Consider the following 60948-nt stretch of genomic DNA (forward strand, 5'->3'; position numbering starts at 1 on the left):
AATGGAAAATGTTCCGCGCCCAATGTTTGCTCCTGTTTTCCTGGGTTCACGGTGAGTGATATGTGGAAACGGCCATCCTTGGAAGTTAATTGTTATGCCTTCTTTCATAGTCGGTGCTTCACTTTCTCACAAACCGGAACTTGGAGGATGACTCACGTATTATACATTAGACCCCTTCTCCGTTCTGATCTCACCTCCTATGATGCTTGAAGTAACTTTGAAGGAGGAAAGCAAGTTTATGGACCAGAAGAAGGTCATTATTTCGCACGATACGTAGAGGAAGGGCCTGACTGTGCGTCGGTTTTATGTTTCGCGGTAGTGTTGTTGTTAGTTTGATTCTTTGGCATTTTATCTTGTTCAGTTGTTCGGTATTACGTCGCGGCCAGCAGTCAGGCCAATAAATTACACATTACTGTGATTAGTAATGCGTCACATATCGGTATCCAGAATCGCCAAGCCTGCAAAGTAAACATCCTAATGAGAGCATCTTAAGCATTTTAACATCTTAGAAATAAGGAAGAATAATTGTACGGAACCAGACAAGAGAATTACTCATCAATAAAGGTCTCCTCCACCTGTATGATAGCGATGAAAATAATGTATGCATGCATATCATACGTGTAAATATATTCTTTTGAATACTTTTGCTTATGATTTTCATGTAGAAACTTTTTTGGGGGTCAAAATTATTTCATTTGTACAAGTGAGAAATAAAGCAAAATGGAAACTGAAACGCGATTAGCCCTTCACCTCAAATTCTGGGGGCGAGGGCTTAGAATAAACACGAAGTAATCACGTTTATACAGAGACTCAATAATGATAACAAGCAATTATACCAATAATTTCAAGACCCAGTTTAAGAGTGTGTGTGTGATGAATATGATTACGAGTGGCACTCGTATACAATTTGTTTATTTTTCATTTCATGAGATATATCATTGCAAATCTACAGTACTTCGCATGACTGCTTTTTGTTCCGTGTGCATCGATCATTTTTTCATTTTTTAGAGACAGAAGGGCGTTAACACTTCAACAATCCTTCTGCGTTTTAACCTCATTCAGTTATGATTGTTGATGATCATCGTTACTAGTCAGTCTGGTCGCTGTTACGATTCGCTGTTGCAATATAATCTAATATCCATGTACCGTGCCATGCCAATCGCATGATTCAGGGCACCACGTGCGAGAGGGCGTGTCCGCCAGGTCGTTACGGACCAAACTGTGAGCTCCCCTGCACCTGCGGATCGAGGGACTGCGACTCCGTCACGGGGCGATGTACGCCGGAATGCGAGCCAGGCTTCATGGGTCCAAGGTGCGTAGCGTCTTCTAAGCTCGTTCACGACTATTAATCACTTATTAGCATAATATTTGTTGGTTGTTGAATACTGCCGTCATATTTATCATTGTTGTTATTGGTATCATAATAACTTGTATATTTCTTCATTATTAGTAGCATTATGATTATCATTATTATATTCTATCATTATTATCATCATTACTACTACTATTGCTACTCCTATTACCATTGATATTATCAGTACTATCATTGTTATGATTATCATCATTATCGTCATCATTGTGATCACAATTATCAGTCAGCTCGATTTAGAAAAAAAAAATAGGTGTGGGAGAACGAGCATGTATTTCTTCTATGGGGCGCCAAGTGTCGCATGGTCTCTTTCGTTATGAAATCAGTCATTTCGCCGACGAAAGTGACCATGCGACACTTGTCGCCCCATAGTCTTCCACGTGTCCTTAGAAAACATGCTGAATTGCAAATGATTTGGATGCTACCTCTCTCCGTACTGGTACAAGCTTGATAAAACGAGACAGACCTTGTGAAGGCACGCCTACGCTGGTGCTGGTAAAGAACAAACAAGCAAACAAACAAACAAACAAAATAAAACATAAATTACAGGTGAGATAATATCACACTGCAGGATCATCCAACAGCGCCCCAATCCAATTTGGAATACTCGTGAGGTGAATCTTTTGATAAAAAAACGAAGGGAACTTTCATAAATGCTTTCCTTTCATCGTACATGCCCCAGTGCCAAGACGTTATTTCAGTCCCTATTATCACAAACTTCATGTACAGTGTAATATGTATGACCTTTAGTCATCTGCTATGTCAGCAGCTTTACTTCCACATCGAGTACTATACGTTCAGGGTCTGATATGCAGATAATGTTACAGTGAAAGAGACAATTAAGATGCTATCTTAATGTACTGATAAGCAGTTTTGTGTTATCATAACATTTTTCGTCGGTATCTTTGTCCATCACGACTGCAGCTGCAACATGCCCTGTCCTCCGGGGAGGTACGGCCCTGATTGCGTGGAATACTGTCAGTGCCCCCTCATGGTAGCCGGCGAGGTGCAGTGTGACCCACTGACAGGAAACTGTACAGAGCCTACTACTCGTCCCCCTACCACCGTCCTGGCATATAACTCCACATAGTTAGAAGATGCTTTATGATGCTTTTGCATTTGATATCATCACTTCAACTACTGTTGACATTGTTCTTGTGATCATTATTAGTACAGTATCAGTACTACTGTTTTCACTACTGCTACTTCTACTTCTTATACTTCTTAATACTTTCACAACAACTACTACTACTGATAATGATAATAATGATGATGATAATAATAATAATAATACTAATAATAATGTTTCTGCTGCTACTGCTACTACTAGTTACTGCGTCTTCTTCTTCCTAAACCATATACTGTACTATATTAGATGATGATTAATAATAATGACGATGGTAATAATAATGATACTAATACTATCACCGTCGTCACCATGAATATCGCTTCGATTGTCACCATTGTCATAAATATCTTATAACACATGTGGCGTGCCCAAGCCCAATAGCCCAGACTGATCGCCATAAAATTAATATTATAATATTGATAGCCGGGCCAGTTATTGTATTCACATTGTTTTTACATTTTTCTATATGCAAATCATTCGTGTCAACCGTGAAATCTAAATCAAAATCTTCTTAAAGGCATGAAAAAGAAAAAGTGAAAGCTGTTGGTCGAAAGAAAAAAAGCTTATCATGTTCAAAGATTTTCGACTTTATGTACATGAATATTTGATCTACTTTTTGCGGAGAGCGCGGCTGTGCTCGCTTACCAGAGGCAATCACTTGCCGCTGCCAGCTCGAGAAGTTGATAGTCGAGCGCCCCCATGTCTGGTTTAAAGCCAATGATGACGTCACTTCGTAATTTACCTGTGTAATAGTGCACGAGAGGGAATGTCTGGCAAGACTACTTACTCATATTTTACAATGAATGACGTCACTGGCTTGGTGTGCCTACTTTACCCACTCTAATTTGTGGTTGTTTTTTATTATTATTTTGACTGCCATAATACACGTTGTAAGCGATAGGGGTGATATGTAACAATCTAAACGTCCAATATTGTGGCATTCTTAATTCTTTAATGGGATTTTTTTTCTCCACACCTGCAAGTATTTATGTAAATAATGCAAATGTGACATAAAACACTTTCACCTATGGTGCAAATTTCATGTTATGGAGCATGCATTGACACTTATGTTTTACAAAGGCCTATGTAATCATATCTGTCTTCGTCCTGAAAATTTTATTTCTTACATCATTCGTCATTATTCAAAAATCAAAATCAAACTCAAGTCGACTCATTCCTTGACAAGCGAGTTGCACATTTCTCTAAATGTAACCTCACATGTTTTCCTTCTCCTTTGTTTTTTTTTTTCTTACGTCAGTATATCTATATCAATGAATGAGAATTACTTCTAAAATGCTTTTGGTTTTATTTGTTGTTTTGATATTATTTATCGTTATAATTTTGAATGCCAATGCGTTTTAACGAATGTATGACATACAAGTATTATCTAGACCAAGAGTTGATCTGTTATTTATGGCGCCCTTTCAGACACCTTCCACGAGTTTTTCCAGTACGACACGGAAGAGCCCGCTTTGGATCACCCTAAACGGAAACACGCCATGGAGGTCAAAGCGATGCGACTAGGTATTTCCGGTGCCGCCGGCGTTCTTCTCATGTTACTCTCATTGGGTCCTAGCCTACTACGTGCACCGGAAGTTCCGGAAACGAGCATGCATTTGTCTTCAAAGGTCAGTACATAGTGAAGGGGATGGGGTGGTTCGTAACTTGAAAAGTCATGTCATATTTAAAAGTGCTGAAGTACTGCATGTCAAACATTGCAAAGGATTGTCTTGATTTTCTTGATTATCGGATGTGTATTATATGAACTTTATTACCATTTTGTAATAAGTATGAAATGTAATCATTACATGATATACTCACTTATTCTTCTGCCAAAGAGTCACTCAATGAGGTATTTCCAAATATTCTACCCAGGCACATTCGTTTTGTGGAAAATGCCAAAGTCAAACACAGCACAATAACACACAGACACACGTTTTACTCCAAAATGAGATATAATCTGTTTTTAAAGTATTCAGTTGAAAATATATTTGTAAGTACTAAAAGTGGGTTAACCATCTTTACATCATTCATGGACAACGTGGTAATGAGTTAATTTTCAACTCATGCTCATTTTTTTTTTTTTTTTTTTTTTTTGTTCGAGTAGAAAATACGTTTGACACGTTTTGGATCATCTCCGCCAGGAATGATGCTATGCCAATGCGTCAGGAATTAGGTACATGAGTTTTTGGTGAAAGTAGATACTCCATTGTCCCCTCATCAAAACATAGTTTAACGAATCACCGTAATATACAATATAACATTCCTTAATACCTTATTTCTTATCGTTCATTACTATTGATTTTATGATTTCTTGTCAGGAAACGGATAAGAACGGCTATGTTGACGCAGCAGAGGGATCGTATTGCAGGTAATGAAGTTACCGAGATTTTGTCTTCACAATTCTAATGACCTTCACGTTAAACACAAACGGACACACATATTTTTAAAAAAAAATATCAAAAAAAAATCAGCCATTATACTTTGAACAGTAGATGGCACCATCAATATTGTTCGAGAGGTAGACTTGATGATCCTGAGAGTATATTTTTACACTTTTAGATCTTGCTTGGTAATTATCAACTTATAACGAGAAGAATATTTCCGAGGTGATTTGAAATCTGAATAAAGGAATTTTAATTACCGAGGTCCGACATTATGGAATATATACACTGGCAACATTGTATACATCAGCAAACGACCTTTAGCGATTTTAAAAGTAATTTAAATGTGTATTTTAAACCATAATGATTTTGTGCTCCCCTCGCTTTAAGTATATGATGAATCTGAGTATGAAGTCGTTTTTGCTTTTCTTTTTCTATAAATACATCGCTTTTTTATTATAATTTTTATTTTTGCTCTCCTTCATCTAATTCTTTGTGTGTTATTTTATACTTTCATGTAGGGCCTACATTATGTATTATGTTTTGTTATATGTGATTTTTACCTCATGCGTGGACACGAGGAAGAACAGCCATGTTGACTGAATCATGTGGTGTGTTAAAATGAATGAGCTGAAATTAACATTTGTAATGTTGTTTTTGTAGGTGTTTCCCATCAGCAGCAACGAGACAGACGAACGCCGAGGGCGCACTTCCCAAACCCATATCTACCTCACGCCATGCCGTATCGACTCCCAAGTCTCTGTAACTACACTGGTCTTAGGCACACGAGTCAAAGAGCGGCTAGTGTGTTTTTTGACCCGCTACCGGGGACGGTAGAAATCAGCAAACCAAACATGGCTGCCGTGAAGCCATGCACGTCGCCGACAGTCACACCGGAGGAGACGATATACGAGGTGCGCCCTTCTCTGGTTGCAAAGGGACGCAAGGACCAGAATATGTCGAGCGGGTACATCGAAAGCAACACCCTCAGCTCCATCTCCAGAGTTGTGCAAGGATGCGAGGAGGACGTTGATAGTGTCACGACCAGTGTCGCTTACAGTCGTAATCTCGACGACGAAGCCGAGGAGGAAGAAGACTACGATTACCCTTACGCCGACAGTGCGAAAATTGAGATGGGATACGATCAGTTTCAGACGCAACGATCTCGTCCAGGTGACCACGAACACGAGAATTCAATATACGCTGTGGTGCTTGAAAATGAAAAGGCAATGGCGAGCCCCACGGACAATACACACAGCGTTTCTTCCCGTTTCCAAGACAACGCTCGCGATAGCGACATCCTGGCAGATGTTGGTAATCATGGCCGGACGCATACGGATCCACTCCCTTTGCCCAGTCATTTCGCTGCTCCTCCACAGGATGGCACGTACACGGCCTTGATAGCGAATCCCCGATGTAGAAACGACGACAGATCAGCCATTCCTGAACGGACTCCAGGGAGTGGCTGCAGCTCCACGGCCCCTTCCCCGAAAGTGGTGACAAGGACTCCCTCTGCGAGGGTTCCTCCCTCAGTGCGCCCCCGCGTGACACCGCTCTCCCTTTCCAAGGTATCGTCGCCACTGCGTCCTCGAGGAATGAGCGATGTCCATCACAGCACACGGGGTGTCACGTCATCGAACGGCCTGTCTCCTCGTTCCAAGGCTGCGCTCAGCCACGTAGACTCAAACGGGTACACAACAGCCATCCGCACGTTCTCTTCCTTGCGACAGGCACGACGTCCGGCCACCAAACGAAAGTCGCGTCCCTCCATCGAACTCCGACAAACCCCAACTCCAATGACGCCTCCAAGAATAAGTGAATCGTACATTCCACCACTATCGCCCGATCCGACAGGCGATGTTAGCATGAAGACCCAACTGGTCAAGGAGGACTCCGTGCAGAATCCGCGATACGTCAACGAATGTGTAATGTCTCCAAAACAGAAGCCTAGAGAGAGGACTCGATCGCGCACGCCAGCCCTTCTGCGAAGGGCTAGGCAGGCGCTCCCAATGCCTGGCATTCAACACAGCGATGAAAACGATAGACTGTACGATGACATACTGCCACTGACAAACGCCAAAGATACTTGACTGTGATGCCAGTGACAACAGCGACATCATTGGTTAAAATGATGGTCGTTTCTTTGATCAAGTATTTATATCCAGTATCCAGTATTTGTCAATAATTATTGTACGCGTTTAAGTGACGTAAAAGTACGTTATCTGTGATTGTTGTCGAAATGATTAGTACTTAGTCCCCCCTCCTCTTTTTTATAGGCCTACAATATGACTTCTTCGTATCCCCCAGCTGTTCATCAGTTTTAAAGTACCAACTACAGACTGTGACCCTCTGAAGCACATGCTGTTATTCTGAAGCACATCCCCTTCAAATATTTACACAAACTCAAATATACACGCATGCAAACATTATTATGGTATAGGGTTTCTACATGATAATCATGGGAAATTTTAAGCGCCTCTGTTTTTATAGAAATCACGTTTTTGTTTTTGTTATCAAAAGTCTGTGTTTTATCTATATTTGTAATTGATTTTTAATGTTTTGATCTTACGTTCAAATTTGTTGAACACCGTATATTTCCTTCATTTTGTTCAGAATATAGACTAGCAAGTGACATGTCGTAACAAACTTTTTTTAACTTACGTAATGCCATTGATTTGTATTTCACAACTTAATTTCGCTCTCATAAATAAACCAACGTGAGAGGAAGAAAAGACCTTATTCGATTGGTTTGTTTGTTTGTGTAGTGTTGTTATTTGTTTGTTTTGGGGGAGTGACATTGAATGTTTTGGTTAGTTAATGTGGTAATCCTTGTAGTAATTTTACTTTTCAAATCCTGAAATGCAGTGCTTTTTTTTTCTCTCTCTCTCTCATAAAGCCTACCTGAGCTTTCAGACAAACTGTTATTGTTATTTGTCTAAAATATAGGCCTATATATTTTTCAAGCTGTCATTGATAATCATTACCCCACCCCAATTATAATTGACAATTTTGTATCATAGTTTTGCCCTGACTCTTGTAAGCCAATTGCACCCGATATCATTGTACAACGTGAAGCCAAGCTGAGTAAAGCAAATCCTACTGGAAAGAACACAGTGTATCACAGTGTGTTCACAGTGTGTTCACATAGTCGACTAAGGGAAAACGCTCGAATTTAACACTGTGGAGAGATTTCACACTGTGTTCCCAATGTGTTCACACTTTGTTTCACATTGCATTACTCACATTGTAACAAACAAAGAATTTGGTCCTTTTAAACTTAATGAATCATGGTATCAGTAATGACTTTTCTTATTTAAACAGTGTGTCTGTCTATCTGTCTGTGAAGGGTGTGCATGGGTGTACAGGTATAATTATAAAGTTAAAATTTCTTTATCCACTCGAAACATCCAAACACAAAATGGAAACTCCTCGAGCAGATATATCTTTATTTCATATACGTATAATTCCATTTGCATAGAACTCTGATTATTTAGCATGATTATGATACAGTATGGCGTACTCATGGTTATAGTACTGATGTAGGTTTGATGTATCTGGATTTCCCTATTATTTACATGAAATATATTTCTCAACAATGAACGACTACCGCAACAGTAGTGTCTTTGGCCAAAATGTTCGTCCAAAGAAGAATACTCAAAATATAAATGCAAGATATAAAAACATAGGACATTATTTACATTCGCATTTAGGATGTAAACATGGATGATGTACGATCTGTTCAAAACGGGGAAAACTTTGAAAAAACGTATGAAAATAGATAATGCATGTTCACGTCGTTGTTTAAAATATACCTTATGATATCATGCACTATATCAAGCAACACGTACAGCCTACAGTGTACATTCATGTTTGCGGCTGTTTGTAGTACATGTATGGTTGAGACATGCGAGTCTTGTGCAAAACTGAAATGAAGAAAAAATATATAAGGGCATTCATACAATGTGAATTATTTAGTTCTACGCAGCCACCATTTAAATGAAGTTTCTTTTTTTTAAATTTCCATTAAGAAAAATACACTTGTTTTACAGGAACAATAATATTGGTGATAAGATTCAACATGTTACGGCAGTTTTGTTTCCACGACAAATAACATGAAGAAAGCATTGCCCTAGCATCATCTCCCCTCAACCCTCTACTGATATCAACCTGAAGAACCTGAAGAAATTAATACAAAAATTGAAATAACACACATACACACACACACACATACACACACACACACACACACACACACACGCATTGTTATGAGATACTACAGCTGGTATTATCCGAATACATTTGCGTGTATATATTTTCATCTGCATAATGAGAAGACATCTCTTACCATAGAAACACCAGTATAAAGCGCCATATAAATGCACTTATTGTTGTTATTATTACCACGTTACTATCCTTGATTTTATTACGCCTGTTTCCAATCAAAAGTGATGAGGTTGAATACTTCAATAAACTGAATTCTTGCAGCTACTGTCTTATTTACTCTCCAGTCATGAATGATTTCGTGTGTAATTTCTCCATCAACAACAGCAGCATGCAGCACTACAGATAAGAGGGAGTAAAATCATTGTGACGTTGTGACTGACGTACAGATGTCCGAATGACATCACCATCACGTAATTGTGATGTGATTTCCATGCTGCTCCTGATTTTTTTTTTTTCATGACATGTATCACACTTCTATTATTTGGACACAGAAGACAGCATCATAGGATTGTCATATGATTTTGACCAAAAAAAAGAAGCACAATGCAAAGGTAGACTATGTGAAACTACCCGTGTGTCTGTTTGGACATCCACAATGGACAATTACAGACAGTAAATTTATGGAAATTGTATGGCCTTTTGATGTGTTATCTTTTATCTTTCTTAAAGTTAATAACTGAAATGCTTACTTTTGATTCAAAAGTACTCAGACGACACAAGAAAGTCTTGTCTTGGAGATGATCCGTCTACTAGGGAAGCCTTTCGGCCGTACGGCTGATCATAGTGATAGCCAGAACGATTAATGCCTACCTGTCGTGCTCTGGGTCTGTGATTATAGGAAATGGCCTCTAGTGCGTAGGCCTGCCGGGGACTCACTGCAAGGTTCAAGCCAGTCAGCTGCAGAGGGTGCGCGTACGAAGGGAGTCCACTTCTGGAGTAGGTACCGAAGGGATCTTGTCTTGAATCACCGTTTGGCTTTTTTCCTGTCACGGCCCGCGGGAGCTGCAATGGCAGTTTGTTGCTGTAATAGACTGTGTAGGGGTTTCGGCTTATATCACTACTTGCCTTGTTCCCTCTTATATCTTGCGGGAATGACGATGGCCCTTTGCCGTAATGGGCTGTATAGGGGTTGCGGCTTAGATCACCATTCGGCTTGCTCCCTTTAAGAGCCAACGGACTTGATGACGGTTTCTTGCTGTAATAGACTGTGTTGGGGTTTGAACTTATATAACCGTTTGCTTCTTTTCCTCTCAGAGGAAGCGGGATTGGTGATGGTCCCTTGTTGTAATGGACTGTGGAGTCTCGCCGTATATCACCATTTTGTCTGTTCCCTTGCAGTGGTTTTGGTATAGGCGACAGGCCATTGGAGGAGTAGACATCGTGTAGGTTTCGGCCTTGGTGACCATTCAGTTTGTTCCCTTTCGAAGATTTGTTGGCGAATTTTTCAGGACGGGAAGACTGTGTTGCAGGATATGAATAATAATGTTACTTTGATTTTTTGTTACTTTGCGAATTACTTGGCATCGGTATAGGGAAAATTATTTTTAGTCTGTTTGTTCGTTTGTGTATCTATTCTATTTTTAAAGCAGTACAGTCGAAAAATTGTAAAAGGTGTTATACTTTTAAATGTCATGGGATTCATCAAACTGTATGAACCTTTATATGCATGGTAATCACTGGTAATAGGTCTTGACATGAATCAATCTACCACATCCAGCTTGTAGTCTATGGGTGATAGTAGAAATATAGTTAGACGAATGTGCAACCATAGCTGACGTAATGTGAGCTGAATTTGTTTCTAAGTATTGCAAGTTGTAACCATGGGGATAATACAACAACATAGTTATGACTATATATAGCCAAGTAACCAGTGAGGAGAAGAATAAAGTGCCTCCCCTAAAGAGCCTACCGACCATGCCGACTCAACTGCGTCTACCATATTTGTCAGAGATCGCGACTTTTTATCTAATCCACTGGACCACAGAAGTTCCTTTAATCTACAGACACGGACAGCGAAACTATAATATAGTCAGACTTACATATCGTTTGGTATAGAGTCCATAAGCTGCCAGAAAACGCGTAGAGGTATAAGGGTTGAACTCTCCAGGTTTCCCCTGTCCTCCGGGGATACCATCTGCTCTGTCACGTGGGTCACGCCATGTGGTTACCATCCTCTCTGCGGGGAACCATGGAAGCTTCATGTTCTTGCGTCTGGTCTTTCTAATCACCAGTACGGTCAAAACGAGGGCGAATCCCAAAACCAACAAGGCCAGCACAGGTAAAAGTATGGCTAAAAGCAGTAACGTTGTGATATTTGTGGGATCCGCTGAAGAACACGTTGGACCGGAGTATCCACTTTGGCAGCTATGAAGACAATAGTTTCAGAAAACCATCCACGCTTTAAATGTCATTTTACCCAGCAATACCTTTGTGATTTAAATACATGCAGAAATATTAGAAAGATAAAAATTGAGGAAAATTGGAAAATTCATTAAGAACTTAAGCACTGTCAAAGGTTTGGTTAAATCTGTATAAAATGCTGTTCGTCTGACAAGGAGACTACAACAGCTTGTGATCTCACAGTATAAATTGAACGACATAATGTTGTAGAGGTTCTATATATTCTGAAGATATGTTCAGAATATATAGAATCCCTTCAAGTCATTTCTCTATCATACAGCGTCCTTTCATATCCTATGATGATATTGATAATCATGAAAAGAATGAATATAAAATTGTATTTTATTTAAGAACCTACGTTTTCACGTATTGATTGCTACGTATACCTTAGCTCCTATTATTATACTCATTTATAAAGCTAGGATATTTCTGCGATTATATCTCTATTACCTTGTTCTTTCTTAGATCACTTTTTTCCCCACCCCCTCGACATACTTCTGACGAGATCGCTGTCTCTGTCGAACGTTTTTTTCCCTTTTCTGTTCTGTCCTGTTCTTTTACTGTTATGTTAGTTTTGTCTCATAGCCAATTCTCCTTTGTACTGTTACTCTTATTTCAGTCCCGTTTCATGTTTATTTGTGTGTATACCTGCTTGTTTTTGTTGATCTCTCTTTCTAGTGGGCTTTCAGACTTTTCTTTGCTCTCAACTGATGTTTTTCCTCTGAGGGGCCCCACATCCTACAAGTTTGTCTTTTCAGAGGGTCCCTCCATTTTTCGAATTTTGCATACTGTTTACTTACTTCTCATCACTTGAGTTTTATGATAATGTATAATTATCGTTAGGTGCTACAATCATTGTACATGTACATATTTTTCATCCTACATAGTTTTATGCACCTTATTTTCTCTTACCCAAAAAAGTGATGTCTATATGTTCTTGTCGAAAAATGACATAAAACATTGATTGAAACATTGTATTAGAAATGTTTTCCTTGCATTGTGCTGACCACATATAATCACGTCTCAGTAGTCATGTCTTCTTATGTCTTCTGTTGAATAATGAAACAATAATAGTGAATTTTAATAACTGATTTGATGTTGAAATACACCGGTACTATTGCTTCATTCTGTCACCAATTGTCTCATGAAATTATCAATAATGAAAAAGAAACCCATCTGTGATTGTGCTAGACATTCTTCGCTCCTTCTTTTTTTTTTGCCTGTTGTTTTCTTCTCTTGACGTATGGTCTTGACTCTTTGTGAACAAAGATTTACCTGTACACTAACAGGCTCTGTCCTTTCTCACCTGCATGTTAAGACACCACTGTTGTCAGCGACACATGTACCATTGATGCAGTTGTCTGTGGAACACGCCGGTTGACCGCCGGTTAGATCTGCATGAAGACAAAGATTGACATTATGTGTGTATAATAGCTAGGGTGACGGGGTAGAGGCTTGAAATTATTTATATTATCATATATGTCAAAAGATTCGTGACCGGTGCCCGTGCCCGAGGTAAAGATGACAGCAAGTGTAGTTGAACACACTGTTCACATCGGCGTTACAGCAAAACATATAAAGTGATTACAGTGAGGTAATGACAAAACCCAATCTTAGTTGCGTGAATGGGAAAATCAAACGAGAACTAGGATCATAATATCTTTATTTCATTTTATTTTATGTTTGCTTTTGTGTTCTAGTGTCGGACTCGTGGGCTGCATGACACGTGAGTGTCGAACTCGTGGCATACACGCATGTATAGTAAGCAAAATTATCAAAACGTCTAGCTCAATTTGGCCGAAGCAAGTGTAAACATAAAGTGGGCCGAGGAAAGTCTGGCAATATCGATATGACTAAGACCGTCCGTTCCCCTATTGGATTCCACCAATAGTACGAGACGAAGCAAACCTTTCGAAGTGTCAAAAGATGGCAAGCTAGTGTCTAACCTGTGACGCTAACAGAAGTGACACCGTCGATTGAGGTAATGGCGGTGTTGAGGCGGTTGCTCAAATCTGCTGAAACGACTGATGCATCGTGTTGTACAGTAAGGCGCAGAGTTGTCCGAATTGTGGAGTTGTCATCTGATGTCTCAGCTGACTGCACGGTGGAGTTGGCCGACACAACTTCCGTGAGGTTTGTCACAGCACTCTCGATCTAGAGAAGCAGGCAGAGAAGCAAAGTCATGGATTACGAGTGACTAGTCAAATAAAACGTTACTCTACATCTTTGTCCACATGGACCATAGAAGCAGGATTGGACAGGGGATGGGGTAGGAGCTTCCACGGGGTTCGAATAGGAGGAGATTCGGCATATAAGTTTGCAGGTATATATCCCTTAATCATATACTACACAAAACGCACACCCACAAACATATACAGAGACACTCACAAAAGATATCAACGAATTTGAATTTTGACCCTATAAAACTGAAGAGCCATGAGGACGGCAAATTATGGTTATATTTTGTGAAACGAAGCCATACATACATCGGGTTTTTATGATGTCATACAGATTTTGGTGCTCTGATGAATTTTAGGATTTTCCAAAAGATGGCCAGTTGCTTAACAATTACGATATGAATGGAAGCCAAAGAGTTTGAAATAAGCATATCTTGACACATTACACCAGCTGGTCAAGATTATCATATCAACACATGAACATTGCTGTTTGTCATGAACATAAATCAGTAACTCTGACAGTCTTTAGGTCATAAAACAATCATATTAACGTGCGTAATAAGAAACAGTGATAGGTAAATAATGTGTACAGAAGTATTATGTCTCCAAATTTTGGTAAACTCCATTATGTGCCACCCTGAGCAGATAGAATCCATCACCCAATTCTGAATGTAATAAAAAAAGCATGATCTAAGAAAACTGAAGAAAGAAATTTACCTAAATTGATTTTACTTGATAACAATGTTGAACTTGTCCTATCCCCTCCCGAAGCCGTAACTGATCCTTGCGTCAACGTGAATCTCCGTAACATGTCAAAAAATGTGTACCTTGTCTCATGTCACAGAAAAGTGTCGATAATGTTTACAAACTGAAGATTTTCCTTTAAACTTTAGTCACAGTGTCTCACCAATCTCTTTAGATTTGTAGAAGACTTAATCAATGTTTGAGGGAATTCCCCTTTTACAGGAATCATCGCTATAAAATCTACTGCCAATGACGGCTCGGCTCCCTCGACTGCTAAAAAAACAGTAGGGGTAGCATCACATTGATATGCCATCTAACTACCAGAAGTGAGTTATTTCGTTGCACAATTCAATTTATTGATGTAAAAGGGCGGATAACAATGATGAAGGTATTGTAGTCTAACCTGTCTTTGGAGTTCAACGACGTTTGGATGGTTGTTGGGGAGCGTAGCGCGTCTTCGTCTTTTCCTTTGCACATTGTTCCGAGATTCGACTATCACGCTGAATTCACTTGTTAAGGAATTTTGTATAACACCTGCATATCAATATTTAAAATAGCGCTCAAGTTTGGCACATACGAATCATTATCAAGAACGTATTCAATATGAGCAGAATCAAGGAGTGTTTATCGCTTGTTTATTTTCCTGCCTGTTTGTTGGTCTGTGGCTGATTTGTTGGTATTCAGTGCCTCCGCTGTTGTTGCTGCAGTTGTTTGTGCTCGTTACATTCATTGTGTGGGTACATTGTAGGCCATATATTGCCATGTGAATATATATCACACTAGTTTTATGCTATAATCATGATATTATACAATATTGTATGATATATATATATATATATATATATATATATATTATAGCCGTACTTTCACAAAAGGAAGCAAATGACAGATGGAACATTGTACATGTAGTTTTGTAGCAAATGGGGAAAACGTGTTTTTCTCTCAGCTCCCCCTTTTTTTAAGTTTTATACTACATACATAATACAATGTTGTTTCAAACTTAACTTTGAGGAAATTTGGAAGTGACATTTTAACAAACCTTGAGTCACTGTTGATTTTATTGTTGGCGTCGGATCTGTTGTAATCCCCTTTGTTGTTTCTGCTGTTGTTGCACTTGTTGCCTCTGTTGTTGCCTCTGTTACCTCTGTCGTTGCCTTTGTTGTTTCCGCTGTTGTTCCATCAGTTGTTGTCTTTGTTGTTGCCTCTGTCGTTATCTCCGTCGTTTCCGCGGTTGTTGCCTCTGCTACCTCTGTCGTTGCCTTTGTTGTTTCGGCTGTTGTTACATCAGTTGTTGTCTCTGTTGTTGCCTTTGTCGTTGCCTCTGTCGTTAGCTCCGTTGTTTCCGCTGTTGTTGTATATACTCCTGTCGTTGCCTTTGTTGTTTCTACTGTTGTTGCTTCTGTTACTTCTGTCGTTGCCTGTGTTGTTTTTGCTGTTGTTTTATCTGTTGTTGATTCTGTGGTTAGCTTCGTCGTTTCCGCTGTTATTACCTCCTCTGTTACCATAGTCGTTGCCTTTGTTGTTTGTTCTGATGTTGCCTCAGTTGTTGCCTCTGTTGATGCCTGTGTTGATGTCTGTGTTGTTGGCTGCGTTGATGCCTCTGTCGTTGCTTTACTTGTTGTCTCTGCTTCTGTGGATTTGTTGCAGAGGTACATTTCAGATTATTTCAGAGATGTCAGCAAAATAATAATAATAATAATAATAGTAATCATACGAGCCATTATCCATTTTTGAGAAGTTACATGAAAAGAAGAGCTAAGGTGTTATGTCAGCGAATTTGATTTCTTTTTAACTTGCACTTCATTAATCTCGTGTTTGATACATTGACTGACATTTGATAAAGTTACGCCAAGTAGGAGACGGCGCTATTTCGAATGTGCACAGTTTGTCAAGACTTTGGAACTTGGAACTTCGGCACTCAGTAAATCCCTCCATGTGGAGAAAATCGAAGGATATCTACAAGAGAGCAATCGTTGATATTTCGTGAATGGTGTTCGGCGGTATCAACGAATTGCTTCTGGAGGGAAATATTCAGTGTTTTGGACTGTGTGAATTTGGCAAATTTCCAACATACATGACTGTCTGTCTGTCTGTGTGCGTATGCGTGTACGTGTGGTTAGCATGTCCGTGTTTTGTTTATTAATGATCATTGTGAAATGGTTAAATTTTCTACCTGTACAACTTTACGGCTTATTTTTGATTTGTTTTGTGGGGTTTTGTGGGGTTTTTTATGATGTGTACAGTCACTCCACAGTCTTCTGACATAGTAATAAAGCATCCTACCCAATGCCACTTCGGTCGACGTGGGTTCTGCCACGGTTGTTTGCCTGGTGGATGTGGCGTCTGTCGTAGACACCGATACCGTTGTTGCTACCTGTGGCTCATCTGTTCTTGCTGTATTATTAGTTATTGTAGGTTGGACATTAAAAAAAAAAAACTTAGCTGTGAATACCTGAGATACATAGTCTATAAAAATGGAATAAGAATGACACTATGAGACTGAAAAAAAGACATTTAACCACTGAGTTTGGAGTCAATGCCACTAATTTACCAATAAAGTCTGCGTTTATCTGGTTGACACAGCAGCATAACAGCTATCGATACCAAATGAGAATTGCGTGTTGTATTTATTGCATGTGTGTGTATGTGTGTAAATGAGAGAGCCTCTATAACGACGCAACGTCCCGACTTTTTACCACATGTATATATACATTCACTAGAAAATCATTTCAGACGTAAATATAGGAACCTATATACCAAGGGTCTCTATCACTGTTGTTTGAACGTTGAATATGGCGTCTGTCATGGGCAGGGCCGTTGTTGTCTCAGTTGTACCTAGCTGCTTCAAACATTCGATATTATGCCATGCCATAATATGCTTTGTCGTACATTCATGAGAACATCATTATCCTATCGTTGCAATGAATGATGTAGACTCCAATGGACGGATATAGACAATTTAGTCTATACAACAATTCTCCTATCTGGTCTGTTGTAGACAACATCGCACAACTTACAAATAAGCATTGAAAACAAAAATTATGCCAGGCATTGCTTTGTCGTAGACACATGAGCAGCGATATCCACCATATCATAGCAATGACGAACTTAGACTCCAATGTGACGTTTGTTGTAGATACTGACGGGTTCACAACATTCGAACTTTTGTAACGTGTGAATGCACTCAACAATCCTTTACCCATAGTCATAGGCAAAGTGGGTTCCACTGTTTGCATGTTCGACGTGGCGGCTATTGTCGTTGGTGGCTCAGCTGTTCCTGCTGTATCAGTTGCAATTGAACATTACACATTATGACATGAGTTGCTTGTTTGTTGTAGCTATAAACCGTAAGCCGCATCAATTATCCTGTCGTTGTAGTAGAGGATTTAGATTAGAGGAGGGGGGGGGGAGGTATATAAAATTACGTGTGTACAACCATGAAAAACAGGGGGCATTTCATGAAGTATTTTGTCCGACGAAGTTGTCGGACAAATTTTCTATCAGCCAATCAGATGCAAGGATTTCAGCAGCTTGTAAACAGTTTTGTCAGAAAAATATTCGACCAAAATACTTCGTGAAATGCCCCCAGGTCTCCTAGTAGTATATGCGGGTTTGAATTGACTTGTAACTTCTGCGTTTTTGTAATATTTGACCATACAAATTACATGTTGACACTTTTATGACATACTGTTTGCGCCTTGTTGTCTTTCTCTTTATCTTATTGATCATTTTTTTTTCGGGCAGCTTCTTATTGTTCTTACTTGAAATCATATAGGCGTTAATGTTTATCTTTTTTGACCCTTTACGACACTGCATTTTTTTTTAATTTGTTTTCTGTGTGTGTGTGTGTGTGTGTGTGTGTGTGTATGCGTGTTAATGTGTTTCAATTTGTTTACTGGTCCATTGAGACATCAAGAAACATACCTTGTCCCTCTGTTGTTTGGACAGTCGAAGTCGGGTCCGTTGTAGACTGCGAAGTTGTGTCTATTGTCGTTGACTCATCTGTGTAAAAATATTGAATATTTGTGATTTGGAGCTTTCTACCAGTGTACATCTATAGATGATCTATAAATCTATAAATTTTTCTTGCTTTATGTAATATTTCCACTTTGACAGGTGATCATTCCAATACACACGCACGTACCACACTTTTCCCTCCAAATTTCTCGTCAGTCCTATTCAGGGAGATGATAAGCGGAGCGTTCACTCACAAATAATCATATCAATACAACACTATATCTACACATGCAGTCTGGTAAAACGTACAAACACAATCATGACAATACGACAAATGAATTGTGGCTACAGGTTTAATGATGCTGGTCACATCATACTAAATCTGATTTTATTTCATTCATTTCATTTATTAGATTTTGCTTCTAGAACATGTTTCCCTCTTATAAACAATGGCGGAGAAAATATATAAAAAATAAAACATTAAAGATAAATCAGCATATGCTTCTTACAAGATCTGGGAGTAAATTACATGACGATTACAATCGTCAAATCAATGATGAACTGTCTTTGGATTAGGATTTTATATACATGAACATTTTAGACTAAAATTGAGATTATGAATGCATTACTTGATCGCATGCAATCTGCAAAATGCGGGTTGAGAGACCCGAATTTACGTTTTAAACATGAAGAAGTACTATTACTCCATGTATTTGGCACGACGAATGATTAATGAACGAAATCAGTCAATATATCTTAATAGACGCCTTTTTCGTTTTCAAAGAAGAATTACTGGCATGAAACACATTTCTGTTTTCTTAATGTGTCAACATTAAACATCCAGATACCAGGAGTCTTACTGGGTATTTGCTCAGTAGTACCGAATTCTTGCACCTTCGTGATGTATTCTTGCTCTGTTGCGGATTCTTGCTCCATCGTTGCGTATTCTTGTTCTATAGTTCTGTTGTGTTGTTCTGTCGTGTTATATTCTTGTTCTGTTGTGATGTATCTCTGTTGTGTTGTAATGTATGTCTGCTCTAACGTGGTGTATTCGTGTTTTGTTGTGGTGTATTCTTGGTCTGTTGTACTGTATGCCTGCTCTGTTGAGATGTATTCTTGCTCTGTTGTGGTGTAGTCTGGTTCTGTTGTGGTGTATTCTTGCTCTGTTGTGTATTCTTGATCTGTTGTTTTGTATTCTTGCTCTGTTGAGATGAAAGGTTGCTTTGTTGTGATGTATTCGCTCTCTTTTGTGGTGTATTCCTTCTCTGTTGAGATGTATTGTCTCACTGTCCTGGTGTCTGTTTGATGTGTCGTGATGTAGTCTTGCTCTGATGTTATGTCTTCTTGCTTCGTTGTGATGTATTCTTGCTCTCTTGATATGTATTCTTGTTGTGTTGTGGTGTATTGTTGCTCTGCTGTGGTGTATTCTTGCTGTGTTGTTGTGTGTTCTGGCTCTGTTGTGGTGTATTCTTGCTCTGTTGAGATATGTTCTTGTCGTGTTGTGAGGTCTTGTTGCTCTGCTGTGGTGTATTGTGGCTGTATTGTGGCGTATTCTTGCACTGTTGTGGTGTATTCTGATTCTGACGTGATGTATTCTTGCTCTGTTGTAGTGTATTCTTGTTGTGTTGTGGTGTATTTTTGCCCTGTTGTGGTGTATTTTCGCTCTGTTATGATGTGTTGTGACTCAGTTGTGGTATATTGTGGCCTTGTTGTGGTGTATTCTTTCTCTGTTGTGGTGTATTCTTGCTCTGTTGTGGTGTATTGTGGCTCTGTTGTGGTGTATTCTTGCTCTATCGTGTATTCTTGCTTTATTGTGGTGTATTCTGGCTCTGTTGTAGTGTATTCTTGCTCTGTTGAGGTGTATTGTGGCTCTGTTGTGGTGTATTCCTGCTCTGTTGTGGTATATTCTGGCTCTGTTGTGGTGTGTCCTTGCTCTGCTGAGGTGTGTTCTTCTTGTGTTGTGGTGTATTCCTGCTCTGTTGTGGTGTATTCTGGCTCTGTTGTGGTGTATTCTGGCTCTGTTGTAATGTATTCTTGTTCTGTTGTGGTGTATTCTGATGGCATTGTTGTGCTGTCTTCTTGCTCTGTTGAGGTGTGTTTTTGCTCTGTTGAGGTGTGTTCTTGTTGTGTTGTGGTGTATTCCTGCTCTGTTGAGGTGTATTCTGGCTCTGTTGAGGTGTATTCTTGTTCTGTTGTGGTGTATTCTGGCATAGTTCGGGTGTGTTCTTGCTCTGTTGAGGTGTGTTGTTGTTGTTGTGTTGTGGTGTATTCCTGCTCTGTTGTGTAATCTGGCTCAGTTGTGGTGTATGCTTGCTCTGTTGTGGTGTATTCTTGCTCTGTTGTGGTGTATTCTGGATCTGTTGTGATGTATTCTTGCTCTGTTGTAATGTATTCTTGTTGTGTTGTAGTGTATTCCTGCTCTGTTGTGGTGTGTTTTGGATCTATTGAGGTGTATTCTTGCTCTGTTGTGTATTCTGGCTCTGCTGTGGTGTATTCCTTCTCTGATGTGGTGTATTCCTTTTCTGTTGCGGTGTATTCCTTGTCTGTTGTGGTGTATTCTGGCTCTGTTGTGGTGTGTCCTTGCTCTGTTGAGGTGTGTTCTTGTTGTGTTGTGGTGTATTCCTGCTCTGTTGTGGTGTGTTCTTGCTCTGTTGTTGTGTGTTCTTGTTGTGTTGTGGTGTATTCCTGCTCTGTTGTGGTGTGTTCTTGCTCTGTTGAGGTGTATTCTGGCTCTGTTGAGGTGTATTCCTGCTCTGTTGTGGTGTATTCTGGCTCTGTTGTGGTGTATTCTTGCTCTGTTGTAATGTATTCTTGTTCCGTTGTGGTGTATTCTGGCATCGTTGTGGTGTGTTCTTGCTCTGTTGAGGTGTGTTCTTGCTCTGTTGAGATGTGTTCTTGTTGTGTTGTGGTGTATTCCTGCTCTGTTGTGGTGTGTTCTTGCTCCCTTGAGGTGTGTTCTTGTTGTGTTGTGGTGTATTCCTGCTCTGTTGTGGTGTATTCCTGCTCTGTTGTGGTGTATTCTTGCTCTGTTGTAATGTATTCTTGTTCTGTTGTGGTGTATTCTGGCATTGTTGTGGTGTGTTCTTGCTCTGTTGAGGTGTGTTGTTGTTGTGTTGTGGTGTATTCCCTGCTCTGTTGTGGTGTAATCTGGCTCAGTTGTGGTGTATGCTTGCTCTGTTGTGGTGTATTCTTGCTCTGTTCTGGTGTATTCTGGCTCTGTTGTGATGTATTCTTGCTCTGTTGTAGTGTATTCTTGTTGTGTTGTCGTGTATTCCTGCTCTGTTGTGGTGTGTTTTGGATCTATTGAGGTGTATTCTTGCTCTGTTGTGTATTCCGGCTCTGTTGTGGTGTATTCCTTCTCTGATGTGGTGTATGCCTTTTCTGTTGCGGTGTATTCCTTGTCTGTTGTGGTGTATTCCGGCCCTGTTGTGTGTCCTTGCTCTGTTGAGGTGTGTTCCTGTTGTGTTGTGGTATATTCCTGCTCTGTTGTGGTGTATTCTTGCTCTGTTGTAATGTATTCTTGTTCTGTTGTGGTGTATTCTGGCATTGTTGTGGTGTGTTCTTGCTCTGTTGAGGTGTGTTCTTGCTCTGTTGAGGTGTGTTCTTGTTGTGTTGTGGTGTATTCCTGCTCTGTTGTGGTGTGTTCTTGCTCTGTTGAGGTGTGTTCTTCTTGTGTTGTGGTGTATTCCTGCTCTGTTGTGGTGTATTCTTGCTCTATTGTAATGTATTCTTGTTCTGTTGTGGTGTATTCTGGCATTGTTGTGGTGTGTTCTTGCTCTGTTGAGGTGTGTTGTTGTTGTGTTGTGGTGTATTCCTGCTCTGTTGTCGTGTAATATGGCTCAGTTGTGGTGTATGCTTGCTCTGTTGTGGTGTATTCTTGCGCTGTTGTGGTGTATTCTGGCTCTGTTGTGATGTATTCTTGCTCTGTTGTTGTGTGTTCTTGCTCTGTTGTAGTGTATTCTTGCTGTGTTGTAGTGTATTCCTGCTCTGTTGTGGTGTGTTTTGGATCTATTGAGGTGTATTCTGGCTCTGTTGTGTATTCTGGCTCTGTTGTGGTGTATTCCTTCTCTGATGTGGTGTATTCCTTTTCTGTTTCGGTGTATTCCTTGTCTGTTGTGGTGTATTCTGGCTCTGTTGTGGTGTGTCCTTGCTCTGTTGAGGTGTGTTCTTGCTCTGTTGAGGTGCGTTCTTGTTGTGCTGTGGTGTATTCCTGCTCTGTTGTGGTGTGTTCTTGCTCCCTTGAGGTGTGTTCTTGTTGTGTTGTGATGTATTCCTGCTCTGTTGTGGTGTAATATGGCTCAGTTGTGCTGTGTGCTTGCTCTGTTGTGGTGTGTTCGAGCTCTGTTGAGGTGTGCTCTTGTCTTGTTGTGGTGTATTCCTGCTCTGTTGGGGTGTAATCTGGCTCTGCTGTGGTGTATTCTTGCTCTGTTGTGGTGTATTCTTGCTCTGTTGTGGTGTATTCTTGCTCTGTTGTGATGTATTCTTGCTCTGTTGTGGTGTATTCTTGCTCTGTTGAGATGTATTCTTGCTCTGTTGTAGTGTATTCTTGTTGTGTTGTGGCGTATTCCTGCTCTGTTGTGGCGTGTTTTGGATCTGTTGAGGTGTATTCTGGCTCTGCTGTGGTGTACTCTTTCTCTGTCGTAGTGTATTCGGTCGAAAGTTCATGAATTCTTGGTTCCTCCGATGTTGCACGATCTCCAGTTGAAGTGGCTTCTGCTGTTGAAAATTCAGCAGTTTTCGAAGTCGCTTCTTGAGTAACTGTCGCATGTGCACGTGTAAAAGTTGTACGTGTGGTAGGTACACCTCCTGTAGTTTTAGTGTTAACACACAGTCAGTACAGATCACTTTGACTCAAATTTGGCAGGCAAATGTTACATTTATATATTTCCCCACATTTTCATGGCATTTGTTGTATTGGCATCTCAAAGATTGCTTGGGTTTCAAATAAACATTGATCTGTTGGGAAAAAGAAATAAAACACAGATGAAATAAGTTGAAATATCCTATTCCATGGGATAGTATAGAGATTCACCAATATGGAAAAACGACATTAAAATAGGATTATACTCGTTAACGCCAAGAATGATTTGTTTGTTTAATCAAAATTTGAAAACACAGTGCAAAAACACGATTTTTGGATGAGTAAGCAGTGACTTACAATTTAATTCATTATGCAATCTTCCTTGATGTCACCACAATTCTTTCAGTAATGTTGAGATCAGAAGGAGACGCAGGCTGACCCTTGACCCTTAATGCTCACGTTTCTATATAGAATATGCAATAGATGGGTGACAGCGCTTACTTTTGATGAACCACTTAAGAAAGAAGCGCCAGTGATATTCATGTGGGTTACGTGCAAGTCAGAAGTTAATTTGAAGGGGTAACAATGGTACAATTGATAAGGTGTTTAAACAAGATTTATTTATATGATTTGATGTGATTGATTCCAACTCACCTGAGGTTAGATAATACAAAGTAGATGATATCTCAGCGGCTGTCGTCGGAGATACTGATGTGAGAGAAGTAGTACTTTCTGGTGTTGTGTCGAGCGCAGTTGTTTCTGCTGGGAGATTTAAATTTAAATTCCATCAAATTTTTGGCAGTAACAAACACGTACCTTCTTTTGCAATCCATGACAAATACACACAATTTGAAAATAAGGTAGAATAGGAAATTCAGTATGAAATTAGTATATTTCTTTATTCCATATGTTTTCTTTCGAATGTCCTTAAAATATTGATTTTGTTAATTATTATAACAACTGGCAATTTCTGAATTTGGTTACATCACTTGATAATGGAATGCAGAGGTAAAACTTCAAAGCACCAGGAAAATTCCCTCCCTCTCTTTACTGAAGCTCTTACATTTTTAAAACTAATGATTCAACGATCCGGTGCACGTCGGGTGAGATATTTGAATTTATATGTGGACGATACGTTGTTCATTCATCAAGTTGCAAGAAAGCAATAAAACAAGATTATTTCATTTTTGCGTGATTTCTATTTCTTTTTAAAGTATTAATTTCATTCGACCGGATCCTGCTCTCCAGCGGGGCTGGTAGTTCAATCCCCCAAACGGGCCTGCATCAATCGTTGCACACGGAGTTTGAATGTTGTAATGATAAAAAAAACACAATTGCACAAAGGCATATTCTACACTTTGATCTTTTATTATAAAGTAAGAACACAAGCGATGTGAGAAAGACTGTCTTTGCATTCCCCTTCTGGGCAATGTTATATTCAAACATGAAACATGCAAAAAACATTGAAATAATTGTTCAGGTAACATTTAAACATCTAGCTTGCTTATTATCTCTTTAATTGAATCAAATAAAATGTTCTTCTCGGACAAAAGGATATGATACAAACCTGTTACATCTGATGTCACTGTTGATTTGTCTGTGGTCATATTTGTAGTATCTGCATTGGATATGTTAAAGTGTTTTGAAATTCTGATTGAAGCATTTCCTTATACCTGGTAAATAAATCATTACGAAAATGATGATTCTACCCTATTTCGAAGGTGCAACTCTTAAATCCTTGAGATTTTTTAGATTTTCAATATTTCTGATATTCATCTTTGCAGCCATCTTGAATGTCTCCAAAACCTAAATGATGCAAGACTTCAGATGCAAATTCAGCATCCTCGAAATAGGGTAACACCATCAATTTATTTTCAATTCATTTACATTTTATAAGGAAATACCTCTTTCAAAATTTACGATTTTTGCAGCCATTTTGGATGTCTCAAAAACATCAGGAATAGAAGAGTTGCTTCATTGAGATTTGAATGCAGCACCCCAAAATAGGGTAAGACCATCATTTCGTTTTTGAAAATTTGTTGCAAAGGAAAAATATGGGAATTTCCATTTTTAGCCATCTTCAATATCTTAGAATCCTAAAAAAAAAAATGCTGTCCACCTTCATCGTGTTCATTTTTGTGTCCAATTTAACACCATGAATATGGGAATATAAAGGAATTTCATTCCTTGTTACTTCATGTGACACTCAAACTTGGAAAAAGGGCAATTTGTCAATGTTGTCATGTTCATGTGCTTATAGTTATGAGTGACATTTGACAGGATGATTAGGTACCAATGGAAAGAGGAGGATTTTCCCATTTCCTTACTACCAATATTGTACTCTCGATCCCTTGCTGATAATTATATAAAACTATATATCCAACATAATCGTATTATATGTATATGATTATGATAAATACGGAAAAAACATACTTACATACATTCATTAATAGGCATACGAAGATAAAGACATAAATGTAATTATGTGTTATTTTCACATATATAATTACATTACATATATATATTTCACATATATGCAATTATTACATAATATATATATATATATATATGTATATATATATAATTATATTTAAAATACTACATACATTTATTGATAAGCATACAAAGATAAAGGCATAAATGTAATTATGGGTTATTTTTGTTGACATACACAGTGGTGGAGGAACTCGTGGTGGGGGTGACGAACATTTGCATGCCGATACTCCCGTCTTAAAACAGACAGAGGCTGCCAAGTGAAAAGAAAGAAAATCTACCTATATATTTATCTCTCTATTGCTCTGCCTATCATTTCTTTTGTAGTTTCTCTTACTTTTACCTTTATAAATGTACTTTTATGTAGTCTAAGGCATTTTGGTATGTAATTCATCACAAAAGTCACATTGTACTTTACTTTGTTTATACACAACTCTACTTTCGTCGGAAATTGAATACAATGAAATAAGAAATCAACGCGGCTTTTGTGCTTTTAGAATAAACAATTCAACATCTTTTACTTACACTTTGGGTGGCATATTTGGAAATCAAAAGACAAATGACCTCTTCGAATGTTCTGTCTTTTCGATTACTTCTTTCTTTCTATTGCAGCAAATAGTCTTACCTACAACTGTTTGTTTGTTTCAGTTTTTCAGGTAATGATCCTGATCAAACTAAGCATGCAACTGTCATCCCAATGGAGCTTTTGCGTTTTTTAAGAATCAAAATTGAAAAAAAAAAACATTAAAAAAGTCTTTTTTTTTTCTAGTGCACCCTGCTCTCTTTGGGACTGTTAGCTCCCCGCTCCCTTCGCCATTGCAGTTACGGACTGCAAACATCGTTCCACACAGTATCTGAATCTTGCGTTGATCAAAGCATCAGTGGGATAATGACACATTTTGCACTCTAATAACTGATAATTATGATAAAAGCACCTCCAAGATTACAAAGACTTTATTTTCATTCAACTTCTAAGCAGCTTCACATCATATCTAAACATGCGGCATGTACCAAACAAAAATTAGGAAACATTGAAGCATTTAATTGACTCCTATTTCTATAATTGCATTATATGGAAGGTTCTTCTCACACAAACAAAGATACGATACATACCTGTTACATTTGAGGACAGTGTCGGTTCGTCTCTGGGCGTATTTGGAGAATCTGTATCGGATATCAAAGTGATTGATTCAGATTAGTACTTTTATTGGCCCATGTGTTTCTTATCCTTGTATACCTACCTGTGTATTGTGTCTAATACAAGGGAAAGCTACAAGGTTCATTCAATGGCTGAGATGTCTGCTCAGTGAGTGGCCAGTCTTTGACAGTACAGTAAAGGCCTACAATATACAATGATTTCAATATGAATATAAACTCCGCAAATGTTCTGAATGTTCATTTATGAGTTTTCAAACTTTTTAACATCTCTATATTCTTCTGACTCAATAGATCATGACTGTTAACTTGCGATCGTCACTAAAACTGATTTTTTTTCCCCTCTCCACTCGTGTCTTATTCTTGTCAGTATCACCATTATTGCATAATTCATAGACCGACAAATTTGCCAGGAAGTCCGTGCCTACGTATACCTTACACTGACCATTATCAGGTACATAAAGAATGGTCTGTAATTTTAATATGGGTTACGTCCAAGTAAGAACTAACTGATACGGTTTAATTTCCGAGTGACCTAATAAATACGGATCTCGAATAAGGGATTCATCCATGTGCATGACTTTTTTTAACTCACCTGTGGTTGCAAAATTGTATGTTGGAGACATCTCAGCAGCCGTAGTCATGGTAGTCGTGGATAACGACGTAAGCGAAGCGCTTCCTGCAGGGGTTATTTCACCCATAGTCGTCGTTGCTGGCAGAAATTTGTAGTTTTAATTTCATCAATGCTTTTGGTAGTGATATCTTTAATTTCTTTCTACATCGTAGTAGAATGTTTGATGAAAGAATGGGGCCGTTAACAAGAGACTGATAGATTCAATCACAACGAGCAGGTCATGACAGTATTCTGTCAAGGGGTAAAACTGATTCCGAGCAATGTCTCACGTACCAAAAAAAGAAAAAGAAAAAAGAACTTTCAAATTGAGATACAGACGTTCAGTCTCATCTCTTATGAAGAGAAGTGAACATTCGTATAGCAGTCCCCTTCAAACCCATGTAGTTCAGAACATCACTTTGTTTCACTTAGTTTATATCGCTTGTGGTCATCAAAAAAACAACAACGATTGAACAACTAGAAGAGAGAGAATATGAAACGTGGTCATGTTTTCATTGAATGGGTTTTGTAAAGCCACGTTTTGGAAAACTTTGATATCCTGTTCGCTAGTACAAGTCACTCTTAACCCATTGCATGCTTTGAGTGCTAATTGACACAGAAAACGCCATAGTATTGTACACATAGTCCAAAGTCCCTGGCACAAAATGGGTTAATTGCGTGGGTGGTATTATTTCCGATTTGCGATGCTCGAGCGATTCGCTCTGTACGACAGTTCGGCGGTCATCAGAGACTTTTCGTGTCGGATTTGAAATAGTTTCTGCATGTGCTGTTATTACGCTCAAGAAGAATTCGATCACATGCATGCGTTCCGGTAATATTGCTGGTCCATTGTTGCACAACCAGAGAGATTAAAAACATATTCTTTCCATCTCCCCGATAGTGTGAATACCCGCTACTGCGCATAACTATGTCGCGTGCAATAACTTTGTACTCGACGTTCGTTAATAGTTCCGTGTTTACTATTAATATTGTGCCTTGGTTGATAATGCACGTTCATGCTTCAATACGCTACATTTTTCGTTAATCATCTAAGTTTCTCTCATATTTTTTCTCGTTCTCTCACAGGCTGTAGCTGTTTGCTTCATGTTCATATTAGCATTATTATATCTGATGGAATGAAACAGTAACTCGTGAAAAAGCCGGGAATACAGCTTGAGCTGTCGCAGTAAGTATGTTCGTACTTAATTGGGCCTTTAGCCCCTCCTACGGCATAATTGGTACATTCAGCGTAAGGTCAAATTGTCAATTTCAAGTAAATATTCCAGCAACTCTCTCTCTCTCTCTCTCTCTCTCTCTCTCTCTCTATATATATATATATATATATATATATATATATATATATATATACAATTCATGGTATAGGCATAGACAGATATAGATACATCGTATCAGACAATGGATAAGCTCAACGCGACTCTAAGTCTACACATAAACACAAAATCCCCATTAAATACTTAGCGAGTGCACGTAAACACAGAGTGAAAATACACTCGCTCAAAAGGTATACAAACGTTGTTGCACGTGGACTTTGGGGTGTAGTAGGCCTACGAACGAAGGGGTTTGAAAATTGTTTTAATCTACATATCCATACAGGTAGTCGAATTTCGCATTCTACATTCAATTTGCTATTCAAGTTCAAATTCATATTCAAAGTAACATTCACCTCCGTCAATGACAATTCAGTACAATAAAAACTTATATACATTGACAATTTATGCACATTAAAGGAGACGTAACACAAAATAGCACAGCTTGTATCAGGCAAGCCTAAAACAATTCAACATATATAGAAACGAAAAAATTATGATAATAGTAATAAATAGACTTTGAAGAGCAGATAAAGAGTTATAAGTATTACAGTATACATGTATTATATTTCTAGAACAGTTTAGGAAGTTTTGATTGGTAAATTCAAATAAAAATCTACACCACGTCAATTTGACCAGTTATACCATTCAAAATCAAGTTGGTAATAATTATTTCTCAAATGTAAAGAGATTGTCTTATCAAAAGGAATAATGCACACAGACAGAAAAGCATGTAAACATTCAAACACATACACACACAAACACACGCACACACACACACACACACACACACCATAGGATATCATACAAACCTGTTGGTGTCGTGGTCTGTTGCGTTGTGGTCGTTTGTATACAACCTGTATGCCAAAGTGATAAGTGTGATATTTTAAAGTATGATAAGTGTTTAGGTAAGCATGTCACATTTCTATTCTTATTTCACTCCTATCAATTTGTGAGTTGTACTGAAATTATGATAATCAACCATTAGCATGATTAGTTTCTAAGTACCAGAAGGAAATGCCGTAGCAAAACATTTGCACCAACAGGAACACATTTAAACATGATACTTCGATCCGTCTTTATATTACAAAAACACAACTGAGTGCTTTGTTGTTGTTGGGGTTTTTTTGCCTGCAAAAAATTCAATATGGGATTAATGAGTAACATACAAAAGTTCTAAAATTGGCCAACCGGGGGTCAAGTGCTTTGTTAATGTATGTCTGTGTAACTTGACAGATTTATTGTAGATCTTGTCCAAAACAAAATGAGTAAAATGAACAAAATAAACCATGAGAATGTAACAAATTGACGCAATCATACCACCTCTGCATTCATTAAAGGGATCGTATAGTTTTGGTTGAGAGGACCAAACTTCAGGTTTCTAATATTTTTGGTGAGATAATGAGAAATCCCTCAAGAAATATGAAAGAGCATGTTGTACCAAGAGGAAGTCAACGTTTATTTGATGAAAATTGGTTTTAAAATGGCTGACATATCCTAAATTTAGCAATCCTAATAAAAGGTGAGACCCACCTTTTATTACGATCGCTTTGTTTTACTTAGCTGATGTCTAAGCCATTCCCAAACCAATTCTCATCAAATAAACTTTAAATTCCTCTTAAAATGGTATGCTCAGTACTATGTAATGAGTATAGTTTCTTGGTATCTCACAAAAAGTTAAAGCCCAATCCTCATCTCCACCAATACTATAATATAACCGGCCACTCTCAGGTGGTGTGCTTTAGGTTCTGTCTCTTACATAATGTGATCTGAAGTTATTTTGACATTTAGGGGATGAATTTGATCCCCGCCTCCCATTTTTGTATCTTTTGTAATATTACTATTAATGCGGCACTTGTCAGGTTTAGTTGACATAAGGGTGTATCTTTAAAAAAAGACTATTTTCCCAGTAACAAAAAGTTTAAAAAGCAAGAAATATATATATATATATGTATATATATCTTTCTTTAAAGTATGAAGAAAATCCTGGCTTTAAAAAAAAAAATCAATAATCAAACATCTGTCGCTGAGGCTTCCAGGCCAACGCAAATAAAACCACTTTTCGGACAATTAACTTATTCATATTGCGTGTATGGTACAATATTAGCAACCGTCTAGAGCTGTAGAGATATGTATATAAAATGAGGCCCCATCCAAGTCAAGCTCAGCTTATAATGATTACCATCTCCTATTGTATCTCTTTTTATAATACGTGATGATATTTTACAACATCGTAGATTTTCACTTATGTTTTGATAGGTTACTTATATAGAGTATTTCATTTTTTATTTCAGTTTTTCGAAAAGAACATAAACATTTCGCTTTCTTTGGTAACAGAGAATAAGGTTTCATAATCAAAACAGAGTAAATTGAGAAAAATGTAATTGTGGAACCTTGGAGTTACAAATACGTTGTCATGAAATATGACAATTGAATTGTGTCTTCCACTTTTTTCCTCGTATACTTTTTATCCATTCCATATTGTACATGGAGAAACGAGGTTAAGTATTAAACAGCCAAAAACCGGGCCCAAACACACCGATATGGATAAAGGTATATAGATATGGATAAAGGTATACAGCTGTAGACATGGATATAGATATAACTATAGATTGCTGGTATACCGGGTAGATCCGGAACAGTTGGTGGGGGACGCGTACAGCTGCATGTCGTTTCCATGGTATCTCTCTGGAAGCAGACAGACTCTGGACAAGGGAAGAAAAACGGTTACGAGTGTGTTTTGATGTGATTTTGTTTTCTTCCTCTCTAGATCAAAATTGATATAGAATAATGCTTCTGAAACATTGTGTCATTTTCCATGACAAAATTCTACAATTTACGAACTCAAATCAAGCACTTTCTATTTCAGTTTAGGTGCTCTTGCTTTTTAGGTTGAACTTTTAACCTCGAATGTGTGTTTATTATTTCGCTGCAACATCTATTTTATAAGGGCATTATTACTCTTATGCTTTTGGAAAAAATTTTCAAGAACTTATGGGTAATTTCAGTGTGGTTTCAGACAAAACGCCATACCCATCATGAAAGAGTGCACGAGAGTAAATCAAAGTAATCATATTCATCATTTTGTTTTTAATTCCATTTAAATTTACAACACAGAGTTAACTGCTGAGTTTTTGTACAGTGTTCACCTAGGATCGATATCAGTCCAAATTTCGTCAAACTATACTTAGCATTATACGCAAATGCTGAAGGAAATGTTGTTCTTACCGAAGATTACAATTTTTTGACAAATCGCGTAAATGTCATAAAATCAAAGATGGACTTGTATGTATAAACCTTAAAAAAAGTGATAGGATCAATTCAAACGCAACCATAAACATAATGAAATTTTGATACTTAAAATATCATGAGAATCGTAATCAGATGTAAACATTAAAGGGTTAAGTGGAGATATGAGATTGGTGATACCTTTCTCTTGAAACTGCTTTCAAGTAAAAACAAAAGGTCTACTGTCATTCAGCCTTTGGTCTATATGTTACTTCTATAAGTGAAGTTATTATGTCAAAACTCTCACCGGCACTTGTCAAGGAGATGTAAAACAACAGGCAAATTAGTTTCACTGGATGATGTGCCTGTATAGAAGTTGAAGAAAAGTATGTTAGGATAGAAAATCTACAAACATACAGAGAGACATGGAGCACAAGCAGGTGAAAAGGGAGGGAAGGAGAGTGTTCGGAAGAAATAAGTTGGAGAATTCACAAATTAAAGGGGAAATCCGGTCGAAATATAAGCTATTCTGATTTGAAAGAGTAAAATGTTACGACTTCAACGGTATAATTTTGATCGAAATTGGATGAAAAATAAGGAAGATATTTTTTTCGCTATTTTTTTTTTTTTTTTGGGGGGGGGACAGTTCTTGAACAGTCAATATGAATATGCAAATGGCCAAGTGAGCATGTCATTCTCTCACAATTTTCCATATGGTTTGTACATAAAATTATTAAATTTCCACTTTTTCATTTGAACGCAATTATGTCCGAGGCTTAAATCCCGGTTTATCTAACTGATAACTATTCTGAAGTTACTCATGCAACCAGGAATAACATCGTGTTTCTGACTTCAATTACAGAAAAAAAAAATGAATTTTCGTAATTTATTTGCTCATGATCAATGGAAAACTGTTAAGGTATGACATGGTTAGCTCACTAATTTGCATATTCATATCCACTGTACAAGAACTGTTTTGCAGAAATTAACACTAAAACTTCCAAATGTCATAAACTTCCTCATTTTTCATGCGGTTTCTGTCAAAATTTTGTGGTTGAACTCGTAAGATTTTACTCCTTTTTACAGTTTTATCAGGTTAACTTATATTTTGACTGTATTTCCCCTTTAATGATGGTGTGATGTCAAACACACGTTACGTCCTTCTGGGTGGTTTGAAGAACATTCACAAAAGGACATGCAATTTTATCAGGTATGAAGGTTGAAATGCCTTGCATATGATACTTAAGATGTGAAATTATATTATGATAAAAAGTATTATGAAATACGTTAAAATATCATAAAAATTAATGTTATACAATAAAATATCATTACATTATGAAATGATATAATATTGAATAGAATATAATATGTATTATCGTGGGCATCGATGGGCAGGGGGCAAGGGGGGCAGATGAATATGAAAATAGAAAACTGTCCAACTATTAAAAAAAAAAAAATCACCAGATAGTTGAATTTCACATCTGAAAATGCAAAATTTCCCTTGATATGGAGGGGAATATACCCCCTCCCACACCCTCCCCTTCTCGCGGTCCCTTCCCACAGACTACAAATTACCATTTGGAGATCGAAAAAAAAATCCGAGTATTTCAGAAAAGTGTGAAAAAGATCTGTCACTTCAAATCCAAATGTGCAAAAGTTCACTCATTTATATGGGGGAGGATGTCCCCCCCCCCCAAAGTATTACCCCCCCCCCTCCCCCATCCCCCTTCTCGATTCACCGCCATAGGTTTATTACACTTTTCTCATTGATCATTTCCCAGATATTCCACCAAAGTGTCTATAAGAAATATTTTCATTTCAATTCTATAGATGCAAAAGCTCCCTAGAATTGGAGGGATTTGGTTATACCCATGCCACCCTCCGACTTGTACTCTGCTCCCCTCCATGCAAACAGATTCTTTGGAGATTGACACGTTTCCAAAATAATCCATTAAAAGGGTGCAACAAATTGATGAACTGCTATTTTAAAAATGGGAACGTCCCACATTCTCCCTCGCTCGGTTTCCTTCGTAGAATCATTACCCTTCTTTGATTGACTACTTTCAAGATATTCCACCAAAACTGTGGGCTAGAGAGTTGAATTTCAATTCTCAAAGTGAAAATGTGTAAGGGATTCCCCCATTCAGTTCAAAATGATTGCTAAAGCTCTGTCGTGTGGGAGGGGGAATCCCCTCCCTCACCGTCTACCTTCATTGACTTTACACAGTGATGAACAAACAGTGGAACAACACAATAAGATCTGAGATACTGTCATTTAGCCATTCATATTTCCCTGAATGTCTATCCTTCTTAAGTTTTATTTTATAGAAAAAATGAAATATTTCATCAGAAGTGTGCATACCGATTAATTTAAAGTCTAAAAATGCAAAATCTCCCTCCTATGATGGGAGGATATCACTCCTCCTCCTCTCCCAACGCCTTCCCCCGCTCTACCGTGCAAATATCTGCTAAATCCCCCCCCCCCCCCCCCATCATGAAAATGTACGTTCTTTGATGCATATGATCAGAGTAGTCACATGTATACTCAGGCAGAGTAAATTTGCCTGTCATTATAACCTCAATGTGAAAAAATGTTGACAATTTTTGGCATTCTAAAGAGTATTGATTCTTCAATTCCGCTACGCAAATACTCGCTTCAGCTTACCCTCACCACATACGATGATTCCAGTCCGTGTTCAAGTTTGACATTTAGAGGTAGAGTAGAACCAACGTAATTTGAGTTGTTTGTATACCAAGAATTGTTTTTGTTTTTCATCCTTCTCTTCTTAACGTGGTGTGTATTTTTCTGATATGAGTAAATAATTCGTGGTTGTAATGCTCGTTTACTGGTTCATTCATTGTCGTGTTTGAATTAATCAAGATCATGATCACAACAGATAAGGTTTACGAGCAACACATTTCTACACAAGGCATGCAGCTGTACATGACATACAAAGTACCTCTAAATTTCCTTTTGTGAAATGTATGACAGGGGGTTAGACTTCTTTTCTTTTCAATTTTGTTCTAATGAGCAGAGCAACTAAAAACATACAAGCAGAACGATAGATTCTTAAGCAAACTTGTACACAGGGTCTACAAGAAAATTACTTAGCGAGCCTTTGGTAGTTTACTTTGTTTTCATGGAAAAAGCAACTTTGCCATGTATATGCCGCTGAGGTATTGTTAGATTTTTCATCTCAAAGGTCAATTATGGGATCATGCACAAAAAAAAAAAATCATTAAAACAGCATTTTTGATCGATAATTCAGCAACTGCAAACCTTCCACTAAAGCCATCATTGGTTGTTATACCGACATTGATTTGATGCAAGTAGTGCAAGTGTTCTTTTTATTCTTTGTCACGAGACCATGAATGAAATTTATGAAATTTATTTACGTGTGCGGAAATGTTAATGATCTAATCTGCATTTTATCTTCTGGGATGATACCATGCAGTGTGGAGCGAACACATGTGATTTAAACATTTTTCAAAGCTTGATTTTTATATTACTTATTCTTTAATTTCAGGAAGATAAGAACCCAAAACAAATAAAAACTATTGCAATCTGTTAAAGAATAAAGGGTTCCATCTGCATCAGAATGTTTCAACACTGAAGTTATTTACCTCCGGTGACCAACTAACAACAGTGCACGTTAGAACAGACGTTCAAAATCATTGCAACTGTGATTTTCATATCACTTTCAAGGACAAACTAACAGAAGAATTTAATACGCGATGATATATTCAACGTCTCATCTTGCAGGCATGTAACCGTGTAGATTTGACAGGCATAAGAAACCAGAAAAAAAAAAAAAGAAGACAGTGTCAGGCTGTGCTCAGTGCATCATATACGCATCATAACAGCAGACATGGATAATCTTCATGAACATCAATAACGAAATAATTTCCAATACAGGGGCGTCACCAGCTTTTTTTCAAGGGGGGTGCGTTTTGACCCTAATGTAACGAGATTTTTTTTTGGACAGACATTTGGAATATATATAGGAAGCTCTCAATCCCTAGACTTTTACTGTTGTTGAGGGAAACCAAGCGGGGAAAGGGCACCGGCGTAGCTAGGATTTCATCTTTTACAGTAAAAAAACTACCATCTGGAGCTATATTTTTTCGCTTTGGAAATGAAGGGGGAAGGGCGCACCGGGCGCAACTGCCGGCAATTAATGGCAGCAACATCAGGAGAAAGGCATAACAATTAAATGCGAGCGAGCTTGAATATTTTGACATTTTACAGTAAAAAAAACCCCAGCCGTTTGTTGCTATATTTTTTCGCTTTGGAAATAAAGGGAGGGGGCGCACCGGACGGAACTGCTGGCAATTACTGGCAGCAACATCAGGTGAATAGCATAACGATTAAATGCGAGCGAGCTTGAAAATTTTACATTTTACAGTCAAAAAGCTGCCGTTCTTAGCCATATTTTCTCGCTTTGGAAATCAAGGGAGGGGGGCGCACCGGAAGGAACTGCTGGCAATTACTGGCAGCAACATCAGGTGAATTGCATAACGATTAAATGCGAGCGAGCGAAGAGAGCGAGCTTGAAAATTTTGACATTTTACAGTAGAAAAACTGCCGTTTGTAGCTATATTTTTTCGCTTTGGAATTTAAGGGGGAGGGGGCGCACCGGGCGGAACTGCTGGCAATTACTGGCAGCAACATCAGGTGAATTGCATAACGATTAAATGCGAGCGAGCCTGAAAATTTTACATTTTACAGTCCAAAAACTGCAGTTCTTATTTTAGCCATATTTTTTCGCTTTGGAAATTAAGGGGGGGGGGGGTGGAACGCATGCCACCGGGCACAACTGCTGGCAATTACTGGCAGCAACATCAGGTGAATTGCATGACGATTCAATGCGAGCGAGCGAAGAGAAGAGAGCGAGCTTGAAAATTTTGACATTTTATAGTAGAAAAACTGCCGTTTGTAGCTATATTTTTTCGCTTTCGAAATTAAGGGGGGGGGCGCACCGGGCGGAACTGCTGGCAATTACTGGCAGCAACATCAGGTGAATTGCATAACGATTAAATGCGAGCGAGCTTGAAAATTTTACATTTTACAGCCCAAAAACTGCCGTTCTTAGCCATATTTTTTCGCTTTGGAAATTAAAGGGGGGGTGGAGCGTATATGCTACCGGGCGCAACTGCTGGTAATTACTGGCAGCAACATCAGGTGAATTGCATAACGATTAAATGCAAGCGAGCGAAGAGAGCGAGCTTGAAAATTTTGACATTTTACAGTAGAAAAACTGCCGTTTGTAGCTATATTTTTTCGTTTTGGAAATTAAGGGGGGAGGCGCACCGGGCGCAACTGCAGATAATTACTAGCAGTAACATTAGGGGAATTGCATAAAGATTAAATGCGAGCGAGCGAAGAGAGCGAGCTTGAAAATTTTACATTTTACAGTCCAAAAACTGCCGTTCTTAGCCATACTTTTTCGCTTTGGAAATCAAGGGAGGGGGCGCACCGGGCGGAACTGCTGGCAATTACTGGTAGCAGCATCAGGTGAATTGCATAACGATTAAATGCGAGCAAGCTTGAAAATTTTACATTTCACAGTCCAAAAACTGCCGTTCTTAGCCATATTTTTTCTCTTTGGAAATTGAGGGGGGTGGAGCGCATGCCACCTGGCGCAACTGCTGGCAATTACTGGCAGCAACATCAGGTGAATTGCATAACGATTCAATGCGAGCGAGCGAAGAGAGCGAGCTTGAAAATTTTGACATTTTACAGTAGAAAAACTGCCGTTTGTAACACTATCTTTTTGCTTTGGAAATTAAGGGGGGGGGGGCGCACCGGGCGCAACTGCAGACAATTACTGGCAGTAACATCAGGGGAATTGCATAAAAATTAAATGCGAGCGAGCTTGAAATTTTGACATTATACAGTCCCAAAACTGCCGTTTGATGTTATATCGTTTTTTGCTTTCGAAATTGAGGGGGCGCACCGGGCGCAACTGCTGGCAATTACTGGCAGCAATATTAGGAGAATTTGAATGCGAGCGAGCGGAGCGAGCGAGCTTGAAAATTGTGATATTTTACAGTACCAAAACTGCCGTTTGTAGCTATATTTTTTGCAGTAAGGGGGGGGGGGGGGGCGCACCGGGTGGAACTGCCGGCAATTACTGGCAGCAACTTCAGGAGAATGGCATTACGACTAAATGCCAGCGAGCGAGCTTGAAAATTTTGACATTTTACAGTCCAAAAACTGCCGTTTGTAGCTATACTTTTTCGCTTTGAAAATTAAAGGGGATGGCTAGCAACTGATCAGTGGGAATCAGTGGAAATGCTGGGAGATGATTGTTCCAATCCTTATGGGATTCATTCAAGAGTTCATTGTATATCTATTGTTGTGTGAAAATGATTTGCTTCAGAATGGTCTCATATTCAAGTAATGTGCAGTTTAATGCTTCCAGGTTAGCGTCCCTGGTCAGTGACGGAGCATTAATCTGCACATTACTTGAATATGAGACCGTTCTGAAGCAAATCATTTTCACACAACAATAGATATACAATGAACTCTTGAATGAATCCCATAAGGATTGGAACAATCATCTCCCAGCATTTCCACTGTTTCCCACTGATCAGTTACTCAGGCCCGTAGCCAGGATTTTTCAAGGGGGGGGGGGTGCGGTCACTAAAAAAACGGACCTTCGGTACCAATATCAATGATGACACACACACACACACACACACACAATTATATATATATATATACATATATATATATATATACAGTATTCATCGCATAATCGGACAGGTTGGGAGTAGCAAACACGGCCCCTTTAAGCGAGGTGCCCGATTTCGCGATGAGTACTCACCATACACTAACGGCATACGACATGTACATGTAGTGCACACACACACACATGCATACTGACGTACTGTACATGTTCATGAATACACAACACGCTACCCCTCGGCGCGACCCTCCAGCTCTCCCTGCATTCTCGCAATGATGTAGAGTACTATAAGTAATCGCAACCGGGTTCGATTCTTCTGTCAAACACGCGTGTACACGTAATCAATGTCAGCTCATAGTCTAGATTCATAAAACGTTACGTATTCGCACATACATTGAACCCTTCTCATCTTTCACGCTCTCCCTCCCACTCTCTCCCCCATTTCACTGAATACGTAACTGTTCATAGCCCATTTCAATCACGTAACTTTTGCCCAGTCACAACTGAGGAAGATTGTGACGTACACACAGATCACAGTGTACAGCTGTATTGAAAGTTGAAACCAAAGACAGTACATAGATAACAAGATACGAAGGCGCGCGATAACAATGGACTTTGCCCTCAGAGTGTATGACTGAGATTAAACAACGCACACAGCCTGGGCTGTATGAGCGAGGCATGTTTTTTTATTGGATGTGAGTCGAGTAGGAATTGCAAGCGAGCACATGGCTTTGCTTATGTAGGGGAGAAGAATGTTCGCGAAGGCATGTGCTTTGCAATGGCATGGATACCTGTACACGGCGCTTTCGTGGCTATGCATGTACATGTACTGGATGGACGGAGGTCAAAACACACCAATCCGAAGCTTGCTTTGTAAGTTTGTTGTAAACGACAACTGATACGGAATCTTTGAAATATTGTTGTGGTATTTTGGTAGATTTTTTGTGTAAAATATTAACAAAATCAAAGATCGCTTGAAGAAAAATTGTCCCGTTTATCAGAGGTCCCCGCCCGATTATCCAGTGAAAATAACGTGCGTTGGAAATGTTTCTGGGAAGCGTATATCATTTAAGCGAGGATCCCGATTATCAGATGCCCGATTATGCGATGAATACTGTATATATATATTGTAGTTGTTCCGCGTATTGGCAGTACTAGAAATAGCAATAATAAAGTCACAACAGAGGAATGCAGGGAATGCATTGATAGCCAATCTTGATTTAATGAATAATCCGAATTTTCGAGGAACCTTCCTCTTCTTCAGGGATGACAGTGCGAATATTCATTAAATCAAGATTGGCTATCAATACATTCCCTGCATTCCTCTGTTGTGACTTTATATATATATATATATATTATATATATATATATCATATACATATATATATATATATATATATATATATATATACATATACATATATATATAATATATAGTATATATATATTCTTTGGACGACCGAACTACAAAAGTTGTATAAGAATTTGCGCGCGAAGCGCGCCGCAAATTGTGAATTTTGACTGTTTTAATGACGTTTTAAAGTCTCGAGGAAATTTGTATTTTTGTCTGTTGCATGCAATCGCGTTACGGTATTTCATCTAGGAAATAGTAAAAACTCATTTTGCCAGGAAGTTGCAAAGTTTAATTGTGTTCGAGACTCTGCGCGCGTAGCGCGCCGCAAAATTGAGAATAGTGATTTTCCTGGTGTTGTTTTAACTTTTATGTTTTCTATTGTATACCCGCGTTAGCAGGCCTGAAGCCTGGTATGCGAGTTTGTCAAAAACGAAAATAAATAGAAAATTTTAAAACAAAATGAATTGTAAATGTGAACCATTTATATTTTGCCTCCTTGTGGTAGGATATTTCCAGCATTTCCGAACTTTCAAATAATCATTTCAGATTTAATAATATTAAAGGTAGTAGATCCGATTCGCAAACATCTCCAATATCAGTCAAATGTCATATTAACCATCATGCTAAGAAGGTTTTCTTTGTGAAATTTGGAGGTCAGTGAAATTCAAAAATTAAACATCCGTTAGCCATTGGAAGAAGTTGAGTGCAATTCAGACCTCAGGCTTAGTGCTCAGATGTTTTCCTATTTGATTTGATCTGTCTTACTGTGCACACTAAGATATACATACTGGAATGGTTATTTCTTATTTATTGAATTATAGTAGCATATTTGGTTACTAGCTGTCTCTAGGCATTTTCAAATTTGGGCTGCAAAGAGATCCACTACCTTTAAGTTAGAAGAGAGATAAGTAAATAATGATAAAATAAACAAACAAAAAAGAATGAGTTTCTTTTGTAATACTATCTGACAAACTTTTTACTTTACCATTTTACTTCATAGCTCAGACACTTTCCATTCTCTCTCATACCCTCTTTATACCCATACATTTAAATGAAATACAACTAAAATGAGTTTGCGTGCCTGCATAATACTCTTTGGAAATTATAAGTGAGAATGTTCTTAGGTTATGGCTCACTTTAAAATGAGAACCAATAGAACTGTCACAACATGAGAAAATGTATAAGTAATAATCAACAGTACATTTCCGAATTTGGCCTGCAATGAAATCCGCTACCTGTAAGTTAGAAAAGAGATTAGTAAATAATGATAAAATAAACAACAAAAAAGAATGAGTTTCTACCGCCGTATCCAGAACAGAGCCTGAAACGGTGCAGGCTCAAGAAATCGTTTGTACTAATACGTCTTGAAGTACTGTGTGATACTGTTGACTCAGACTTCTACAAAGCTGTAAGTGAGAATTTTAACCCAATCCGGCTCATTACCTGTGTTTTTTAATGAAAATATGAATAAAGAATGTAAATTAAATAACGACGCGTCACAATGCAGTCTAACGCTCTCACAATGTTATCATACATAGGGTTTTTCCCTGACTGTTTTTACTCCGGAGCTCTTGCAATATTCAGGCTTTTGTAATACTATCTGACAAACTTTTTACTTTACCATTTTACTTCATAGCTCATTATTACATTCTCTCTCATACCCTCTTACCCATTACATTTAAATGAAATACAACTAAACTGAGTTTGCGTGCCTGCATAATACTCTTTGGAAATTATAAGTGAGAATGTTCTTAGGTTTTGGCTCACTTCAAAATGAGAACCAATCGAACTGTCACAACATGAGAAAATGTATAACTAATAATTTGTTGGAACCGTAAGCAATGCCAGCTGAAGGCGAGTAGGCAAATGTGTTTAAAAGCATTAGATTATGCACGGAGATCGTACAGTTACTTGATAGATGATCTTTTCTCGAATGTTGGTACTAGCAAAAGGGCTAGAAAAAGCAGCTATTATAATTCGTTAGGCATGCATAATGGCCCAATGAGTGTTACAAGAGAACTGGAGTAAGACAGGTCTTTCATTTTGTTTTGTCTCTCCTGATCGTTCGTGAGAAATGCTAATTCATGACCACCTTTTCACAATTTGATTGGAGCATGCATTCATAATGGAAAATAGTTGACAAAATAATCTATCCCCAGGCATTATCATGCCAACATGTACTTATATATACATGTACTATATCTTTGTGAGACGTAGATATAAAATGTCTCAGGTTTTCGATTATAGTAATTTCGAGGAAATTTCTTTAATTTTTATCATATATGTAAACTTGAGGCTATTAGATTTTCATCCACTTACCTCTGTTCCTGTGAAAAAATGCAAGTGTCAACCACAATGTCATCCACGAATCGCACGTACTCGGGCGGCCAGTGGAAAAAAAAAATACCGGTCACACGCGCCAAGGGCCATGGCATGCAGAGCCAATATAATAATAGCTCGCACAAATTGATACATAACATTTGTGTTTGTGTGCATGGGGACGATCCGATGGTTCATACAACAAAAGGGTTTCGTACAATTATTTTTAACATTGTTAAACGTGCTCTTCCACATTTACGTAGCATATAATGTGTCTTTATATTTATTTGGATTGTTATCTTGAAAATTGCTAAAAACCGTTATTACGAAAAAGTGGACCTTTCAGAATTGGGGGGGGGGGGTGCGTACGCACCCGACGCACCCCCCCCCCCCCCCCCCTGGCTACGGGCCTGGTTACTAGCCTTCCCCTTTAAGAGGGGGCGGGACGCCCGGTGCGCCCCTCCCCCTGGATCCGCCACTGGTAGTCAAGGGTGTCGGTTTAAGTTCATGACTGGGGGAGGTATGACCAGCGAGGTGGCGTCGAAGTGACCAAGTATGGGAATTAAGGATGTCCAAAATCTATGTATATAGTCAACACTGTATAGAATACACTTGTACTAGTAGATAATTATGTATAAAATCAGTGCTGCCAGAACCAGGGGTGCGAATTGCTTTTGCCCACGATTTTTTCTTTTTTTTAATTTTTGTCCCCGATGCAAAATTTCAACCAAAAAAAAAGATAAAAAATAATAATCATTTAGTGTCCGGCGTTGAGGTCGCTCGCAGACTGAAGGTTTTTTTTTTTTTTTTTTTTTTTTTTTTTTTTTTTAGGGTCTGAAGGGGGGGTGCGTTCGCACCCAACGCACCCCCCCTGGTGACGCCCATGTCAATAGATTAGGATTCAGAAAGCAACAAATCATCACACATGTTGAATAACGTAGTACACGAAGCGAAATCTCCAACAAATTTCTTTATATAAATCACAAAACTGGAATGGAGTCTTCCGTTGTGTGACATACCGGCAGACATTGATAATCTTTATGAATATCAATAAAGCAATAATTTCCAATATATTAGGATTCAGAAACCAACATAATTCACCCATGTTGAATAATGTAGTATATGAAGCGAAATCTCCAAGATTCTTATCAATCACAAAACTGGAATGGAGACTTGACGTCCCGCGACATTTTGCACGACTTAAGTCCCCATTGCATTTTTGTGATTTGTAAAAAAAAAAAATGGAGATTACACTTCGACTAGGTGAATAACAATTTACATCAGTTTATGAGTTTATAAGTTTTATTTCTTACATTATGTCAATATATTATTATTTACAATATGGGTGATAATATACTTTATTTTCAAAGGAAGTAAGATAACTTAACTAGAGAAGAAATCATGAACAATGTGAAACCTTCTTTCAGGGAAAGGGGATGTTCTTCAGGTATATTTCAGTACAGCAACGATAAAGTGACTTTTAATAAAACACAATGCCAACCTCAATGGATGAATGAAAAAGGGGGAAAATAGGCGTACATATTTTGTTTGAGGAGGGGATGATATCAGAAGCTGTATGACTATCATTCATTGTCCACGCCCACACTGTAGGTATAAAAACGCATTTTAGGAGAGCAAAAACCTGCTAGACCTAATATAAAGTGAGACACTTATGTTATGGCCAGTTGTCTTTTTTCCTCGTATAATTACAGCCATGTTGTTGCTTCTGGTGCACACAAGATACAATACACGTGAAACACTTATGCTTTGCTTTTGAGATATAAGGCAAGTACAACAATGATGACGTGCACAATCATTGGGCGGGAGGCACACATACATAATATACAGGAGCATCCATGAGTATCACTTCCAGCAGAAGGCACCGGAGCAGATTCGTTTAATCGTGACTTAGTTAACAATCAACCTTTGACATTAACACCGATACAATTGACACAAAATGTTACATGAAAATAATCTCTGAAAAGTGTTTGAAACATGAATATAAAACGACAAACTGTTCACAGACTTACCATGATGTTCATCTGTTTTACAGGCAGTGACCCGACCTCATCAGACGTGGTACACAACCGATTTTAATAGGGGTACGCTTGTACCCTTCATACCCGGAACCTCAACATCGGAGTTGGTACATAAACTTTATGCACTGACTCCCCGGAAAAAAAAAAAAATGGGGAAAAAAAGAGGAGGCTCTATACGGGGAGTGCAGTCAACCATGTGCAAGTCGATAGAAATACATTCAAAAGGTACGATCGAATGTTTTGTTCGAGATATTTGGGCACACATATTATGCGCCATTGCTTTGAAGTCTCATTCTGGTTGAAAGAAGCGACATGCACGCCATGATACACACATAGGTACATACATAGGGCTTACAGGTAGGCACAAATATGTGTACAATAATGGTATACATTGTATGGAAGTAAAATGGTATACTATGAGAGATTGAATGATATCTATTTACACCTATGCTACATGATACCCATTGCAAAATACGGGAATACCCATCTCTGGTTTCAGTGACAAATAGCTTCTTGAAATCCACAATGAGATCTATAAGTGAACAAATATTTCAGCAAAATGAAAATAAAAAAGAAATCGAGAAAAGTTTAGTGAACTTTCGTGAAGTGCTATAAGTCTACATCGAAACGAGACAGTTGTGGCGCTGTGGGAGCCAGAAATTGAAGAGGATATGATGTTTGAACATAAAATAGTATCAATAAACATATAGTCTTATTACAACTAACATGCATGACGTCATTGCAAATGGAACTTTACAAAATATACCACTGATGGCAATATCGTGCTGAATACAAAATCGGGGACAAAAGATTTTACTTGCACGAGGCGGGTTCCTCTTCAGCGCTATTCAAACAGCAGGACACAATGGGTGGACAAAAAAGTGGGGGTTTCCCTAATTGTGGGTGCCCATGCGTGAGAGTGTCATGGGTACACTGTAGTACACTTTAGAATAGAAACGTGTCGGAACGTCGTGGTACATTCGTAATCGTACAGGGGAAAAAATCCATTTTTGTTTTTATTTGTTTGTTTTATTTCCATCTGTGCTAAATAAAATGGCTGGATTGTCCATATTCGGCAGCAATAGCTGGTCTTCCATGGGGTCCAGGTGGATGTTAGGCGGGACCACTTCAATGGGCTACGCCCTGCTCTTTGCGATGAATAAATGAAGCGGGATCTTTTACGTGCATGAGTGGTGACTCACACATGGGACCTCCATTTTTGCTCTTCCCTCCCTGGTCCTAACCGAGGGACAGAGTGTTTTGCCTCTTTACTACAGGGGACTGTATCTAATTACACACAATAGTGGGACCCGGGCATCGAACTGCGGGGTCCTTTGGATCATGAAGCAGACGCGCTATACCGACTGAGCTTAATCATCATCGCAATATAGCAGATAATTATGCATAATTATGCACAAGCAAGGACTGGATAGAGCACATCCCGATCAACTAAAAGCAATAAACAGGGCTACACCCAAGAATAAAAGCCAGACATAATAGACTTGCAGGAGACAAAGCATTCATGAACATCATCAACAACAACAACAACAACGGCAAATCATCAGTTGAACATCAAGCGAAGACGTAAATTCTAGTCCTCATATTTTCGTGTTTAATAGTGAACCTACAACTTCTGTGTTAACAGTTCTCAGAGTACATGTACGTGATATTTTGTATATACATTGTAGTTCATTTCTGTCTTGTTATGATTGTCCTCACTTTTTGCAATGAAGGTTTGGAGGGATAGTACAGTATTGATTGAGGTTAAAATTAAGCTCTAACATTTTGCGAGATACTTAGAAACCACTTTATGAAATGTTACAAAACATGTTTCAAAGCATATACTTCTAAGAGGAATTCAGTGTTTATTTGATGAAAGTTGGTTTTGAAATGGCCGAGATTAAAAAAAAAAGCGCTCCTGATAAAAGGCGGGTCCCACATTTAATCAAGATCACTTTATTTGCATTTCAAAACCAATTTTCATCAAATGAACCTTGAATTCCTCTTAAAATTTATGGTCTTTCATATTTCGTAAGAGGTTCGTCACCATCTTTAAAAAAAAGATCATCATCAAAAAACGCTGGAAACTTCAAACTCCATCTTAACTGAAAATGTACCATCCCTTTAATGGAAATTAACCAAAAGCAAATTGTTGAATTGAAATAAAGCTGATGCTTTCGTTCGAAGTTGCTTCCATTTTCTTTCATTCTTTATAAAATAGAAAAAGCAAGAACGAAATAGGTATAATAGAGTTTTTTAAAAGATTCTACATTATTGATCCTGCATTATTGTTATCATGTTTAGTATTAATGTCACTTTGGTTATTGTTGGAATTCTTCTTTGTGCTAAAAATGTGAAGTATCATAATGACAGTATGCTGATGATGTGTAAATCTTCCTTGAGTTTGACCAGAGTGACCCTTTTAGTGTTGAACACACTCTTAAGGCACTGCCAACATGTGTTGGAAATGTATGCAGGAATTGATGGCTGAGGACAAGCTGAAATTCGGTCAAGAAAAATAACAGAGTTTCTTGTTCTTGCCTTCCACCGCCATCTTCAGCTTGAACATCAGAGCCCCATTTCATTAAAAAAAAAAAGGTTGATATTATGCTTGCTACTCTGGTCTGAATGGCAATTATCATGGTAACGACCAGAATCCATGACAGCTTCTTGATTGGCTGTTGCTCTGGGAAATTGTCACTCCAGCAAAAGGTGCTATCCTAACATCTTTTATGAAACGGGGCCCAAGTCATCGAACTTACTGTACGGTAGATTAGCCTACTCTCCCATAGGCCTATTATATACTGGCTATTGTGATGCACAATCTAGGAATTTTTCTTCCGAAGCAAAGACGGGCACTCATGTTTCACAGATCTGCAAGTCAGCTAACTATACATCAGATATCTATGAGGATCAGGATTTTCGTCGATACTTCTGCTTCAGTCCTTGACTTAATATTATTGCGACTTGACTTAATGTTATTGCGACTTGACTTAATGTTATTATGCTCTTCTTGGTGGAATTAGTCAGGCTGATTTGGATCGATTGCAGAGAATACAGAATGCTGCCTCTTGACTTGTGTACCATATTCGTTCACGTCTTATTATACGCCACTCCTCTCGTACGTTACAAGTTCATGTCTTCTGACTTTCGTGTCGCGCACCGAACACCATTGTGGCCAGTGTGCCAGAATTCTGTTTGGCATATTCTACTGGAAACTTTACGATGAAGAGTACGTCGACCTTCCTACAACCGAGGAAGTGTAGGCGAAGCATGTTGCTCAAGGCTTTTCAGACAGATGGAACTTCCACCACACACTGGGAGTCATTAACATTAAACATTGCTTTTCAGGCCCCATACCATATCACTCATTAAGGATCCGCCTAAGACAACTACAACGAAATTTTCGCAATAGAATTGCAGTTTTGGAGGTAGTGGAAACCATGCCTCGAGTTCATGACTTAGATGTTGGTAGCAACGCGAGAACAAATAATATGCGCTCAGTGAGATCCCCCTTTGAAAATTCAAGGCCAGATGCTTCTAAAGAACGGAATTGAAGCAGTCGTAAAGAATTATAATGAACAACACCATTTTTCGATGCATAATCTATTCGTCACACGCACTTCCTCGATGTGCATATTATACCAAAAATAACTACTAACTGAGCACACATACTCCGGGGATTTGGGAAGTGTTTGCGTGCCAAACATGGCTCCAAGACAATACTAACGGGTTCAGCGGTTTCGAGAACGAGTCTATGTACAAGAAGAGGGGGAGAATGAGAGCCACACATTCAATACATCATTAAACAGAATTGGTGATTGTCATTGTGCTTTTACAAAGCCAACTATCATTGCATGCAACGTCAGAGGAAATTATCCCTTTTGTGATTGAATTTGGAGTTTTCTGTTCACCAGAAAAAACAACAACAACAAAACACTGCTAAACTAGAGAGGGGCCGTCAAAGGCGGCAGACCCACGCCTTGTACAAAGTCGGGGTAAACATACTGTGCATTCGGTCATCTACCAGAATTCGGTCACTTAATTGCCAGTGTCCTTTATCACCAGCCAGTGCGTTCTACCAAAGATCGTACACTGAAGTGTACGATCTTTGGTTCTACAGTCACATCACACGCAAATCACATCATTTCACATACGGTAACACTCATTCACCACAGGAAAGTCCTTTAGTCTCCTCCAAAAATCCATCGAAAATCCCAAATTCCACCGTCAAAAGTGCAGATTCGGAACTTTTCCACGAATTAAGTCCAGTTTTAAGAGTATTGTGTACGCGACGGGTCGCCGAAAAAGCGCTAAAAATCGAGAAATACGCCGTTTTCTTGCGGGATATTTTGCTTATAGCAAGCCGAGAGTGTGTTGATATCAAAGGTCGTATGAGTGTACGATCTTTGATGGTATCCACAAAAGCGCAAAAGAAAAACAAAATTTACGTACCCCCTAGGCAATTACCCCTATGATTAGTGTCTACGGGAATTATTCAATGCAAGGGTTAAATGCAAATGTCTACTGCACCAGTATTCGGTCACCAACGAGCGCCGCAACGTCCCCGATGCTATTTTGCACCAACAGGGTAGAGCGCGATGCATTTTCAGCGGCCTTGCACACGCATTGACATTGAGCGCGCATATCGTGCAGTGTGACTGCGACCGAGCAAATGCTCCTCCAACGAAAAAAACAATCAATTTTTATTTAAAAAATCATCAAAATACGGGCCAGTTTGTGACGACGGAGAACGAACTTTCATAAATCCAGAAGGACATAGTCCTTCAAATAGGCCTAAACGTAAATTTCGGAATTCTTACGAACATTTGAGCAGCGAAGTCCGATCGTTTGGGAGTTTATGTTTTCGTATGGTAGCGGAAAATCGCAAAGTGAGAAACGGGAAATTTTCGGAGTGGTCACTATACCATGGGGTCAAAACTTAAAGGTCGCACAGAATTTGCAAGGGTCAACCGATTATCACCAAAATCTAATAGATTCTTTCCTGTCATTATCCAGACATCCCCTGAACATTTCGTGCAAATCCGTTTACCCGTTCTCTTGTTATCTTGTACACAAACAAACAAACACACAAACAAACAAACAAACAAACAAACAAACAAAAAAACAAACAAACAAACAAACAAACATACGGAACCCTTTACATAACCCCCTGCCGATTTTCATCGGCGTGGGTAAAAAAACAACAACCAGGAACAGCCACCTTGAAACTGCATGCGGCGCGTGAAAAAAAAGAACAAAACAAAACAAAAGGAAAAATGCGTACATAGACTCGCCTATAGTGAATCCTCCGAAGGGTTGATACCGAGTAGCACTCTTTTGTTCTCTAAAGTTTATTCCCCCCCCCCCCCCCCCCACTGACTTTGCCTCAACACGAAATTTTATACCACCAAGATGCCCATTTTTTGTGACTTAGAATACTACACATTATGGTTATCCTGTCATATTTTAGAGTTGCTTAATTTGTCTTTTGAACGGCAGGTACATGTGAATTCTTAAGCTTGCTTACGCATTTTGTACTTTCACGGAATAATGTCGTATACTTTGATTAAAGGCGTAATTTACCATTTGCAGATGAAACAAAAACCCAACAGTAGTGCTTTAAAACAGTTCTAAAATGTGAGTTAGTGATAGAAACAACCACTGTAAAAAATTTAAGCCATATAATCTATCCAGTGTTTTGAAATACATAAAATGTGAACAACAGTTATAATACAAATGTTAACGGTTTAGTCTACATAACTGTAGACTAAACCGTCTACAGCTATGGTTTAATGGCAAATGGGAAAACACTAATATCTCCTTATGTTCTAGGATTTATTGTGAAAATCATATATGGAAGGGTGTTTTGTGATACAACAGACCTACACATATGCATCACATGTGATATCTTTATATATATATATATATATATCATTGTTTTAATTACTGCTCCCAAAAGTAACAAGACCTTTAATCACTTACATGTTTCTCTTAGATTAATATTTTACCGTAGGTTACTGTGTTCAGTTGATTTTTGTGTTACGTTCATAAATAAAAAAAGAAATAAAGGAATAGAATGGATCAATCAATAAATCAATTAATCAATCACTCGATAGATCAACCGATTAATAAAATGTTGTCATAGTCAGCATATTTCATAGCCATGCCGTCAAGTTGCCTGCATGCAGCTGCCATATACGATCACTTGTGGATCCCAAAACCATCAGTAGACCCCCAGCAGGATCGAATACAGCTGGCTTTCCAAAGGTTTGTTACTGTGGCTTTTTTTTTTCTTTCTCGTTTGCAAACAACGTTCACTGTCGAAAAATATTGAAAAGGATCGTTAATCTGAAAATATTGAAAAGGATCGCTACTCTGTAAGTACTGATGGGGTCTCTTAAGAGACAATCCGGAAAAAAAAAGTTTCTTAATCCGAAAATGAAAATGAGTTACTTCGAAGACAAAATAAAACTTTTGCGAGTGAAAAACTAAAAGAAACAAAGCAAACGTTCATATGCCCCTAAGCTCCTTCTCTTCCTTCTCCTCCTATTCATCATCATCAGTGGACCGTGTACGACAACACTTCTCAGTGGGAGGGTAGGGGGAGTTAAGTGGGCCAGTCTTAGGCGGAAAATTAAGTCTTGAGCCGAAGTTAACACGACACAATCGTGAGATGGCGCTAAGCCATGATATATTTAGTTCTCGTACTTGTCCAAGGGTTGTCCAGTCCTGTAAAATAAATACTTTTTATTCTCCTAGAGATATTCTTGTGTAAACACACACACAAACAACCAACACAAAACAAAACATTGAAATACGAGAGAGATTCAATGTCTTTTATGTTTCATGTCTAAGAGGAACAAGTTTTTTTTTTTTTTTAATTCTTTTGCATGGGGATTTTAGACCAAAACCAAATGGAAGCCCTTAAAGGACCTATGCAATGCATTTGCATGAAGTTGACTTGTGTTATCATTTTTTTTTTGATACCCTGGTGATCACTTAGGTGGCCACATTAAAAGCTAAATATGTGCCATGTAATAATTATCATTTTCTTGCTGTTCTACTTTGTATATAACTTGGATACGTCGGCGACCAAAATAAATGAATAAATTAATTAATTAAGAACTTAATAAAAAATGAATAAATGAATAAAGATAAATAAATAAATAAATAGATGAATAAATAAATGAATGAATAAATAAATAAATAGATAGTTAACTTCTAAACCTAGACTCTGTCGATGACATTTTTCTTACAATGTGCGGTTTGCTCCATTTCTCCCTTCATGAGTATTCCTTTAATTTGACATCGATGTATAGTTTTATGCATTGTGTTCTGTTGTCAGTCATGCTGAAAAAAAATAATTTTCAATTATATCATTTTCTTTGGGAATGTTCAAAAATGCAGAAATTAAAGAAAACTGATAGCGAGCTGAAGCTAAATTAAAATAAAAAGATATTTCATAGCATTGCGATGAATTTTCCTTGCCTCTTGCGAACTTTTAAAACAATAAATGTCGGGCTTATACATAATATTCTATTCAAAATAAATATGTCTAGATGAATTGAGAGAGATATCATCGTTTGATTACTTGTCCAGTAAAAAGTAGTTATAGTGGAATGTGAAAACAAGAAAAAGAAACCTAGTTTACAATTAAAGAGTTTGTTCGCAAAAACCGATAAGTCCATTTTTAAAGATTTTGAATACGGTCTCTGTCATAAAGTACAAAATAATACCTTTTAAATGATATATTGGCCACTACATATAAAGGTACATTTTTGAAGTTATGGTCAAAAGAAGCAAAAATTTTCTTATTATTCTCCTTGTTTTTCTTGACTTTTAATCGCAAATATCTCCATTTGGCAAATATGGATTTATCGGTCTTTGCGAACAAACTCTTCAATTATTATACAAACTCGCGGGTAACTTGATTAACCTGGACGCAAGTGTAATCTGCAACGATCAATAATTATTGTGCAAATCCATTCAATTCCGCTCATGAAATTTATGATCAAGCAAGACTTAAGTTTGATTTTCGTCAACAGTAAGGTTGGCAGCACATCATCAGAAAGGCATGAGTCCCACCTCTCTGCATCCATTGAAATGTGATTACTTGACAGAGGCAAATCAAAGCCGTAGGACGCCCTCTAAAAGGAGGAGATAGGATTCTACTCCTTGCGCTATCCTTGAAAATTATCAAGTTGAATAAAGTTAAGAAGAAGAAGAAATGAAAACGAAAGAATCATAATGCAACTAGATCCTCAGTCCAGCATATTGTGATGTCTAGCCATAACCAGTGATCTCTATGGAAATAGTTATAGAGATCAGTGAGCCATACTGGGGCATTTCATTCTCTGGTTGCTCATCAATAGATGGCGCGATTCTATTTTGAAGGATCTGTTTGACCCTATTTCACATATCATTTCACCGCGACCTTTCATCAAGAGTGAATGCTCATCGACTACCCGTCACACATTTTGGTCCTCAGATCCTTGGAATAGCGCCATCTGTTGACAAGTAACCATGGAGTGAAGTTTGATGCAGCCTGCGAGATTAGCTCTTTCGACTGAGTCCCTGGAGGGGAGTTATCGGCAGCCAACAGGGACAGTCGATTACGTAATCTCATGTCAGAGTCGGTAATGCAGGCAGTACCATAGTCTTCGTATCGCCGAATCGTACCATAGATTACGTTTTGTTCTTCCTAGTCTTTTATTCAAAGACCTTTGTGCTCTCTGCAACGAGGCAAGGACGACTCCCTGTTCGCATGCCTTCCAAAAACTGCGGCTAGACTGCCTTTGACAAAGGCTAAGATCTTCATGTCGTGTCGGCCCCGCCTCTTTTATGTGAAAATTGTATTATGCTTATGTGCGTATGAATTTGCGTGATCACCAAAAGGAATACCGACTTCTTTATTAGGTATTGATTCAGTTGTGTTAATCCACTGCGCTCTTTCATACCTATACCAGTACTTTACACGCATATTTGACCATGATCATTATGAATAATAATGGTTTGATCTATACAAGGAGCTTTTGAAGCTCCTTGATCTATACAACTTTCAGCAATCAGTAATCTCCAAGTCCATTACCTGTTTAGTTGATGCACATGAGATCGTATCTCTGTAAGTGCTCCTCTGTCTCTCTCTTTCTCATTCTACGTTATAATGTACTACGATTCATTATGATGCATGTATAATATCAATTAAGAGTATATACGAATTGTTTTACTGACGCAAAGAAATAAGACGCTATCCCATGAGGCTTTTTTTCTCTCCAGAATCATTTGCCCAAAACAATAATCGTCAAAGGTATAATAATGGTTCAGTTTTCGGTGTCACTATACACCAATGCTGGCGTCAGTGTAAATATTAGGTTTGTGCTTTATTACTGTAATCTCCAGATCAATCTTGTTTTTATGATGAGTAAGACTGCCCTGTGACTCGTCATGTGTAATCATTTTATGAAAAAAAAACACTCGAAAAATTGTCATTTCTCTATTGGTACCCTCTACATTGCTCTAATACAATGCAAACAAGCTTTGGTTGACACAGGGAGGTTAGAGCTCCCCTGGTTGACATTGAATAAAGGGATGGTACAGTATTGGTGGAGCTGAGGATTTGGCTTTTAACTTTTTGCGAGATACCAAGAATCCACTTATGAAATGGCACGGTACAGTGCATGCCATTCTAAGGGGAATTAAAAGTTGATTTGATAAAAATCAGTTTTGGAATGGATGAGACATCCAAAACAGAGTAAAACAAAGCAATCGTAATAAAATGTGGGTCCCCCATGTTATTAGTATTTCTCTGTTTTGGGTATATCAGCCATTTCATAAACAATTTTCATCAAATAAACGTTGATTTCCTCTTGGAATTACATGTTCTTTAATATTTCATTAGATTTTTCTCATTATCTCACCAAAAAATGTTAAAAACCTGAAGTTAGGTCTCAACCAAAAATATACGAGGCCTATACCCGCAAGAACATCATTGCATATGTCCAAACACCAAATTTGATGTACGTGCTGGACAGCAGACTAGCGGTAATATCCTCCGCGAATGAGATTCCGAATCGTCTGCTATGGCGCGCTGTTGTTATTCGAGCAGCCTGAAGATGTCTGGTAATATTCCACTGCTCAGTCATTGAACTGCAGTTCGAGAGCTGGCCGACCCTCGCTCGCACCGTTCGTTCCCCCACGTCGCTCCCACACTCGATCTTGCAGACTTGTGAAAAGGGCTGGTAGTCCAGATATTTTCTACCAAACAGAGGCCGAGCTAAGCTAGACGAGACGCCTAGGCTGAAGTTCGTCGACAAAAAAGTCTTGGCAATCCTGTTCTCTTTTTATTTTCAAGTCACGCAGTTCAAAGTAAGTGACCATCTCTGTCTGCCAATATTATTCTCGACCCCGTGCATGCCATATGGCCTTATGGGTTGCTCCTCGATCCTCACCTTCGGCCTTCGCGTTCGTGCTGTTTTTCTTTTTTTCTTCTTATTCATCGTCAATCATCGTCATATTCTTCTACACCTCTTCTTCTTGTTTCGGTAAAGTACTGTACATGTCACGATGAGGTGTACGAGCGAATCTTTGCATTTTTTATCCAGTACGTCTGTTGTACTATTTACTCTCTACTGATATGATCAAATTGATCATGTCTCATCATCAACCGAATCGTAGTTAGAGAAATAACTTTGTGCCTCTGATGATGTGTCAGAGTCAATTATTTTTTATTTTAGTGGAGGTGATGCTTACTTTAGACAGAATAGTATATATGGGATGCCACAGCGGCGCCAATGTAATTCTAGAAAAAGAAAATTATGGTGCATAATCATATTCAATGGTATGGTGGGACCTCGACCAGGCCAGGAGGGAGGTGGGAAGGGTGGGACCCGTGGCCAGTGCTATGCATTTTGTTCCCCAGGTCCAGACGATGCGGGGCCACCGACACGATGGAGGTTGTTGGCTAGCTAGGGCAAGGGCAGGTCAGCAGGCGGGGAACGACATGGCCTGGGGTGGGCTTGTTGGGCAGGCACATCTCACAGGAAATCCAATGCAATAACCGGACTCTTCAGCTCCACGTACATTCCATAGCTCTGTTTGGCTGTCTGTCTGTCATGTCTGTCTGTCTGTCTGTCTGTCTGTCTGTCTGTCTGTCTGTCTCTCTATGTATCTCCCTCTGTTTCTCTCTTTCTCCCTCTCTTTCTCTCTGTATAATTCTATCCAGCAAGCCAACCCTTTATAAACCTAACTTATAAACTATCGTTGTCTATCATCTGTCACTGCTTTTTCATGTGTGTGTCTGCATGTCTTTCTGAAATCTGCCTGCAAGTTGTTGGTTATCGTATCAACTAGCTTATATCAGCGACTTTAAGACACGTAACTCCTTGCTTTTATTTATATGATTTCATCTTCATATTCATGACTCCAAGCAGTCCATGTACTGATCCTGCATGAGCTGTGATCGCTGCCAGTTAGAACTTAGAAGCCGAAAGTGAAGTCTCTGTTCATGTTAGGCGTATATACCCCATGAATATGCCACCTGGCCTTTTGTGGATTCAGGAATATGCTTTTGGGAAAGAAAAACAAAAACAGAAATTTGAAATCATGATATGACTTGACATAACATGACATGACATAATATAGCCGAGTAGGTTGACCTGTGCAAACAAAACCCAATAGCCCAAGTTCCGACAGTCGTTGACCACTGGTGAATTCTAGTAACATGCACTACTATGCAGGAGCGATTGGATAATCAGCCAAGACAGAGACCAGTAAAACTCCTTACTGTAGTGCAGTGTAAGTGTATATAATTGATATTCCATGCGCGTGTTACCGAGTGAAACATTTTTAATACGAGTTTAGGCACCTCGCCGGTTCCGGGTTTCCTGTTTATCCCACTGCTGAATGTGTTACATACCATGTTAAGAGTCGATAGGACCACGCCGCATGGCGAGCTATCCCAATTGAAAGGTGACTAGTCTCGTTTTATTGCTGGTATCGATTTATTTACCTGGGGTTAGTCGTCTTATCAGTGACATTCAGTAGGATGTGAACCATTCCGCAACGCATTTCGTCCAATTTTATCTTTAAAATGACCCCGAAATGGAGTGTTATGTCATTCAGTAATGTTATTAGCTGTCTTTTGGAGAGGTAGTGCTGTACAAGGAGCTATTAGCAAGGACATGAGAGTCTCACCCCCCTGCTTTTCTATGAGGAGTGTCTGTTTGTGATTGTTAAAAGTATGCCTGAAATTCAAGACTATAACTCTTGCGTTGACTTGACATTCCGGACCCTGTTACGTAATCTCAAAGCCGATGGGAGGAAAAATTTTCCCCATGCCCTTGCCACGTGCTTTTTGTAAAGAAAGAAAGAAAAAAGATTTAACGCATCTTGGTTTTTAGAAAAAACAAACGTTCAGTCTGTATGTAGGCTTGGGTTAGGCATGAGGCGAGTGTGGAAGCATATAGCAGGGTGTTCAGATGCAAAAATTGTACTGGAACGGTATAGCTATACCAAAACGGTTTGGTTAAACGATGAATTTACAGATACACGTCTGACCGCTGGCCGAAACGATGTTTATCGCGAAACGACGGTCCAGGGAGGTGGGGACGGTGCACCGTGAGAGCGTCGTTTCGAGCTACCGGTCGGTCTAAACTCAACTAGAGAAATTTTGAAACCTCCACCGCTTCATGTTTATCAGGGTTATTATTATCATAATAATGATAATAATTCCAAAGACCATTGAATATGTTATTTCGTGCTAACGATATTCATCCTATTCCTACTTTATACTAGAAGGAGCCGTCAGGCGCCTTGTTTGTTTGCGTACATTATGAATATTGTACATAATGATCCATCCTTTATGGTAAATGTTAATAAACAACAACATCAAAAACACTAATAATAATAATAATGATAATAATTTGATAATAATGATAATAAATGTACTTGTAATAATGATAATGATAATAAACATAATAATGATAATAATGATAAAAACAACAGCAACGACAACTAAACATATGACATGCCCCAAGAGTGTCAAATTCACAGGAATTGAAAGACACGCATTAGCGTTGGGGTCTTTCAGGTGGAGGTAAAGGGTCGAATGTGATTTAAAAAAAAAGAAAAGGGAAAAAAAAAAAGATCTGACGGAGGAAAAGGAAAGAAGGTTCTGTGCATAACCATGCAGGGATAAAATTAGCCCGACCAGACCCCGTGCGAATCACTGATTTGGAAGAAGAGTGACTGAAATTTTAAAATGACTTCACGATAACTTTGCTTTATGCAACTCACAGAAGTAACGGACACACGTTTATAGATAAAATATATTAACTGCTTTCTTCATAATTACATCCAACCTTTGGTTATATGTCGAGACAGTTTAACTGCTTCTCAGAAGGTATGTGACATTAGGTCCATAGATTTTATACAATCATGTATCCTAGCGTTGCAATACATTGCGGCGAATATTCGAGACATATCAGCCTTGATTGCAATGTCCCGCCATGTTTCAAGTTTCTTAAGATAAAAAGAATGAAATCAAGCAGATCGAGTGACAGAGACCATTTCAAAATTCGCCTACGAAGAAGATAATAATATTCGTGGCATTATATCGAAAGTCCGCAATGATGATTGCATGAAACAATGCTATATAGAGTAATAACGAGTAGACACGGCGTGCAAAGATTCAATGTCTTGCGGTGATTATGTGATGGCCTCACGAATCTTCCAAAGAATTGAGCACAATTCTCTGCGATGTATATGTTATTTTCTTTCTGTTTTAAGGTGAAATAAAATCCTAAAGAATTGTCAATGTTCTCACTGAGTTGCATTCTATAAAATTGTCCGACATTAGCGTTGTCCCGGTGTAGCGGGGCCGCTAGTATACCGGGCCATGCACAAACTTCAAAATGGCCGTCTTTTGGTGGCCCGAACGGGCAGCTAATAATATTCAAAATGACTCTCTTTAAAAAAGATATAGTTTCTTTCATTTCGGGCCACCACATTTCTTTTTCGGGCCATAAACGTTTGAAATTGAAAGATCAGAGAAAAAAAAAATAGGATTAAGTCCTGCATCAATCTGTAGCAATTATATATGAGAAAAGGGTGTAGTTCCTAAGTAATCGACCTAAAGTTGTTGGTTTTTTAAAATTAATTTTCCTGCATGCATCAATAACAGAGAGAAAAAAGATGAGCCTGCGAGGTCATGACGTCTTTACATCATCCATACATGTACTCGCGAAAAATGTCAATATTTGTCTAAAAGTGTGATACTGAAACATTTCCAAACTTTATGATTTCAGTCCGATTTTGGAGAGACATCTTCCGTCCTGTCCGCCCAATTTTACTAATATTAGTTTTATCTGTCGTGGCATTACGCTTTTATGAAGGACACAAACCAGGGAAGGAACTCGCAGCACGGCCCAGGTCTCTTTTCCCCTTGTAGATCCCTGATTTGAGGGACGAATTCCCTGTGATGCGGCTGCCAGCTTCATTTTGGCACAGCTGGCCAATCTATCAATCATATAAAGATGTTTGCAGAATCAAGCAGGCATTATGTCTGTCCTAAGGTATCATTCGCATCTGCAATTATATTTAAGTGGGTGACATCAAAGTGGTCTGAGCAAGCTGGATAATTACAATATGGCACCTATTAAAGGGGATGGCTAGTAACTGATCAGTGGGAATCAGTGGGAATGCTGGAGGATGATTGTTCCAATCCTTGTGGGATTCATTTATTTAAGAGTACATTATATATCTATTATTGTGTGAAAATTATTTGCTTCAGAATGGTCTCATATTCAAGTAATGTGCAGTTTAATGTTTCTAGGTTAGCGTGCCTGGTCAGTGACGGGGCATTAATCTGCACATTACTTGAATATGAGACCGTTCTGAAGCAGATAATTTTCACACAACAGTAGATATATAATGTACTCTTAAATGAATCCCACAAGGATTGGAACAATCATCCCTCAGCATTCCCACTGATTCCCACTGATCGGTTACTAGCCATCCCCTTTAAATGTAAACGATTTCCATTCAAAACTTTAGTGGTGTCATCTTATTTAGAAGCTGAAGAAGTTCTTTCTCGCTCTGAGAAACATGACAGGTGGTGGAACTTTGCATCACTTTGTTCTCTGGCTCTTTGATTGATAAGATAAAATCATCCTTATCAATTCCAGTGAAAAATCATCTCCGTCCATAGTGACGCTGCGTGGCTCTTAAGTGTGCTATCAAATGATATAGGAAGAAAAAAATTAATCACTGTAAACATTGATAATGAAATGTTACTGATAATGTAGTCGAGTGTATACCAAAGAAAGAATAGACCTATAGAAATGTAAGGATTCACATTTTCCATGACATGTGCGGGTGGAACTTTTCATAAATTTGTTCTTCGGCTCTTTGATAAAGATAAAATCATACTTATCAATTCAAGTGGATCCCCTCCGTGCATAGTGACGCTGGCTCTGAAGTGTGGTATCAAATGACGGAAGAAGAAAAACCTACTGAAAACATTGATAATGATATAAAGAGATGAGAATGTGTAAAGCAGATCTCTATCAAAGAAAGGCATCTATATGGGAATGTAAGGCTTCATATTTTCCGTAAAAAAAGTGATATCATTCAAAGTGACAATCAATGCTGATTAGATAGAGAAACTTATGTCACGTCTTCATAAGTTTCCCTCTTGGATGTCCATCAGAAATCTTCAATATCTTTATACTCCTTTATTGTTTGACATGAATTCAGTGACATTTTACTTCTCTCACACCTTCACTGCAATAAGCCAGAGCTGCGACGATTAGACGATTAGCAAAAACGACTTGTCAAGGGGACGATATTATTATTTCTCAAGAAGGCCTATAATTGTTGTGTTTTTTAATAAGACGAATATAAAGTTTTAAGGGTATGACGTAATCGCCATTTTTGTGATACCCATGCTACTTGCGTATATAAGGGATATTAGCTATGTTAAGCACGGTAATAATAATAATGATGATAAATACTAACATTTCCGTTTCAAACGAGCAATTAAGGGCAAAACTCAAAATGTGACTTATTTTGGGACCGAATTCAATGAAAGATTCCATCGGTCGATTCGCATGGCGTCTCGTCAATAACGTCAGCTTGAACACAGATCGGAGTGACTTTCATTTTAAAGTAAAGCATTTTAATGTTTTGTTTGTTTCCTGTCCTATTGTTTTCTTTTTGTTTTTGTTTTGCCTTCGTCATCTTTTATCAGCATATTTGGGGAAGCTAAGGCTGTCTTCATGACGGCAGTTGCTCATTCAAGGCAGATTGATTAAGCGCGAGTATGCCCATACTAGTAGTGCTACTATACCCAATCTTCAAATTTGTTTGCAAATACGAACATATTGTGTCAGATATGTGCATTATGTATAATAATTTATGTATTACCAAATCACCCACTTCTCCCACTAAGAATTCTGCTGCAGACGTCTTTTCATGATTGAATTGGCGCCTCAGTTTCACTGTACTGTAAAAGTGGAAATTTCCAGAAACCAGCGAGAAAAT

General features: G+C 38.5%; 1 protein-coding gene and 1 pseudogene across 1 annotated transcript; one reads left to right on the forward strand and one right to left on the reverse strand.

The window, feature by feature from the left end:
* The window catches only part of LOC139720828 (uncharacterized), an 11318-nt pseudogene extending 4346 nt beyond the window's left edge, over positions 1-6972 (forward strand).
* A 1346-nt stretch (positions 6973-8318) lies between these two features.
* On the reverse strand, positions 8319-44451 carry LOC139720913 (uncharacterized). The gene is made up of 12 exons (XM_071632240.1): positions 44398-44451; positions 32310-32367; positions 31399-31479; positions 29587-29631; positions 18352-18429; positions 16711-16821; positions 15467-16057; positions 14831-14961; positions 13453-13660; positions 12813-12900; positions 11146-11470; positions 8319-10564 (listed from the first exon to the last, which is right to left on the reverse strand). Exons 1-12 carry the CDS (start codon positions 44407-44409, stop codon positions 9803-9805), a joined length of 2490 nt encoding a protein of 829 aa, XP_071488341.1. The 5' UTR covers positions 44410-44451; the 3' UTR covers positions 8319-9802.
* Between the last annotated feature and the right edge of the window lie 16497 nt (positions 44452-60948).

Source organism: Diadema antillarum, unplaced genomic scaffold (assembly GCF_040938485.1).
Source record: "Diadema antillarum isolate AM-2024a unplaced genomic scaffold, OU_Dant_1.0 scf00000134, whole genome shotgun sequence".
Classification (NCBI taxonomy): Eukaryota; Metazoa; Echinodermata; class Echinoidea; order Diadematoida; family Diadematidae; genus Diadema; species Diadema antillarum.

Bases quoted from the DNA above. Each gene is read 5' to 3' on its own strand.
- LOC139720913 (XM_071632240.1), bottom strand. The intron at 31,480-32,309 runs GTGAGAGTTTTG...TCCCTTGTCCAG, and splicing joins CATCTCCTTGACAAGTGCCG to AGTCTGTCTGCTTCCAGAGA. The intron at 11,471-12,812 runs GTGAGAAAGGAC...TTGTCTTCATAG, and splicing joins AGTGGTGTCTTAACATGCAG to CTGCCAAAGTGGATACTCCG.